At 46.3% G+C, this 71,471-nt stretch overlaps 2 protein-coding genes across 16 annotated transcripts in view; one reads left to right on the top strand and one right to left on the bottom strand.

The window, feature by feature from the left end:
- Positions 1-11,584, top strand: part of ATXN1 (ataxin 1) — a 419,543-nt gene extending 407,959 nt beyond the window's left edge. For all 10 annotated transcript variants that reach the window (XM_036448062.2, XM_036448065.2, XM_036448059.2 and 7 more), the window contains one exon: positions 3,915-11,584. In XM_036448062.2, the coding sequence (XP_036303955.1) occupies positions 3,915-4,448 (534 nt within the window). In that variant the 3' untranslated portion in view covers positions 4,449-11,584. The remainder of the gene's footprint in view (positions 1-3,914) is intronic.
- A 3,616-nt stretch (positions 11,585-15,200) lies between these two features.
- On the bottom strand, positions 15,201-54,944 carry GMPR (guanosine monophosphate reductase). Of its 6 annotated transcripts, XR_004989653.2 has the most exons (10): positions 54,760-54,944; positions 48,547-48,666; positions 46,046-46,129; positions 43,148-43,321; positions 32,593-32,674; positions 28,134-28,240; positions 22,171-22,213; positions 19,213-19,372; positions 17,995-18,254; positions 15,618-15,666 (listed from the first exon to the last, which is right to left on the bottom strand). XR_004989653.2 is itself a non-coding variant. In XM_036448072.2 (9 exons), exons 1-9 carry the CDS (start codon positions 54,844-54,846, stop codon positions 15,486-15,488), a joined length of 1,038 nt encoding a protein of 345 aa, XP_036303965.1. In that variant the 5' UTR covers positions 54,847-54,940; the 3' UTR covers positions 15,374-15,485. The 6 variants fall into 6 exon arrangements, 5 of the variants coding, with proteins under 5 accessions (XP_036303966.1, XP_036303965.1, XP_036303967.1 ...); XM_036448072.2 differs by lacking the exon at positions 17,995-18,254 and having other exon boundaries at positions 15,374-15,666; positions 54,760-54,940; XM_036448074.2 differs by lacking the exons at positions 17,995-18,254; positions 54,760-54,944 and adding an exon at positions 50,200-50,300 and having other exon boundaries at positions 15,374-15,666.
- Between the last annotated feature and the right edge of the window lie 16,527 nt (positions 54,945-71,471).

The following is a 71,471-nucleotide window of genomic DNA, read 5'->3' as shown; positions in this document are numbered from 1 at the left end:
AGTACTATATATATATTATGTCTGTCTTCTTGAAATTCCCTTAGGATGAGCCTCACCTACCTCCAAGCACACAGTCAGTGCTGATGGGTGCTGCATTGGGCATGCTCAGTACAAAGCTGATTACCTAGTTTCATGTTTGCCTCCCATCTGTGAAAACACTGCAAGGCATGCACCTATTACAGGCCAGAAAGCACCCTAGACTCCGGGCACAGAAAGATGAGCGGAACGGACAATATCTCCACCTTTGTGGAGCATATAGTCTTGTGGGAGTTTGGAGAAAGAGGTGAAACAAATAGCATGAGTAAAAAAAAAAAATGTATCAAATGATGGTAAGTGCCCTGGGGGAGGAGGGAGGGGAGAAGAGAGGGCAGGAAAGCTAGGGATGGGGTATTGTTATTTCAAGCACAGTGGTCAGCAAAGCTCTGAGAAGGGCATTGGAAGGCGACAGTGCACAGGGCAGACAGGATTCCAACTGCAGGGACTAATGTGGACACAGACGCAGAGGTGCAGTGCAGGTAAAGGTCCAGCAGGAGACTGGTCACGGGGGTGCAGTGCGGAGGGGGCATGCAGACCACAGCTTGTGCATGGCGCTTGTTCTCCCAGTGAGAGGGAGCTGGCTTGGCCAGGACAGGGGCAGTAGAGTCAGTGAGACGTGGTCTCATTCTAGGAAAATTTGGAAGAGAGGACAGACAGGATTGCTTTGTGATTTGATGAGTGTAGTATGAAAGAGCTGAGTCAGAAGTGACTCTTGGCCTTGAATGACTTGAATAATGGAAGTGCCATTCATGGAGATGAGAAGAGCATAAGAGGTGCCAGTGGGCAGGGGCATACAAGAAGTCCATTTTGGACACATTGCATTTGCGTTACCAGTAGGTATCCACGTGGGCATCATGCGATAACATGGTGGCCATATCCAGGTGTGCCTTGTGAAGTTACCTGTTTTGCATACATGTTCTGCCTTCCCACTGAAGCAAAAGCTAGATCTTAAACAATAGGTTCCCTTCTGCAGTCCCTCACATTTAGCAGGTACTCAGTGTAGTTACTGAACTTTATCACAACTACAAAACCTGGAGTGGGAACACTTGATCAACAACATTGGAAGCTCTCAGCACCATTGGGGTGACCTGCGTGGGTCTCAAATTCAAGGAACTCACAGACTCACTGTTCCGATTTAAAGTAACATCATGTCATGGAATCTCTCCAAATCTGTTTCATGTCCAACACAGCAATGAGAGCATGTTTTGAGGTAGATAAGTCCTCTCCAAGGGACTTTTAGACAGACAGACCTAACTACATATACTCTTGCTGAAAAATCTTTCCCTATGGTTTCTTCATTAACTGTTAATGATCAGTTAATCTTTAGGAATGTTTATGTCCTTCTGATAAACCTAATTATGAAATACACAGATTGGTTACGAATACTTTATTAGTTTGCTTATCTGAGATATGTACAAGGAGAGTTTAACTTTCACCAAAGAAAGGGAAAAAACTTATTTTAGTTGACATATGTGCAGACCCCAAAAAAGTACATTTTCTAAATAAATAATTCAGGAGGAAAATGTCTGAGGATAAATATTAGCGAGGATGAATAATCAGTGAGGAGAAAAAATAGCATTTGGCATGAGCTATCCAGTGCACTGTTTACAACAATCACATTGTCTGAATAATCTTTCTCTCCTGGTTTGTGTAGACTCGCGTGAGGCTGTGTGTGTGGCAACTTTTCCAGAATTTAGGAGGAAGGGACCAAAGACAAGCCTTGGAAGTGGTGGAGTATATTTTCCCAAACCTACCCAAGTTAAAATGAATTCCATTATCATCAGCTCTTTTTAGTGCATATCTTCAATATTCTCTTCCTCATCATTTTTCTTTCATGAATTGTTAGGTAGGCTGTTCAAGCTACAGGCGACCTCGTGGTACTTAATTCTAAGACCTGCCTTGGGAGTGTCAAGATGAGGGAGTAATGAAGGGCTTTCAAATGCCCCAAAACATTATGGAGTATATAATTGGAAGTATATGCATCTACATCACAGCCTTTGGAATAATGAATAGTGTTACTTGTTATAAAGGCCTTGAAAACATTACTTCTTGGTGAGTCTGTAGATACTGGGTAACATGTAAAAGTCTCAGGTAGACTTATCTATGAATATGAGTAGACATTGTTTTTAGAACATGGAATATTGGCTGCTCTGAGGAGTGTGTACAGTCTAGTAGGTATTAAGCTTTCTGTCAGCAAGGAGACAGACTGCCCCTATCAGGGGATCATCCAGGAACATGCAAAGCCAAATATGTTTGCACATGGGGCTTCCAGTATTATGAATGTCACATGACCTCTGACAGCTGTTAGGCAGGGATAAGCAAACAGTGAGTCTGGTAGATTCTTCGGAGATATTTACACTTGATAACTTTGTTTTTATGACTTGGAAATATAGTTTAAAAAATCCCCACTTGAAGAAGGATTGGTTCCTCTGCTCAGTATGTGATGTTGATGGCTCTAAGAGGTTTGGGGCAGGATTTATGGGGCCAGCTTCAGGGTGGCCCTCCCACTTGGAACTCAGTGGCCATCCCCATCTGATACTATAACTGGTGTGATTTTTCATATGTATATGCAGATATATGTGTGTGACGTATAAATGTAGATCTATAATTGAATAGCAGCCTCATCACACATTTACATGGAGAGACTAGAATTGTATGTGTAGGTGTAAGGCCAACACTATTTCACAATTTTCTGTACCATGAAACAAACCATGAGCTCCTGCCCTTGGGATCCTGTTTATTTCAAGTGACATTCACCACTGTTGGGGACAGTAGGAATGTCAAGTTCATCTCTCTCAGTGGTATTGTATCTCTGTTCATAGAGGCAGAGATCGGGAGCACAGGAAAAAAGAAAATGGGTTGGGAGGCCACAGAGATTAGATTAAATCCCAATTCCATCAATTTCACAGCTGTGACATTAGGCAACCGATTTAATCTTTCTGAGGCTGTAATTATAGTTCCCTATTTTTAAATTAGAACAACAATGCTTTTTTCACTAGTATATTGTTAGCATTAAACAAAAGGCTTTTTGTCAAGTAGGTACTCAAAAAATGTTTGCTTTCTTTACATTTTAAAATATCCCAGAACTATGCCGTTTCCCCCAGATGATATTCACATTTATATGGGCTCATGCTCACACACTACAGTAATAGGCATGCATTCTGCTAGCCTCGAGTTTGGCATGCTTGGCGTACGTAGATGAACCAGGTACTTGAGATGTTTATATCACATTGACCCTCTCCCAACAGTGTTCTCCCTCAAACCTCCCCCAACTCTACCTGCCGTTCAGGTCCTGGTTGAAAGCCCTCCCCACTGACTCTAACCCTTGCTGATTCTGCTTCCCCTAAATTCCTGGGGTACACATTAATTTATCCAATAAACATGAAGCCTCAACTGTGTGCCAGGTACCCTTTTAGGAGCCAGAGGTACCGTGATTAACACACAGAGCACACATGACTCTGACCCACATCAGCCCTGTCACACAGGAGAAGAGCCTTGTCCAGTGAGCTAATCAGGCACAAGGCCGGCGCCTTGCTCAGTGCTGAACATTCCGATGTTCTTTCATCCTTGGGGGTCGATTGACTTGTTTTCACAGAGACCAGGCATAGAGCTGATACTCAGTAAAATGGTATTGTGAGTGCAGAAGGGACTTTTACCCTGGCATCTGCCCAGCATCTGCCTACGGTAAGTATGATACAAGGACACCAGAAAATTAAGAGCCTCACTCGTGTGTGTGTCAGTGGAGGAGATTTGTGGAACTGACTTGTTTTGTGCCATTCAGCTTCTGTACTGCACGTGTGTGAAACAGAACCCGAATAAAACGTTTTTCACTTATTTCCTGTCTGTCTTCCCCTTCTCTGTCTCTCACTGTCCCGCAGGTCAGCGTGGAGGTTTTGGTAGAGTACCCTTTTTTTGTGTTTGGACAGGGCTGGTCGTCCTGCTGTCCAGAGCGAACCAGCCAGCTCTTCGACCTGCCGTGTTCCAAGCTCTCCGTGGGGGATGTCTGCATCTCGCTGACCCTCAAGAGCCTGAAGAACGGCTCGGTGAAGAAGGGCCAGCCCGTAGACCCCGCCAGCGTCCTGCTGAAGCACGCCAAGGCCGAGGCCCTCGCGGGCGGCAGGCACCGGTACGCGGAGCAGGAGAACGGCCTCCACCAGGGCGGCGCCCCGATGCTCCCCGAAAACGGGGAACTGAAGTTTCCGGAGAAGATGGGGTTGCCCACAGCGCCCTTGCCCCCAAAAATAGAACCCGGCAAGCCCGCGGCCACCGCGAGGAAGAGGAGGTGGTCGGCGCCGGAGAGCCGCAAACTGGAGAAGTCGGAAGACGAGCCGCCCTTGACTCTGCCCAGGCCCTCTCTAATTCCTCAGGAGGTTAAGATCTGCATCGAGGGCCGGTCCAACGTGGGCAAGTAGCGGCTGCGGCGGCGGCAGCGTGGGGGAAAGGAGCCCGGCCCTCCCTTTATCATTTATATCCAGATTACTGTACTGTAGGCTGAATAACACAGTATTTACATGGTATCCTCTTCCTTTAGGTTTCTGTTATGACCTTGTCGATAGAGTTGCAGCCGGTGTTGCGCAGGAGACGGTGCATATGCTTTTTTCCACGCGTGTCTGTCCGCGGGCGCCTGGTGGGGATGAATGGGGCTTTAGCTGCCTTTCCCAGCAGCGCGGGGAGCATCCGCTGGGCACTGACTGCTGCTGGTTTCGGGAGGAAGTTAGCGAGAAGGGGATTGCAGGGGTGTGTGTGTGAGTGTTGGGGGGGAAGGGGCGGGGCAGGGAGCAGGGGTGCCACAGCACGCGAGGGTCTTCTTCTCTCCGCCTCCCCCTGCCTCACGTTCTCAGCACGGGGCTGGAGCTCCAGAGACGCGTCCTCAGGAGGTCTCCTGTACAAAAGAAATATCAGGAACCCAGCCTCAGGGCATCCTTGAGAGGATGGAAAGCTAACCCTGTAAAAGAACATTATTCCCCCCCAACCCCCAACATATTTTACAATAAAAGCAACTTTTAATCATAGAGATATGTATTTCCCCCTATGGGGCCTGACTGCACTGATTTTTTTTTTTTTTTTTCCTAAGAGCAACTGCCACACGTGGGATTTCGTTTCTGCTTCGCTAGTCCAGTGCTGCCTCGGGGTGTCTGGTGGGCAGGCCGCCCCTGCTGCAGGGCTCCCTGAGGGTGCGGGGCGGCGGGGCCCACCCTGGTCCTGTGCAGTGTTAGGAAAACCAATCAGGTGGTCGCGTTGACTTCCTCCCAAGAGGCAGAGGGAGCTGCCCTTCAGAGAGCTGCGGAAGCTCTTCACCGTGGGTTTGCAAATCTTTTTGTCTTTTAACTCTAGTACTGTTTATAGTTCATGGCTATGGACAACTCGGGTGCCACTTTTTTTTCAGATTCCAGTGTGACGTGAGGAATTGAATTTTGAAGATGAGCATATCTATTGCTATCTCTAAGCACTTAAAATGCTGTTCACACTTTATTACCAAGCATCTTGGTCTAGCATTCAACAAGTACTGTATCTCACTTTAAAGTCTTTGGGAAGAAGAAAAAAACAAAAAAACTAAGTTGCTATCTTTTTTTGACACTGTAACTGCATTTCAGTTCTGCAGAGTTTCTCACGTCAAGATATTGACAGTTTCAATGTGGTTTAAAAGGATGAATGTGAATCATGAACCAGTTATGTGACAATGAATGACCACCCAGTGCAGCCTGGCGGGAAGGCACTTTCACTTTGATGTTTGAGAAGGGATTAAAGGCATATGCAGAGCTGGCAGAGAAACCGAGAGAAAAGGGATGGAAAAAAGAATACTCATTTTTGTCCAGTGTTTTTTTCTTTTTATGACGAACTTTTTAAAGAACCTTGCGATTTGCACATCTTGAGTTCATAATTTGTGTGATATTCCTGCAGTTTTTATCCAATAACATTGTGGGATAGGTTTGGGGGACTGAACGAGCATAAATAAATGTAGCAGAATTTCTTTCTAACCTGCCTAAACTCTAGGCCATTTTATAAAGTTATGTTCCTTTCAAAATTTATTTTGGTCTTTCTACCACATCTGTCACAAAAACCAGGTCTTTGGCAGGACAACTCTGAAATTTTCTTCAGATTCATTGAGAGAGTTATCCATAGAGACATTTATATATGTGAGCAAATTTTTTTTAAAAACCTCATTGTTGTTGTTACTGTTTTTTCAGAATGACTTTTTTTTTTTTCATCTGAAATCAAATCAAGATTTGGTGTTTGGTACAAACCCAGAAAGGTATTTCAGAATTTAAACCTTTCATTCCCAGAGAAGTGAAATATTGTTTGTGGGTTATCAGTTTGCATCTCAAAGTGCTTTTAAAAAAAAAGTTTTATAAGTAGGAAGAAATTTTTAATATTCGTACTTGGAATGGCTGCAGCTAATCTGAACAAAAACTTCTGATTTTCCTGTTCTCATTGAGAAATAATACTTTTCCCATTTCACAAATTTAAGAAGTCCTATTTCAACCCACATTTTGGCTATCTAGTGTTCCTGCACATTTTGTCCTCACCAGGACTAATGAGCTTATAAACCATTTTCTGGAATGTACCAAAAACATTTGAATAGGTATAGAATAGCTAGAGCCGGTCCTTGACTCCGAATTTCACCACCCTTCCTGCATGCTCGCAGAGAGCTGGGTGGGCCCATTCTCGCAGTCATAATGCTCCTTTAGTGCTGTATTTTTTTAAAGCGTTTCTGTCCAGAGAACTTGCTTAATCTTCCATATATTCTGCTCAGGGCACTTGCAATTACTAGGTTTTATTTTTCTTTTTCTTTTATAACCTTTGGTGGCAAGAGGAATACGGGGCTGCCACATCGACTTTGTCCTCATTGGCGCCACTCACGTGGACTCAGAAAGACACACACCACCATTTGGCTTACTTCGAGCATGGAACTAACTGGACCCACACCACCAACACTGAAGTGGGAAAATATACATGGTTGGAGCAATAGGAATGTCGTCATCATTTTTGTGCTTCTATTTCAGGTATAGGAATTATAAGAGGATTGGTTCTTTCTCAGCATTGTCCCATTTCGCTCTCCTGCTTTTTCAGCATGTGCAATACTTTCCACGCCAATAGAATCTGATCCGTGTGCTCTAGTTAAAGCTCACACCCTTTTGGCTTTCTCCTTGTTTGGAGGGGAGGAGCTGAAAGGGGAGAGCCCCCCCCCCCCCCCTGCTGCAAGCTCCCCCTGCTGCTGTGGATGCTGAGTGCTGGGCGGGAGCCTTCAGGAGCCCAGGTGTCTGTCGCCATGTTGCAGAAAGATCAAGCAAAGGAGATCTAGGGGACCAGCTGCGGTACCGCTGTCACCACGATGAATAGTGAATGTGGAGTGTGTAGAGGAAGGAGGCAGAGTCATTTCTAAGGCGAACGCTGGAGCCATAGAGCCAGCATCAACCCATTTTCCACACCCTTTCCCGCAAGGGGGCAGGCCCCTCCTCAGGTCTGTGTCCTTGAGACTTTGAGCTGTGCCTCTGAGCCCGCAGGAAGTGACATGTGTGTGAACTGTGAGCGGCTGTGGAGGGGCCACCTGCCAGCACCGCTCACTCTCCTCTGTGGCAGCTTTCTCTTCGAATAGGAAGAACATCCAGGGGACAGGGAGCCGCCTCCTGTTTGCAGACCTTGCTGAAGGGAGGCTCCCAGAGCAGCCTTTGCCACCACTCCTGTGTAGCAGACCTGGCAGCGATAGGCGTAGACATTCTCCAGTGCCCTGCAGCTCACGAGAATCAGCCTTGTGCCTCTGTACCCTGTCCACTTTGCAATATTTGCTGACACTGTATTTAGTTCTTTCTTTCCTGTTTCCCACTTTTAAACTAATAACAGCAGGCCTTTTTGCATTTACAATGGAACACAATCACCAAGAAATTAGGGTGAAAAAGAAAAAAAAAAATATATATATATATATATATAATAAGAAACCAACAAACAAGAACCTCTCTTTCTAGGGATTTCTAAATGCAGAAAATGACTGTTCCTTCGAATGTTTAACTTGAGAATTATTTCAGTTTGTCTGGGCCACACTGGGTTGCAGATAAAGAGATGGGTGCCACTTACCTCAAACCTTTTGAAGTGGAAATCCAAATTGCATTTTCATTGGGACTTTCAGGATAATTTCCTATGTCAATCAACTTTTTTTTTTGTTTTGTTTTCCCCAACTCGCCCCGTTTGGTGTGGGATGATTTGATTTTCTTCACTGCTGTCGTTGATGCCTCTCTTAACTCTGCATTGTGACCCTCTGTGTTTTGTTGGGTGAGTGTGTTGGGTTGCCCCCGCAGGAAGTGGCAGCAGCTTCCCCCCTCCCCTTTCCCCCAGGAAAGCTGCGGAACCTTTCACACCTCTTACTCAGGGACGGGCTGGCGTGTGTGTGGCACACTGATGTGCCCGGAGCAGCACTTTGACTGCTCTGGAGTAGGGCTGTACAACTTCGAGGAATGTTTGGATTTCCTGCACCTTGTGGATTACTCCTTAGATCCTGCATAGATTGCAATATGATGCTGCATGTTTGTGAGGAACAGCAGCTCCTAGTAATCATAAATCCACTCTTTGCACATAGTTTGATCTTTACTGAAATATGTTGCCAAAATTTCTTTTTGTTGTTGTAGCTTTGGAACTTTTTGTTGTTGTTTTTTTTTTAAGGAAACAATTGACAATACCCTTTAACATCTGTGACTACTAAGGAAACCTATTTCTTTCATAGAAAAATCTCAATGCTTTCAAAGACACTAATGCCACGCAATTTGGGTGAAGAAGCAGAGCTCTTGGGATAGAAGGCCAGGCTTTTTGAGCTGTGTTGGTTGCCATGGCGACCGTTTCATGTACCACAAGCAGCTCAACAAACTGTGGCCTGTTCTCCCCTAACCCTTTGCACTTCCTGTTTTCTGGTCACCGTGACGATTCCAGGTGACAACAGGGCCGCCCGTCTCCCTGGCCCGACCCAGCTTCTTTGGTGGATATGAAAGAAAAGGGAATTATGCTTTTTGTATTCTTTAGAGTGGAGTGAAGGTCTTTGCTTCCACTTTTGTGTTTTCAACCCAGAATTTCTGAAATGGAGAATTTAAGACATCAAGTAATAACTATACAGAGAATATACTTTTTATAAAGCACATGCATATGCTATTGTGTTGGGTTGGTTTCCTCTTTTCCACGGACAGTGTTGTGTTTCTGTTGATAGGGAAACTCCAAACGATTTGCACACCTCTACTCTGGAGCCGAGACTTCTACAGAGATGACCTCGCTTCAAATGTTACTTACTGATGGGATCTTTTCTTGTAGCACTAGACCTTGTGGGAATTTCCTTTTTTTTTTTTTTTTTTTTCTTCCTTCTTTATAATGTACACCTAACCTGAGAAGCTGAAGAAAAGAAATTTTTGAGGCACTCACTTTGAGGAGTACAGGTAATGTTTTAAAAAAAAAAAAATTGCACAAAAGAAAAATGAATGTCGAAACGATTCATTCAGTGTTTGAAAAATATGGATCTGTTGAAACAATGAGTTTCATACCTTGTTTGTAAAAAAAAAAAAAAAAAAGAAGAAGCATAAAGGTTGAAAGTTACATGTTTTTCTTTGTATATAGAAATCCGTTGTGTCTAAATGATCAGCTGTGTATGGTTACGGCCTGGAAGAATTATTGCGTCAAAGGCTCTTCAACTATTACCTATGCTTCGTTTCTGTTTTCGTTACATAGAGCCCTCCTTCTAAGAGAGGGCAACTCTGCATTCTGCAGTTTGAGAATACTGTTCATTCCTGTGCTGAAAGTACTTCTCTGAGCTCCCTTCTTAGTTTAAACTCTTAAGCCAATGCAGCTCCTTTTCCTTCAGAAATGATATTTTGACATTTTCAGCACTTCCTGTTCCAATAAACCCAAAGAATATAATCCTGAACAAGAAGTGTTTGTAACAAGGGATCCTAGCTACCAATAAAACAGGACTCATTGTGAGGACAAAAAAATAAATAAAAAAATGTTCGGCCTTCTTCCCCCCCACACCTCATTTAAATGGGGGGGAGGCAAAACACGAAATCCAATTCAAACGCCTCGTTTCACTTCAGTTAAACTTTTTCTTTATATTGAGGCCAAAATAAACGTGGGACAACTTCTTAGAAAAGTCGTATCCTGTCCAAAAACCAAGCCAGCCAGCGGATACTGGACAGCTGTGGGGATATTGAGCAAACCCACCTACAGTTCTTACCTGCAGAAGCTCAGCTGCCCTCTTGCTGTTAATGGCAACATTTCTGGGAGCTGACGTTCACTTGTACCATGGCAGGAGGGAATTGGTGGCCTCCGTGTTTCAATTTCTTGTGTCCTCTTGACTTGTATACAAACGGTTCAGCTATATTAAAATTAAGTGCATTTGGCCAATAGGTAGTATCTATATAATAACAGTCTCTAAGAATTTCCGTAACTTTTCTTAACCTGAAAGGACTCGAGTCTTCCACTGCAGATAATTGGAGACTTTGCCCAAGTTTTCTTTCCCTTTAGTTTGTTCGTTTACTGTCTGGATGGCCAACGAGCCTGTCTCCTTTTCCATGGCCGGTCTGAAGACCTGTGTGGGAAGCATTGTTTACAGTCATCTTCGCTGAGACTGTTCTCTGGACTATCAGGGCTGAGGCGACGCTACCTTGGAGCTATTGTCTTTTAAAAAGCAGGTACCAAGCAGCCAGGTGCGTAGGTTTCCTCTGGTTCTCACATGAACCACCTGCTCTTAAGGTATGATTTGGCCCAGGAGTGGGACAGACCCTTCAGTCCGTGACCATTCGATGTGACACCTGTGCGTTGGGTTCTGTGCATACTGCCCTTTCGGCCTTGGGGGGAGGTTTCCTCATCCCCGGCCACCACTGCTCACCTGTAGATCCAAATCGGTGTCAGCTGACGGGAGGTTTCAGGACAGTCCCGGTCTCCGTGGTGGCCTTCAGTGACCACAGTGTCCTCACTTCTAGCCAGTGGGGTCCCGGCCCAGAGCCATCTCTGAAATCCGTTCCTCTGGATGTGTTACTATCTGATCATTCAAACTTCCAGCCGTATGCCTCCCACCGGCCAAGGGAAAGGAGATGCCAGAACGGTGGGCACTATCAGACTGACATGGCCAGTACAGAGGAAAACTAGGGAAGGAGTGATGATTTGCACCTTATCGAAAAGAAAATATTACGTGCATACATAGTTAAGAGCTTTTATTGTGACAGGAGAACTTTTTTCCATATGCGTGCATACTCTCTGTAATTCCAGTGTAAAATATTGTACTTGCACTAGCTTTTTTAAAACAAATATTAAAAAAAAAGGAAGAATTCATATTCTATTTTCTAATCGTGGTGTGTCTATTTGTAGGATACACTCGAGTCTGTTTATTGAATTTTATGGTCCCTTTCTTTGATGGTGCTTGCAGGTTTTCTAGGTAGAAATTATTTCATTATTATAATAAAACAATGTTTGATTCAAAATTTGAACAAAATTGTTTTAAATAAATTGTCTGTATACCAGTACAAGTTTATTGTTTCAGTATACTCGTACTAATAAAAATAACAGTGCCAATTGCAAACGTGTCCTTGCCTTGTGTCAGGTCCTGGAGGACCGTGGAGGCGGAGGCAACTGGGAGTTCCTCCTCCCTTACCCATGGGGGTGGGGGTGGGGTTGGGGGGGGTGACATCGTCTTTGCCTGTACGAGGGTGTGGGGAGGAGAGGTCGTGATGAGTTTCTGGGACAAAAGGCACACTTCCGCATCTGATGCTGTGCCTTGTTCTGTTCCCGTTTATTGCTCCTGTCTGAATTCCACTGTTTACAAGAGAGAATTGTTTCTAAACAGCTTTTGGCAGCTTGGTGTGCTCACGTAGCATCATGGACACATTCTGTACAGTTTCACTGTAAACTGGCTAATGGTCTGAAGGCACAGTTCACTGTAGTTAAAATGTTTCCTGTAGTTATGCCTGTTAGAAATGCAACATGTGGTAGTTGGAGGGGTGGTACAGGGAGGTCACTTGTTTGTCTTAAGCTGTTGCCCCAGAAAGTGGGTCCTCAAGGAGCGGTGACTTTCAGTGACCTTTGCCAGCTGCTTGCGTGACGATGACCTCCCAGCTGGGAGGCCCTGCAGAGGTGGAGGAGAACTCGGGGTCCAGGGAGCCCAGGGAGGGAGGGCAACTCTGCTATCTTCCTGGTTAGGTGTTTGGGAGACATCTCACCAGGATGTACTCTCGGGACTCACGGGAGGCCAATGCGTGGTGTATGTCGGGGTGTGGCAGAACGTGCACTGAGCCGACAGTGAGGGGGTGAGCCTCGCAGCCTGATAGGAAGCGCTGCCCGGTCCCTCCTCCTCCAGGGCAGTTTGGGTGGCCGTGCTGTGCGCTGGGGCACGTGAGGGGCAGCAGTCTGAACCGCTGCCTGCCCTGTTTTATTTTTTTAACATATTTTATTGATTTTTTACAGAGAGGAAGAGAGAGGGATAGAGTTAGAAACATCGATGAGAGAGAAACATCGACCAGCTGCCTCCTGCACACTCCCCACTGGGGATGTGCCTGCAACCAAGGTACATGCCCTTGACCGGAATCGAACCTGGGATCTTTCAGTCCACAGGCTGACGCTCTATCCACTGAGCCAAACCGTTTCAGCTTCCTGCCCCGTTTTAATGGTAGATGCTAATGGCTCTGACAAGTTTGGGGTCTGATGGCTGTGAGTCTACCTGGACTGATCTCTCTGATTAAGAAAAAGCCTTTGCTTCCCCGCTGCAGCCGGGGGGCCTGGCCACCGTTAAGCACACAACGGGACCCCGAGACGGACAGGTCGGCACCCAGTTTCCCAGCTCTTTCCCTTGTAACCCAGTTACCGCTGCCCGAAGGCCTGCACTCAGGCAACAGGGCTGCTTCCATCTGTGTCCCACATGCACCTAGTTTGTGGGCGGCTCCCCTCCCCCCATTCCTGTTGGAGGCAGAGATGAACTGGCTACCAAGTGGGTGCCTTAGAGTCACTGCAAATTGTGCAGCCTCTGCTTCCAGATGACCCAGCAGAGTGTGTGGTTTTTCCTATAACTCAGTTTTCACATCCCTAAAAACCTGAGCAAGGGACCTGCCTTCAGTTGGTTGGTGCAATGAAAGAGCCACTCTGCAGGCTGCGCGACACAGGTACCATGAGCAGATACCCAGCAGAGGGCTGCTCACAGGGGCCATTGGGTGATGGGTGTCTCCGCCCTGGACACTCTGAAGGGAGCCCAGGAGGAGCCCAGCCCAAGGGCAGACACTGGTAACAGTCCCTTCCTACTGACTACTGCTGGGACATCTTAAGTGGATATCCTCAGGTCCTTCTTTGTTTCACCTCTCTCCCTCATCTATCTAAATATAAAACCCTAATATGCAAAGAGACCAAATGGCTGAACAACTGGTCACTATGATATGTGCTGACCATTAGGGGGCGCATGCAGAACATGGCAGGTATAGGCTGTGGTGGGATGTTGGAGAAGGTGAATGGGGGCTCCAGACCAAGGCGGGGTGCCAGTTGCTGTCATTGGGGTGAGCCTCCGGTGGTTACTGAAAATTCTTTGCTCCCACATGCTGTGGTCCCACTTGGTGCTTGTATCTGCTGCTAGTGCTGGCCCCACTTACACTCGCTGCCAGCCCCGATTGCCCCTCAGGGCTTCTCCACCTCCCCCTGCTCCTGAGGGGTGATTGGGGCAGCAGCAATTGCTGGCACCCACTGCTGGCACCGGCCCCAATTGCTCCATGCTGTCAGCGGGTGTGCCCGGGGCCATCAGTGTGTGGGAGTGGCAGTGGCAGGAGCAGGGCTACTGACAGACAAGAGACTAGGAGCCATGGTGGGAGGAGCCAGGCAGGGGTTCGGAGGATGAGCCGAGACCCGCCCTTGTGCCCACCACAACCTTGTGGCCCACAGTTCCTTTCAAGCTGCATGAATTCATGCACTGGGCCCCTAGTTTTGCATAAAGAAACAATAAAGAGGAGTGTCAAGCACTCTTCCATCTTCCACAGGACAGCCTGGGGCTCACCCCTCCTGCTCAGCAGGCAGAAAAGGCGGGGTGCCTCCAGCACAGCCCCACATCTTGCTCTGACTACACCTCCTTGACCCTCACATCTCCAAGGTGTAGCCATCCACATTTCCACCAGCACAAGCATCGTTCCCCAGGGGTGTGGGGGAAAGGTATTCCAGTGGAGTTAAAGTCGCGGGTCTTTGATGGTATTCTGGTAAGACTGAAAACGGAACTCTGAGTGTGTGCGATTTGGTGGTTGCCCTCCTACAGTTGCCCTCCTTACTCTAGGGCCATTGCTGCCTTTTCAGGGAAAAGTTTACTCCTGTGTCTGTTTCTTTAGAAGTAATACCTGGTCTGCACACCCTCCAGTCCTATCCCTCAAGTAATGCTTCAGAAAGCGGCCAGCCGTCACCAATGCCCACGTTCACTGTGGACACAGCGGACACAGCGCCACCGCGGCCGGCTGCAGGGCTCCTGCCAGGCCCGGGTCCTCTCTCCAGGAAAGCACTAACACTCCTGTGAGTTGGTCATTATCCAGGAACACCGGTGGTCCTTCCTTCACAGCATAATCACCATGAGGGGATGGTTCTAGCTCATGTTTTAAACCAATGCTTTTAGGAAGCCACCGGTCAAATTGTTTGCTGGTTTTTTGTTTTTGTTTTTGTTTTGTTTTTTTTCAATGAGACTCTACCTGCTAATTTTTGGGTGGATAACCTTTCAGTAAAATATGGAGTGGAATTTCAAAGTAATGTATAATCTCTTGAAGAGAGAGGCCAGCCAGGCAAGTTGGGACTCAGAAAGGAAGGGGAAGAAATGGAGGAAACAAAGCTAAGTGACAAACCAGAAAAGGGACAGGGACAGCGTCCCAGAACGAGCACCAACTGGCAGGGGCAGAGGCGCTGGTCCCAAAAGACTCAGCTAACAAAGGTGATGACTCACATCCCCGCCCTCTGAGAGGAGCTGTGGAAGCCGGCGCCTCCTCACCCCTCCTGTGCTTTGGTTCTTCTCCAGAAAACGGAAGGAAGCCGGAGCGGGGAGACTGGTTACCCTCACTGTTCCCCCTCCCCCTTCCAGGTATCTGGACTGAGAGCCACCAGCTGGCATGTCTGGGAAGGAGGTGGGAAACCCCCAGATCCCCCTACAACATGGTTCCTGAAAAAGCAAACTCCGGGACTCGGAACGTCTGAAGATAACAGCAGTATATTCAAGTGAAACCATTTTCTTTTTAAAAAACAAAGAAAAAGGTACGAGTGTTAGTTTTCACAATGAGGTTATGAGTTCCGGGCAGCTGGCAATGACCACTGACCCTCTCAGTGCTCTGCCTCCTGCCCCACCACAGGCACCAGGGGACCCGGTGCCTCCAGGCGGCAGGAGGGGTGGCAGGTCCTGCCATTCGGGAGCAGCCCGAAGCTCAGATGGTCGGGGATGTGGATGCAGCGTGTGGAAGCTTCCAGCCGGCACCTGCCCCAGGCTAGCCGAACACTGTGTTGTGCTGCTGGGTCACCCGGATGAACGTCGTCCTCTTGCTGAGCTCTTTGAGTTTGGCGGCCCCCACGTAGGTGCAGGTCGACCTCAGTCCCCCCAGGATATCCAGGATCGTGTGTTCTACGTTTCCTCTGTAAGGCACTTCCACCGTCTTGCCCTCCGACGCTCTGGGAGAAAAAGGAAGTGCTCTTTTACCCCATCTCTTCTTCCTTAGGGACCAGTTACTCCCAGCTCTCGCCCCTGAAGCAGCCCCAGGGCCCTCGGTAGCCAAAGGCCCCAAACACCAGGATGGCCCCGCCCGCATCTCAGATGGGCAGGTCCTCGCACCCGAAATGCCTGACCTCCTGCCAGCTGCTCAGAGCACCAGGGAAGCATCTGTGAGCAACCCAGACCTGCTCAACGCATTCCTCTCAGCAGCGGGCCTCCCCTCTGCCCCACAGAAACTCACTTCACCTTTCTCCCCACCTGTCTGAGCTCCTGTCTCCCGCTGTGGGCAGGAGAGCAGATGTGGGGGGTTATCTCCAGGCCAACGGACACCGCCCCTTCTTCTCCTCTCCCTGATCAACAACAGAAGACCCTGGAGCTTCACCTGAGCGTCTCCCAAGGAGTGGGGGAGGAGGAGGAGGAGGAGGAGAAAGAGGCTGCCAATGAAATGCACACTCTCACCCAGCAGGTTATGTAGGCACCTCCACCAGCAGGATGCCCTGACTCCCCTCCAACAGCTTGCCTTCCCAGAGGGCAGGGCGCTGTGGGGCACATCCCCCCAGCTCACACCCGCACTCACGCAAGTCATACACCTGCGGTGCTGGGTGTGGGGTAAGGTCCCAGCAAGGTGGAACCAGAGTAGAACTTGGGACTTTTTTTAGCACCGAGCCTTGAGGGCTTAGGTTAGCATCTTCCTGTTTCTGGAGGAGCATTCAGAAACTCCGGTCCAGTGTAACGTGCAAACCCAAAATCTGTCCTTGCTGAGTTGGCCCTTCCTCACAGCCTCCAGTGACACTGACTCCACACGTCAGGTCCCTTCCTGCCAAATGGGGACACGGTCCAGACCCGCTTTTGGAGAGACTGCGCAAAAAAGGAGACCCCCAATCTATACAGAACTCTAGCCCCACCTACGGGCCAATCTGGAAATTTTAACAATTACCAAATTGTTACTGGAACTTTCTCTAGCTGGTCTCTCTTCAACTATTAAAATACTACCTCTTGATTAGAAACATAGTACCTGAAATTTCAAAAGGGAAAAACTCTTGTATCCTGAAACCTACACATGCAAGACTGCCCTTGGGTGAAGTCTGTATAGACCATGACTAGGCCACGGGCTGGGCTGGCGGCTGGCTTAGGGCACTGATTCCAGGAAGCGGGAGACTCAGGTCACTGCTCTCTGTGACCAGAGACAGCGTCCTTGCACGCGTGCCTGCCATGCCTGCCCTTTCATTTTCTGAGGCCCAGGCCTTCCGGGGGCTTCCTGGAAATCACCCAGATTTTCATCCTGGTTCTCTGCTAACTGCTGACAGCACCTTTTGCAAGTCCTTTACTGCTGCCGCTCAAGTCTTCTCACCTGTAAAACAATGGTGCTTTGATCTCCTAAGGATGGACAGCATGAGGACTAAATAAATGGATAACGACTGGGAAGGAACTAGCACAGCATACATAATGGGGTCTTAACTAAACAATGTCAATGAGGAGAACCATTCTTGTGAGGAGACAATGGTGATGAGGCTGCAAATGCCCAGGAAAAGAGAGGGAAAGGTGGAAGGGAGGAAGGGAGGAAAAGGAAGATGGAGAACAGATACATCCTGCAGGGCTCAGGCTGCCTTTTGGGTCAAAGTCCTGATTCCTCCAAGGGTGTCTCTTTCTTGTCTCAGGTTCGAATACACTTTCAGATAAGAGTCTTGCTGCTCCTGAATATTTTATCTCCTGTTGTGTCTGGACCCTGCTGACATGACAGGAGATGACTTTTCTTTTGGCCCCTTGGCTTCTGTCCATGCTGGAGCCTCGTGGGCCTTCCCTGTCTGCTTTTCTTAGACCCCGAAACAGATGCGACAGCTACAGGGCAAACAGTGTACTCCAAGCAAAGTGGCCAGCTGCCGCCCCCCATGGCTCCTCACACCCCAGTGCCCAGGAGTCCCCGCCCACCTGGGATGTGACAGTGGCTGCTGGGAAAGCGGGAGCTTGGCCAGAGGTCCCCCCTCCTCCATCAGTCACCACACGGGATGGCCGTCCTCAGGCTGCAGGGGAAGGAGTGTGCCCTTGCTCTGATCATCGGAGGTGGCCAGTCAGTCCCCTACTCCTCTTTCCCAACCCGCCTTCCCCATTCTATAATGTTCTATTTATTGAGGTCCCCCCAAAAGAGAAAGACTGGCAGAGAGAGGATGGAAATCCCCGGTTCCCTACAGAAGAAAGAGCTTGAGAGACGGTGCCCCACAGTGCCCCCCCCCCCCCCGCCTGCCCACCTGCCTGCCCACTGCAAATCTCTGGGAGTGCTGATGTTTCACCTCTGGATTGGTTTGAACCTTATGTAATGCACCTGGATCCCATGTCCTTACAATAAGCGGTTAGTGTGGAAGGAATGGTGGGACATGGAGGGTAGGAATGGTAGGACACAGAGGGCTTGGGTTCCATCCCAGCGCTGAGGCTTCTGGGGAAAGACAGTTGGCCTCCCACAGGGGACTTTCTCCTGAGTCTAAGGACCTCCGTCCTGCCCCTCCGTGTGCCCTGTCATCAGCGCCAACCCCAATAAGGGCAACAGCAGCCTCTCTGGAGCAGGGCAAGATCATAGATATATCGTCATATAAACACACATGCAGGCAATAAAATGGAAGTGATTTTAACCACTGTCGCCCCAATAAACCTAACTTAACGGTAAAACAATAACGTAGATGGAAGTGAACTAAAGGCCAGGTTATCTTTCAGGATCATGGATTTAAAAAAAGAAGGAATGCAGATGTAGCATCCTGTCTACAATGAGGGGCAATGACGTGGCTAAAGATGATGCCTGTTTCAATGGTCAGAGCCGACAGGTGCTGTGTGAGGCCCGTGGGCGAAACATGGCATTCTTCAAGAAAGCCGAGCACCACATGATGGTCCAGAACCATACCTGTTTCATACGCAATGAAGACCCTTCTTCAACCCAATTCTCGCAGCCTGCACACATACCGGGCTAGAGGTCAGAGGTCACTGGGAGAGATCAGCAGAGGCTCTACCATAGGGGTGTCGAACTCAATCAGAGAAGGGGCCAAAATCTAAAATCCAGCCTAAATCGCGGGCCGAATGGTTTACTGAACAGTCATAAACTGTCATTGTGATGGAAACGCAGCGGAGTGCAGTGATGACAGCACGGTGCAGGCCACATTGCAAGGCCTGGTGGGACGGATTTGGCCCGCGGGCCTTGTGTTTGACACATGTGCTCTACCAGAAGGAAGTCTGGAGTGTCACCTCGGGGACTGGTGAGCAGGAGCCCTCCCTACTCACACACACCCCAGTCCATGTCCAACCCATCCCCAATCAGCTCTGCCATCACTGCCTTCTGAGGGCCCCCAGCACTGCACACTAGCTGGGTAAGAATATGGCTACTTACAAAGAGCGAGACAGGTTTTGCAGCCCCTGCCCGTAGTGCTTTCCTATAAAGAGAAGCCACGTGCTTTGAGACCTGCTTCCACCCGTTTCTGAGAGGAGCAGGAGAAATGCGAGTCCTTGCCGGCGAGAAGCCTTACCTGTACTCGGCCACCCCTCCTGCGTGTTTCTTCATGGCTGTTTCGGAGCTCATCCCATAGAAGAGCTTGAGCTTCTGCCCGTCCCTCTCGATCACCTCCCCAGCACACTCGGCGTGGCCCGAGAACATGCCTCCGAGCATGACGAAGTCTGCTCCGGCTCCTACACGCCCAGCGTGGGACAGGAGGAAGCAGCAATGGAAAGAGCTCAGAGAAAACAGGCTCCGGGAAGATCCAAGTGCCACCCCCTCTCACCCTCCCGCCACCTAGCTACCATCCAAAGAGAAGCCCACCTCTCCCTTCCGGACAAAGTTTAACAAGGGCCAGTCCTCCGTCATCAACAATGAGCACCTTCCGAGGGTGAACTTAGACTCTGAGCAGCATTGGAAGCTCCCCGCCGTCCATCTTATCCCTGATGCAGTAACTGCTCTACAGGCGTCTGGTCTACCTTCAGCTCTTGGCACGCTCACACCGTGTACATTGTGAGGACTCGGAGCAGACCGAACCTCCTATACCGGAATGGCATGAAGGACAGACACCTGCACCTGTGTATGTACGCATGGACATGTATTGTGTAAAACTCGACCTCCCGCCTCTGTTGTGATATTTGCCTTCTAGAATAAATAATATCCCATGTTAATCACCAAATGGCATGAAGCCTCCAGGCCAAATGCAGAGGACACAGGGGTGTTGACGCTGCCTTTGAAGGCTGCACTGGGACAGGGCCAGGAGCTGCTGGAGCAGCGGGACTGGCCACTGCCGCGTCCCAGGTCTGTCCCAGTGCCTGGCACATGGGAGACGCCCATGCCTGGTTGTGAAGGAAGTAAAGGGTGTATGTGAACAGAAACCATCCCACCCCCACCCTGTCCATGGACAACTGTGCAGACAGGGTCTCCACCGACTGCTACAAACCACTGCAGCCGCTGCCCAGGAAGTCCTAGCGAGGGTTCACATTCGGAACACGAGGACACCAGGGGACGGATACACTACGTCAGTGGTCAGCAAACTGTGGCTCTCGAGCCACATGTGGCTCTTTGGCTCCTTGAGTTTTTAGCAAAGGCAAACTTAGTAGTACCCTAATTAAGTTAATAACAATGTATTAACAATTAATACATTGTTAATAACAATGTAATAACAAACTACCTAGATAGTTTAAGTTTAAACTATGGCTCTCAAAAGAAATTTCAATCGTTGTACTGTTGATATTTGGCTCTGTTGACTATTGAGTTTGCCGACCACTGCCTTAAGTCATTAGGATGAAGGACAAGGAGGAGCAAGCATAGGAACCCTGAAAAGTGGCCGTGACCCCTTCCATCTGGTTATTTAAATAGTTATGAGGACTCCGGGGGTGGGTTGGGGGCTCAGTCTTACAGTCCCTTCTGCCAGCATCTCTGACAGGCAGGCTGCCCAGCAGGCCCTTTGGCCTGGCACCACAGGGCTTCCTGCCTGTAACCAGCTTTGAGCCATTCCTTGCGGGGTCCCTAACACAGATGCTGGCTCCGTGGCCCCTGTGCCATGATTCTAAGGTGACTGAGAAAGCGAGAGTCAGCCAGGCCCCCTGATGACCACAGCCTGGGAGCAGATGGAAACAGCGGGAGCACAGACACAGGTCCTCAATGGTGCTTTGAAGAGGCTTCTAATGAACCTCGTTTCTGACCCTTCCAGGCCTTTCCCACCAGCACGTTCCCTGATCCAGTCCCTCTTCTCATGCTCCCTAGCTCCCCCTGCACTTGCTGGAGGGAGAGCGGACGAGGAAAGACTCTAGGAACCTTGCCCAGACCTGCTACCTACGAGGCTCCTTCTTCGGGACCAGGCACCTTAAAGTGTACTCACTCCCGCTCTGAGCAGGGACACGCGTGCACCATTGAGAAGATGCTGCTCCCACCCATCAGCATGGAGAAGAGGCTGCTCAAAAGTCAAAAGTGAAAATGTCCTTGGCCGGTGGCCCTTCCATCAAGGTAACCGAGCGTGCCAGGACAGCGAGAGGCCTGTGTTCTCCCTGCTCCGCCCCGAGGCTGGGACCCTGACTTTGTCATTTGCCTCTTAGAGCCTTGTCCCTGGGACATTCTCCAGGGTTGCTACAAACCCAGCTGCTGAGAGCACTGCCCCATGCTTCATTACCAGTGTTTAAAAACAAAACGAGAGCCAGTGCCCAAGCCTAGAGCATTCCATGGGGTGAACTCTGAACCAGTGATGGGGGAGGAGGGGCCACACTGGTGAGGGGAAGAGCCACGGGCATCCCTGATGTCAAAAAGTCTCCCTTCATTGAGCAAGAACAAATAAATCAACCACAAATGTGACTGTGAGGACAGGAGAGGAGGGTGGAGCCATGGAGTTCGGTTTCTGCCTCCTGCCAGTGAATACATAGGGCTCCCACTCCACACTCCGGAGAACCCAGCCATGTGGGCAGCTCTGACCTCTGCACAAAGTTTGCACGGGTTGAGGGTTAAGCGGTGGGCACAGTGTGTTGAGATGCTTTCCTGAGAAAAACCCACTGGCTCACAGCAGGACACTGCTGCCCCCTAGTGGGAAACAGGCTCCTCAGCCTCCTGTAAGAAACTGCTTCTGAGAAGCCAGCCCCCTGCTGGGGTTTCCCCACAGACCCTCCCTGAGGTTACTGCTTATTTGGACCTGATCCAGTCCTTTCTACAAGACCTGAGCCTTCTCAGCCGTGATTTCTGAGCCATGACTTCACCACCCCTGGCCTGCAGGATGCTATCCCTAAATCTATCCATGGGTGCTCGGCCTGCTCTGCTGAGCCAGAATGAAACTGATGCCAGGATTTGGGTCTGAAATCCAGGGAGAGGACACTCAGGACTGGCCCAGAAAGACCCCTGCAGGTTCCACCTCCTCATTCCAGATTCCCCCCAACCTCCCTTCCAGGTCCCCACCCCTCAGCCAGCTCACAGCTGCAGAGAGCTCCCCCCCGCCCCCCACCACCCCATCCTCCATTCTCCTCACCAAAGGCTTTGGCGACATCTCCTGGACACGTGCAGCCTCCATCCTTCAAAGAGGAGAGCAGAAAGGGTGTCAGTGGGAGCTCACCAGGCCCTCCCTCTTTCCTGAGGTGACTGGGAGTTGATACCCATACCCACCCCAGCCAAGTACACAACCCTCAGAGCCAAAGCCAACACGCCCCTCAACAGGCACCGTCCACCCCAGCCCTGCCCTCTGCCTGGGAAGCTGCTGAGCACCAGAGGGGCTCTCTCCTCCTCCTCCTCCTCCTCCTCAGCACGCCCAGCCATCCGCCCTCCCAGTTCGCTCTCATTCAGTAGTCACCTCTCCCCACCTGCCTGGAGTGAGGTGAGATTTATTTAGTACAAGGGGTGGCTTATTTTAAGAGCCAGAAAGAACACCAAATTCGGTCCTTTATATTCCCAGGCCCCCCATGTTTCTAATTCCCCTTCATGTAATGTGCCCAGTTACCTTAGTCAGACATGCGTTCGTGACACTCGCCCTCCCCACCCAGGACAGCCTGTTATCCTGGGCTGCCCGGCAGGGTTATGTCCAAACGCCAGCAACCCAGTACCCGGTTTCCGGATGCAAAGCTGCTGTGCTTCCCCACACACACACAGAGGGCACAACGTGACCAAATCCCTGCTATTCTGTGCACACCGTGGCCGTGTGGGGTCCAAGAAGGGGAAGGGTACAGGGCAGTCTGAAGCAGCAGCCAGGCCCACCGGGAGAGGCCAGGAGGCAAATGCACGGGGCAGGCAGGGCTGGCGCTCAGGGTGGTGAGAAGTGATAGAGCCCAAACTCAGGGCCGGTCTTAGAGAAACAGCAGGTCTCTGAGGGAAGCATCTGTTGCAGGGAGGTGGGGCCCGCCCTCAGGGCGGCAAAGAGCACTGGGAAGAACACAGAACACAGGCCACCAGACCGCCTTGCTTTGCAATTGGCAGGAAGGTGGGTGCGCCGCTGGAGTTGCTCTTTCAAAGGTACAACCCATATGCCCTTCATGTGTCCTGCCAGTTATTTTCAAAGTGCGTTACCTCTTTATCTAAATCAGTACAACACTATAGGGTTTCAAACCTATAATCACAACTTATGATAATAAACTCATGCTTCTGTTAAAATAGGACCCTACCAGCCCTGGCTCATGTTGCTAAGTGGTTAGAGCATGGGCCTGCATGTGGGAGGGTCACAGGTTTCGTTCTGGGTCAAGGGCATGTACTGGATTTCGTGTTTGGAGAGCAAGCCGGAGGCGACCAGTCAATGTGTCTCTTTCACGTTTGACGTTTCTTTTTCTCTCCATCCACTGTCTCTGAAAAAGTAATGGAAAAAATATCCTCTAGGGAGGATTAACAACAAATAGTTCCCTAACAATATTTGACTTTAAACACACACACACACACACACACACACACACACACACACACACACACACCCCTGACGCCTTTTGCTCACTTGTGTGTGAGTAAGTAGCCTATGACTGCTGGGGTGTCTCCTGTGGGGCCCTGAAATTCCACGTCAGTGTGGTCAGTGTGAGGCCGCAGAAGACCTGAGCTGCCAGGACCCTGAGCAAGTGCGCTCTGCTGCCAGGATGGGCCGGATGTGCAGCGAACAGGACGTGTGACGTGCTGTGGAGAGAAGTCACTCTCACTGCAGCCTCTGCCCACTCTGTCTGGGTGCCCACTGTGAAATAAACACTGCAGAGTAACACGCTGATGACACGTCGCCCAGTGCATCCCAACACCACACTGTGCCTCAGGGCACGCGGATGCTCCCTGCCTCCTTTTACAGATGGTTCCCAAACTTGTTCAAAGCATGATTCCATGTTCTCAGGAGCAGAGCAGTAGGGACAACCTCCGGTGATGAAAGGAAGACATTGGTTTTCATACCGAAACATTCATAGCTGCTGGAAGCTGGTTTTAAAGGAAGTATGCAGGGCGTGTGCCAGCAGCACACACACTAAAAGGGTGTGCAGGTACTCAGAGGGCTGCGTGTTTTGTGTTTCATGGGTGTTAGCATTACACTTTAGTAGGAAAGGCATCACATTACATGAATGGTGTTCAATCGGTGAACTGTCAGGTTACCTCTTCTTAAAAAAAAAAAAAAAAAGAGCCTTGCTTGTCCCTAAAATAATGGGTAGTAAAAGCAAGCATGGGGTAGGCAGAAGAAATTTGAATCAAACACCGACTATAAGCCAGGAACTGTTCCAAACTTGCCTTGTCTATTCAATCACCACAAGAACCTGAAGTTGGTATTTTGTAAGGGGGGAGGAGTGTGGGAAGGATAAGGGAGGCTCAGAAAGGTTGAATGACTTGCCCAAGGTCACACAGCTATAATAATAGAAGAACAAGACTAGAACCGTGGTTAAGAGAAAACTCTAAAAATGTCTAGAAGCATACCTATCAAAGCATTAGCAGCGTTTAGCCTAAGATGCTGGCAGTCCTAGTCATATTTATTTCCTTTACTTTATTTGCATTTTCTAACTTTTTCTAAGCTAAACCTACTTTTGTTGAGGAATTTTTCAAACCTAAAAAAAAAAATTATTTGAAATAATTTGTGTAGGTATTTCTAAATAAAGGTCTAGCTGTTCGTAAAGTACTACATTAAATCAATAAAATTATAGGCACCAAAACCGGTTTGGCTCAGTGGATAGAGCATCAGCCTGCGGACTGAAGGGTCCCAGGTTCAATTCCAGTCAAGGGCATGTACCTTGGTTGCGAGCACATCCCCAGTAGGGGGTGTGCAAGAGGCAGCTGATCGATGTTTCTCTCTCATCGATGTTTCTAACTCTCTATCCCTCTCCCTTACTCTCTGTAAAAAAATCAATAAAAAATATTAATAAATAAATAAAATATATAAAATTATAGGAAATTTGCTGATTAACCTTTACTTCTTGGCCAAGGGCCAATGAGGGGACGAGGGCACTGCCTGGGTGTAGGGAAGGAGAAGGCTGGGGCTGCTTTGAATGAACCAATGCTCTGTCATTAACAGACCCCCACAACCTCCGTGATAAGCACGTTGATCTCAAGTACAGAAGAGACAATACTAGTCCCATCAGAGATACAAAGTCCAAGCCATTGGGTTGTTGGTATAAATCTCTCCCTTTCCAATTGTCTGGTGGGTGCTGATTCTTGACTCTGTGCTCGAGAACTCTGAGGGGGAAGGACTTGGTATCTATAACAATAAAGGCATAATATGCTAATTAGACCAGATAGCCGAACGACCTTCTGGGCGTGCTTCTGGATGACCTTCCAGACGAAGCCAGGCTGCGAGGGCTGAGCCCGTTGCATGAATTTTGTGCACTGGCCCTCTAGTGGAACAGGTGAAACTGAAGTTTCCGGAAGCAATGTGGTGGGAACATGAGCAGGCTCGGGATCCTGCGGAACCTGCATTCTTTGTGACTGTAGCAAGCCCTTCACCCTCTTGGAGCTCCCTCAGGTCAGGGGGGAAAGTGGAACACCAGAGATGAACAGACTTCGGTCTGAGTGCTGACTCTGCCGGCTACCAGCAGTGTGATGCTGAACAAGTTACTTAAGGACGCAAAGCCTCAGTCTCCTCACCAGGGATGATTATTAATTGTATGTGTCACCTTGACTGGTTAAACGTTCACCTGCGTGTGTCTGTGGGGTGTTTGTGGATAAGGGTCACATTTGAATAAGTAGACTGAGTAAAGCAGATTGCCCTCTCAATGTGGGTGGGCCCCATCTAATCAGCTGAAGGCTTAAATGGAACAAAAAAGTTGACCCTTCCCAATGAAGCATTGTAACCTTCATCTTGAATAAAAAAACCTGCTGTTTGAAATTCTCTGATATTGTTAGATAATCCTTTGTCCCGTAAACTGTCAATATAAACTATGTCACTTTAAGACAGTCTCTTCTTATTCTATAAAATGACTTTTAGTTCAAATAATAAAAAAAGATAAACTTAACTGTCTGACCTTGCAAGCTAGTCATCCAATGTAATAGACTAATATAGACTAACACTGATAATAATTCCCATATTCTTATGCCAAGCACTAACTCATTATGTATTCAAGGTTACAACTGTCTGTAACAATAACTCACACAGAGCCCTTTGTAATATCTGCAAACAAAGAGGCTTGAAAAGTATAAACATGGGAGACTTCCTGTATGTGTGGCTCAGAGATTTGGAAGAGATACCTCCCTCTGAGCCTCGCGCAATAAACGGCTCCTAATTAATTGGCTCATTAAGGTGTCTTGTATCTCATTCACTGATTTATGATTCAATGCCAAGAGAACTTTTCCTAATTGACTGCCTTTGAATTGGGAAATGAGTTTTTTCCTCCTCCTGGTTCCAAGTGAAATGCTGGCTCTTCTAGGTTCTCAGGCCTGCAGACCCAAACTGAACTCACCATCAGCTTTCTCTAGCTTGCTGAGTCATCCTGCAGATCTTGGCACTTCTCGCCCTCCATAAGCACATGAACCAGTTCCCTCCAATAAATCTCTCTCTCTCTCTCTCTCTCTCTACACTGACTCTCTCTCTCTCTCTCTCTCTCTCTCTCTCTCTCTCTCTCTGCTGGATGTTTCTCTAGAAAACCCTGACTAATACACCTATCAAAAGATAATAGCTACCCACAGGTTGTTCCAAGGATTAAAGCTTATATGTATGTTTTGTCTGGCATATAGTAGATGCTCAATAAGTGACAGCCATTACTTCCTCCAAAGTTGTTTAAAATCCTCTCCTTTGTGTGATGTCTTTAGCAGATGACAAGAGCAAATTAACTGGTCACACCTTCACCCTCACCTACATTGGGCAGGGGGGTGGGGGGTGTTCCTGAATTTTTTTGCTCTCTGCCTCTCAGAGCCCACATGGGCCACAATAAATAGAAACCTGATTCAAGTCCAGCCGCTTGGGTGTAAGCACCTGCTGAACAGACCATGTTGCAGCTTCTTTCTGAATGTCGCCAGCGTGGATGTGCTAACTCAGCAACTAAGTGGGGAAATGAGACAGCTGGAAGGCACCAGGACAAAGTGGCAGAATCCAAAACATCTGATGCGTTTCCAGCGGTGTTAGGACAGCCAGCAAGTGGGAGAAAACTACTTGTGAAACTCCATTGGTCAAAGGGAAGGTGGGTAAAAAGGCATCTCTGAACCCTAAGACACTAGCTGGTCAGAAGGAATGAGCTGAAGTCAAGAGTACAGACCCACATAAGTCTGTGGACTTCATTTGCTCAAAACGAACTTCTAACCCCTTCTAGGAAATCCCTCATGTTAATGGAAAGTGAAGAACCTCGGAGCACCAGGCCACACTGCCCCTAGCTAACAAGTCTGCTTATTCCCTGGCGCTAGCGGATGAGAACTGCCTTTCCTCACCTCCTCCCCATACACATCAACCTACAAAAATCTGACTGCTGCCCCCAACACGCCACTGCACCTGCTCTCACCCCGGCACCCGCTGACCCACTGGCACACCCGCACCGCCGAGATGTGACCAGCTGAAGTGAGGTCGTCCTGCCTCCAATCCGAGGACTGATGTTCTTATAAGAAGGAGAAATTTGGACACAAAGACAGACATGCACACAGGAAGGGCACTATATGAAAACTGCAATAATGGTGCCACAAGCCAGGGAACTATTAGAAGCTCGAGAGGCCTGGAACAGAGCCTTCCTAGAGTTAGTGTCCATGGCCCCGCCAGCACCTTCACCTCGTAATTTGGCCTCCAGGCTGTGAGACAACACGTGTCTCTTGTTTCAGACCCCATCTGGGGCGGCCCTCTCCCTTCCTCAAAGCTCCCCACCTACCCGCCACCATGCTACCTGCCACCCTGAGTTGTTACGACTAGAATTCTTACTAAGGTGCCTGCCATGCTCACTGAGTGAGCTGTTACTGCAGGCTGCTCACTCCCAGGCCCACAGGATGCTGCTGGGTGAGTGGCAGCTGGAAGCAGGGCTGCCTCAGGGCCTGCACTCCTGAGGTGCTCCCCGACCTGACCTCCAGCCCCGCTTGGAGACTTACAGAGATGATGTGCCCCTTCAGGCCGTGGGCAGAGTCTGCGCATTCAATCACGGCACTCAGCTGGGGGTAGCCCACCCCGGTCTTGGTGCGGGTGGTGCACACGGAACCTGGGTGGAGGAGAGAGAGGGTTCATGCATGAGCAGAATGGGACACAAAGTGAGCCTCCATCACTGTCACATGGCAGAGGAGAGGCACGAGGGAGGGACTGCCCAGCAACTCGACAGAGTGGTTAAAAGCACACTATGGGGCCATGCAGCCCTTCGGGCCCTCACAGCTGTCACCAGCTCACATCTCAAGCATAACCCAGCCCACAGCCTGCCACCCTCACTCTCCCCTATGACATCAGCTCCCCTGACTGGCCACGCACTTAAACTCCCACCCCTTCCTACTGTCCTTCCCTTCCCCACACAACCACACTACATTTCAAGGGACCTCCTAGATTTTTCCCACAGCCTCCAGCCTCTTTACCTTCAATGTTTGTCAAATTACTAACTTGACAATGTTTGTCAAATTACTAACTTCTCCAGGCCTCAGTGCCTCGCCTATGACATGGAAATTAAAACACTGGCCTCACAGGGTAGAAATTAAGTGGCATAGGGAATAAAATCATTTGGCCCAGGACCTGGCACTAACTCTACTCCTGCCTCCTCACCCCCACTCTCACCCGAGTCTGTCCTCAACATGCCAGCCTGCTGTTCTCCATGATCTCAGTCTCTCTCCAACCCTGTCCGAATCCGCATCCAGCCTGGGCTCTGAGGTCAGCCTCCCCTCAGGATCCATACCAGCCACCTAAATGCCTTCATCCTCTTGACCTCTGTCTTTCCCACGGCCAAGGCCAGTCCTGGCCCACCATCCCTGTTATCCCAGTTAGGTCCAAGCCAAAGCACACCAGAGGCTCCCGCAAATGCCTGTTCTCCATGCCCACCCTCCCTCCCAGCAAGTGTGCACCTGCTCCGAGACCATGCAACCAAACCCCAAACGTCTCCCCTCCCGCTTTCCACACTCCAGCCACTCTGACCTTCCAGTTCCTCCTGTACAGCCAGTTTCTTCCCACCTCGGGATTCTCTGAACATGGTGTTCTCTGTCCAAACATTCGCCTCTGCACGCCCCTTCTCCCCCCTCCCTGCCTTGCCAACCCTTTCTCATCTTCCAGGCTTCATCTTAAATGTCACAGCCTCAGGGAAGCTGTTCTCACTGCATTCATTAAAAATAGAGGCACTTAAATAATTATTATTTGTGTCAGAACCAAGGACCATTTTTCTCTGCTGGGTGGGATAGCGGCTGCATGGATGCTCACTCCTGTAGAGCACTGAGAATGGAGCCTGGGCCTACAGAGCTATAAATAGTCACAGAAAGAATCTGAGAGCTCAATAATGGATCAGTCACCATATCCCTGTTGCCACTGCTTCACGCTCAGCCAGTTTCTGCTGGAGGCCCCATGGTGTCAACAACAGAGTGCCCTGAACCCGTCCATCTCCCGCCAGCGCTGGGGGTGAGGTTGTCAGAGCCCGGCCTCCTCTCCTGCCCTCCCCCCACCCCCCAGCAGCTTCACAGCTTCCCACAGATGTCTCCCAGGCGTCCTTAGGAACAGGGTCAGATAGAGAACCATGACCATACTCCCAGGCCTGGCTTCACCAAGAAAACAGGATGGGGGACCCCCTTCTCCTGCAACTCTCCAGCTGCAGGCCGGGACCCATCTCTCTACACCCATCCCTCACAAGAACACTCACAGTCCTGGAGCCCACCAGTGTCTCTCCCCGCCCGCCGCCCGTGCGTGCACTGTGTGAGGCACAGGTGCAGCTTCTAATCTCTGGCTCTGGGCCGGGACTGGCTTTCGCCCTCGCTCCCCTCAACTGCTAGCTCCTTAAGGGAAGCAGGGGCCTGGGCGCAGAGGCCTGGAGCTCCGCACAGGGGAGGGGAGGGGAGGAAAGGGAGGGGTCTTCTTCCAAATATTAAAATCTTTAATGTGAAATTATTTAAATTTCTTTAAGGTTAGAGTTGTACTTTTTGATGGTAGACATTTCCAAGTATCTCCTAGTAGGCCTCTTACAGTCTTCTACCAATCAGAGCAGTAAAAACCTCCTAAGTGTAACACGTTTGAAAGATCTGCTTTGCTCTCTCCGTTTCTATTTCCCAGTCTACTCTGCGGATGACACTGCCCACATTCTGTGAGTCCAGCCCGGGGTCCGCTCGGATCCACGGCCCATGGGAGGCAGGCAGCCTCCGCTCAGGACCAGGGTGGGCGTGAACCTGATGAGCCCCCAGGGTAAAGCGAGGGACTGGACCCACATTTCTCCCAGTCCTAGCAGCAGGGGTGCCCAGTTTTAATGCTTTCTCCCAGCTTCTGGGAGTTCCTCACTAACGGACCTTCTTTAAGGCTGTCATTTACACAGACATTACTCAGTGTTTTTACTCAAAAGAATCTGTGAAATGTCAATATAATCTCCAATTAAATTAAAGAAGCAGCCCCAATATAGCAGGCTCCAAAGGAGCCTCGGATCCTGCTCAGTCACGTCTGTTCCAGACAGACAGCCTGGGGGTCACACGGTGCCTGTGGGAGGACAGTAAGTCTTCAGGGAAACACACAGAGGACATGCATGAGGGCACTGCACACAGCTGAGTGCTCGAGATCACATCGAGAACAGCTCCTCGCGAGCCAAGAATGCTCTGCACCCCCACGTGCATGCAGCACCCACCGGCACAGCGGCAGCCACAAGACACCCTGCATGTGTTTCTGACTGAACGGGTCCCCGGTGCGCTCCCTGCCTTGGGAACAAGAGTCCTCCAGGTCTGCGTCCAGCCTGTTCTGTTCCATTACAAGCCTGGTCCATTGCAGCCCGTCCTACACGGGAGCTCCTTGTAAGCAAGAGCTGGGCCTTATCCTTTTTTACTTTCAACAATGACAGACACTCAGTAAGGAACAGAGTTGTCTTTCCTGTTGCTCAGAGCAGCAGTAGCCACCGGTGGTCCTAGGACCCACCAGTGGGCCGTGAGGTCCGGAAGTTTGGCGACCACTGGATCAGAGTGTGTTACAAATTGGCTTAGCCCAATGGTCGGCAAACTCATTAGTCCACAGAGCCAAATATCAACAGTACATGAATGAAATTTCTTTTGAGAGCCACATTTTTTAAACTTAAACTTCTTCTAATGCTATTTCTTCAACATAGACTCGCCCAGGCCGTGATATTTTGTGGAAGAGCCACATGCAAAGGGCCAAAGAGCAACATGTGGCTCGAGAGCTGCAGTTTGCCAACCATGGCTTAGGTGATTGGCAATATAAAAAGCCCAATCTTGACTATCTCCCCTGTTAACGGCTCAGGGGCTCTCCTGTCACAGTTCCTCGAGGCTCTCCTTTTCCCTCGAGGCTCAGTGAGCACATCACAGCCCAACGGTGTCTTCCCCCAGCAGCACCTGCCCACACCCTTCTCCTGTTAGCTTATGATCTGCTTCCTCTCTGGTAATGCTTTCTGGGGTAGGCACTATTTTTTAAAACTGTTTTTATTTATTTTTAGAGAGAGAGGAAGAAAGTGGAAGAGAGAGATGGAAACATCAATGAGAGAGAAACATTGATTGGCTGCCTCCCGCATGCCCCCTGCTGGGTGGGGATCGAGCCCACAATCAGGAATTAAACCCATGAAATCTTGGCTCATAGGTCAATGCTCAACTACTAAACCACACTGGCCAGGCGATATTTTTTTAAGTCTTTGCTGTTTTTATTCCCAACTAAAAATGTGTATCTTCTTTCCTTGGTTCCCATTTTAGTGTCTGGTTAATAATAAATGTGAAGGAAGAATTTAAAAGCATGGAAGCTCAGTTCAGGTATGGTTAAAGGGGTCAGCGAATGCCAACTGGCCCAGAGAGAAAATGGAGCCACCAGTATAAGAACAGAAAGGTTCTGCCTTGTCCCCCGACTCAAGATACCAATGAGCAGTCCTAGGAGAGAAAGCCAAGAAGAATTGGACAAGTCTGATATAGATATGTACCAACTGAGAAGCCAAAGAAAGACTGCCTGGGTAACACACGGGTCACGCTCAATATGGCCTCACAGCTGCGTGCTATTTGCAGTGTTTGGGATCCTTCAAACACTCACAGAAACCTGAGTTATTCATGTCTGTGAACTGCCCCAGGGATTCTTCACCCCTCATCTTCCTCTTCCCAGTAGAGATGGTCATGGACGAAATCTGCATCTTTCTCTTCCACAGCAACACCCTAAAACTTGGACCTCACATCCTAACCCACCCCCGCTCCTTGACAAGTTACCCGGGGGCATCAGATGGCAACTCAATGATGTTTCTAATGAAGAGCTTCTGTGGGAGCTCAATGAGATCCAAAAGAAATGTACTTTAACGTGTGGGTGGTTCACTCATGGGCTCCCTTCTGGCCATCTCCAGCCCCTGTAAGCCCCAGACCCCATTCCTCCCCCACACACCCCATCTGCTGTTCTTCCGGCAAGCCTTACCTGGTCCAACTCCCACTTTGATTATATCTGCTCCGGAAAGAATCAGCTCTTCCACCATCTCCCCTGTCACCACGTTCCCTGCCTGAGACAGAAAGAACACAGCTCACAACCATGGACTACTCCTGGTGGTACAAAGGAATGAGTGAGGACTCACACCTGGACCCAATCCTGAGCATGTCCCAAGCCACCAGGCAGCCAGGGAAATAAAGCAAACAAACAAAATAAAAGAAAGAAAGAAAAGGGGCTGCGGGGGTGAGGAGAGAAAACATTGGATCCTATAGGAGTACAGAATTTGACACCCGGACACTACATAGAGTATTAAACTCTATTATTTTACAACTCTAAGACCCTAGACTATCTAGATCAGGATTTTGTAAACATTTCAGCAATGGGCAAAATAAAATCCTACAAAGAACAAATACATAAAATAAGCTCTGCAACACTCAGCTGATTCAAATCTTGATTGTTGGGCATAAAATGTGTCACAGATTGTAAAACTCATGAAGAACCTTTGTGGAGCCCCAGGTGCCAGGAAACCCCTGGTCATCGCACAGCTGGGCAGACACTGTGTGCCCACCCTGGGGTCAGAGGTTCCCATGCAGATAGGAAAGGACAGAGGAGCCCTCATGGACCTGCTCCATTTTCGGAACACGGAGCTGTGACCCTAATAAAAGACATATAAGCCAGGAAGCGGCAGCATCTGAGAACCAGAGGATGCCTCTGGATTGGAAACAGCACCATTCTCTCACTGCAGGAGCCTGGGAGCCCTTTCTAACAACTTACTGTCCTGTGGATTCTTCAGCTGGTGCCCAGACGTGGTGCAATGCCTGACTGAATTCTCACAACGGTGCAGTCTTATTTCGGGAAGTGCATCCTTACGTATTATACTCATTCCACTCGTTGAAGTCCCACTGTCTTTCACCGAATTGATTCCCAGAGGGAATTTTTCCTTTTTGACCAACACAAAGTGACTCTTAACTTCGAATGAAATTGTCTTGGAAAAGGGCCATAAGGAGGGCTCAAAGCTGCTTTACTCCAAGCAGTGTCTGACAATCAAAAATGATAGATGGTCCAGAAAGAGGGCTCCAACATATGAGAACTGTGTTACAGGTCAGCGAGGAAATGAATCCCATTTCAAGAGACTGAGCTGGGAAAGGCATCTTTTGGGAACAAATATAGAATATCACTCATACTTTTCACCAAAACAAGCTTCAGGTGGATTACAGAGTTTAACTAAAAGTTTTATCCCCTCCTCCCCAAACTTAGAAGAAAACCACAAATACTTGTAATAGGCATAAAAGTAAAAAAATAAGCACGGATCTGCCCTGGCTAGAGTTGCTAAGTAGAGTGTCAGCCTCACACCAAAGAGTTGAGGGTTCGATTCCCAGTAAAGGACATGTACCTGGGTTACAAATTCCCGGCCCTGGTTGGGGCATATACATGAGGCAACAAATTGATGTGTCTTTCATATCAATGTTTCTCCCTCCTTTCTTTCTTCTTTCCCTCCCTCCCTCCCTCCCTTTTTCCCTTATTCCCTTCCTCCCTCCTTCCCTCCCTCCATCCCTCCCTTTCTTCCATTCTCTAAAAGTCAATGGGAAAATATCCTCAGGTCAGAATTAACAAAAACAAAACAACACACATAAACATAGATCTGTCTATCTGAAAATAAAAAGCTTGTGCACATATAAACACAGAAATTCATACATACAATCATCAAAACTAAGAGGCAATCAAGCTGGTGGGGAGAATGCCTGTAATTGTGACAAAGGGTTCCTGCCATAGGAGCTCTTCCAAACGTACAAGGAAAATGCTAACACCTCGTTGACCAGCTGCCAAAGGAAGTGAACAAACGGATGAAAGAAATACAACTGGCCAATAGACAGTGAAAGAATGGAACCTCACTAATAATTGATTTCACATATGAGACCAGTGAAGGACCACTTTTCACTTCACAAACTACTGGTGATTCTAAACACAAAATGCTAAAGAAAAAATGGACACTCTTTCTCTGCTGAAGGAATGTCTATTATAGTACAAGTTGTCTTAGAAAACAATTTCTTATGCACACGGAAGAAATGCAAAATTTCATACATAAGACTACTTCTAGGATTCCCTCCCAAGGAAGTAATCACAGATGAGGTCACAGGATTCGAGTACATGGATGTTATTTACAACAGCGCAACACTGTGAGTGTACTCCCCGGAAGGGGAAGGGCTCAGCAGTCCAGGGCCCATCCAGGGATGCTTTTAAGCCTCATTTAATGGCATGGGGAAACGCCCAAATGCTTTCAGTATAATATGCGGGAGACAAAAGGAATAGTAAGATCTCCACGTTGTTTTTGTTATTTTTTTTAATTTTGTTTTTTAATGTATTTTATTGCTGCTTTACAGAGAGGAAGGGAGAGGAAAAGAGAGTTAGAAACATCAATGAGAGAGAAACAACAATTAGCCACCTCCTGCACACCCCCCACTGGGGACGTGCCCACAACCAAGGTGCATGCCTTTGACCAGAATGGAACCCGGGACCCCTGAGTCCACAGGCCAACTGGGTAGGGCTCCACTTTGTTTTTAAAAAAAGACAGCACAAGTATATGTATATATGAAAACACACTCCCACATGCTAACAAATTATGTCTACATGGAGGGATTATCTGACTTTTAATCTTTTTCTTTAAAATGTTCTAGATTTAAAGTATAGGTTATATTACTTTAATTAAACATGATATTTTTTCTTTTGGTTTGTTTGTTTGTTTGTTTTTTTAAGCACAAGGACCTGCATGAACTCTGTGCCCAAAAAAGAACTTAATAGAACTCTGAGAAATAAGACGCTCATTCTTCCTTGCTGGTTGACCTGCTGAAAAATAAAGCTTTAAAAATTAAGATAAAAATCATTTTTAAAAAATAAAATAAATTAAGAAATCAAAAACTTAAAGACACTACTTTAAACTCCCCACAAATTTCATTTTCAATGTTGATTTCCACATCCTCCCCCGTACCCCCATCCCCGCCCAGTCCGGTGCTGCCTATAGTTCATTTTATTTCAGAGGGCCTCCTGCACACAAAATAAAATAGATCAAGTCAGCTCATGATGGACGAACCAGGTACAACCAGGCACGGTCAAAGCCTAAAAGCTCGAAGACAATGATGCTGTCTGGGAAGCCCAGAGGCTGGCAAGGGTGGCTGAGGGGACGCGGGGATACCTGTGGGCTCCTCGTTGAGGCCAGGCTGCGGTCTCCACAGAGGGCTGCTGGATGGAAAACCCCCGAATGCCAGGACATGCCTGGAGCCTGAGGAAACGCGACAGGAAGATGGGTGAAGAATGGGAGAGGACGAGGGAGTTTCCACTTGCAGGAACAAAAAGTTTTCTATTCAAGTTTGAAATCAAGAAGAACAAAGATAAGAGGGGGAAAGAAAAGACAAAATCAGAATAAGAATATGGCAGGAGTATGGCCAGGCTCCAGTGCAAGCTGCAGGCAGGCGAGGCAGCTTGGGCAGGGCTTGCTGGGCGGGGGAGTGGGAGGGGGAGTCTGCCGAGGAGCTGGCTTATCTTGGCCTGAAGCACCCCGGGTGCAGTGGATATGGACTGTCCGAAGGGACCGCACCCAGCGGCACATCCGCTGTCACTCAGGCAGCTCAGGAACAGCCACTCTGGGGGCAGCCACAACAAAACGGAACCTCCAGACCCTTATCTGGGCACCAGGCTGGCAAGTGGAGATTTCCACTGGGCCCCTCTCCCTGGGGGCCACGTGCTGCCGGCAATGACTGCTCCTCCATTCAAGAAGGGTGAGGACCCCAGGAAGAGACATAAAAGCAACAAAACGAAACTTTCCAGGACTTTTGTACCATTTTAAAATGCCCTCTGAGCAAAACCCAAAACTCAAACTGTTTTTGCTTCAATTTTTCCAGCTTTCCTTTAGACCTGGACACCTATAGCAAATTAAATTCAGAAAGACCTGCTTCCCACTTTCTTAAGTAATTTTAATAAAACCACTTCAACTCTGGTCTCCATCTATCCTGCTATGAAATCACTTACTGGGCCCACTGGATGTTGTCACTGTAAGGTTTACAAAGTTCTATGAATTCCTAGCACACGCCCAGCTCTCAGCTGGGGCTCAGCAAAATGTCAGTCCTCCACTCCAGAGTGACTGCTGCAAATTGCTCTCTCTTTTCTCCATCTTTCTTTCTTTCTTTCTTTCTTTCTTTCTTTCTTTCTTTCTTTCTTTCTTCCCTTCTTTCTTTCTTCCCAAGTTTTAATTGTGGTAATATACATTATATATATATATATATATATATATATATATATATATATATAATAAAATTTACTGTTTTAGCTATTTTTTAACAATTAAGTATTCACATTATTGTGCAACCATGTCCACCATCCCTCTCCAGAACTCTTTCTTCATCCCAAACTAAAATTCTGTTCCCATTAAATGATAACTTCCCTACCGACTTTTTATTGGCTCTTCTGAGGCCCTTTTCCAAGAAAAGTCCTTTCTTAGGAAAGACGTAAGGCAGGGCTCAGCGCACAGCTGCAGGCTGGATTTGCCCATGGGACCAGCCAACAGTGGCTAATCCGGCATTCCCCAGGGTGCGGAACTGGATGCCTGGTCTAATCTGAACAGCTTAGGTGTCACAGACCTCCCTCTCCCTAGGACCAGGTCAGAAAGAGCCACCAGCACCAAAGCATCTCTCAGACCCAATTCAGAGACCTCAGTGTCCCACCAAGCCTGAGTGGGCGGGCAGGCTGGCTGCAGCGTGCTATAAGGAAAAGATCACAGGGCCTGGGACAGGCTGCCTGGCTTCAAACCCCAGGCTCTGGATTCTTGGAAATTTCCTTGACCTTAGACTAAGTTTCACATTATTAAACACTAGAGACCCAGTGCATGGAATTCGTGCATGGGTAGCGTCCCTATTGGCTAGCAGCCTCCCTTCCCCTGGCCGCCTGCCGATACCGGCCAGGGCAGGGCAGGCTGGGAGGAGAGGCTATGGACGGTTGGTCAGCCAGCCTTCTTCCCTGGTTGAACTCCCCATTGAGGGGACAATTTGCTTATTAGGTTTTTATTATATAGAGGCCCAGTGCACAAATTCACGCATGGGTGGGGTCCCAGGGGGTGGCCTGTGGAGATCAGGCCCCAGCTCATGCTCCCAGCCTCGCAGCCTCAAAGTCCCACCTGGCCCCCTGCCTTGGCCTGGTACTGCCCCCTCACCTGCTCCATCATCCCACCTGCAGAGTGATCAATCAGGGCCAGGCCCCCTACCTGGCTCCCTCGGGGCCTGAGAGATGGGCCGCTGGTCACTGTCTGCGAGGTGATCGGCTGGGCAATCAGGCCCCTGCTCGCACCCACCTTGACTTGGCACTGCCCACTCATCTGCTCCACATCCCACCTCGGTCCCGCTCTCATTGGGGCCCATCAGGGCTGGCAGCAGGTCCACTGCCGCCCCCTATGTTCTGCGCCACCCCCTGGTGGTCAGCACATGTCACAGCGAGCAGTCGAACTCCCAGTGAAACTCCTGGTTGAATGACCACGAGAAGGGACAATTGCATATTAGGCTTTTATTATATAGGACTAGCTGCCCAGTGCACGAAATTCATGCATGGGGGAGGGGGAGGCCCCTCAGCCCAACCTGCACCCTCTCCAATCTGGGACCCTTTGGAGGATGTCCAACGGCCAGTTTTGGCCTTAATCCCAAGGATTTAGGGCGCACTGGGCAAAGGGAGCAATAAGCCCTCGCTCCCGACACAGACCCCCAGAATGCCAGCCTCTGCCAAGGACATTTCTGAACACCCTTTCTGCTCCCTGCACTGTAACAACCGTAACACTCAGCACCCTATTTCCTTTTCAGGCCAGAGCGCTGGACAAACGGTGCTCACCCTCACAATGCCGCCAAGCTGTAAGAGAAACCATGTTTCTGAGAACCGAGGATGCTAAGAGCACTGGAGGCTTCCAAATGAATCACAGGTTTCAGGGGTCAGTGCAGGCAAACAATGGCTGAGGAATAAACACCCATCTTGCCAAATTCTCCTGGTCATTGCTGGGGAAACCAGAAAGAACACGGAGAGCACAACCTGGCCAGCCAGCAGGCGCTGCAGGGGCACTTGCTGTTGGTAGCTGCCCGCAGGGCCGTGGGAACTCAGCACCCATCTCCCCCTCCCAGCCTCATCCCCCATAGCAACCTCCAGCTTTGCACTGGCAACAACCCCCTTTCCCTTGTCCTACCAGCAGGCCCCTTCCTGCACTGCCCTCGGTCCCTGGTGCTTGTCAGAGAGGTGGGACACAGGCAGCCTGCTCAGCTCTCGGTGGGGCCAGCTGGGAGCTACAACTCACGGCCAACTGTCCAGAGCACACAAATGGAAAGCTCTGGGCAAGGGGTGTGTGTGTGATGGGGGGAAGGGGAGGGGGCACGGTTGGGGAGGGGAGGGGGGAGCGCTGGGGTTCCAATGGGTTTATTTTCTCTTTTTTTTTAATTTAAATTTTTTTTTAATAAGCAGTAAGGTGGGGTCAAAAATATTCAGCCTTCTGAATTCTACAAGACAGTAGTGAAATGATTAAAGGCAGAGCCTGAATGGAGATTTCTGCCTTATAACCTAGTGAGGGAAGCAGAGTCAGGCCTGCTAGCACAAAGCCATCCCCACATCACATACACACACTCACTCACTCACACCCACCTCCACCCAAAATAAATTAACTGAAGAACTTTTGCATTAAGACTGATTCTAACCCATTCACAAATTAAATAATTACATTTTTACAAAACTGTATGACATTCATCTTGGTGCTAAAATAAGCAGTTAAATAAGTTGTTTTTATTTTCATGTAAAAGAATGCAGTATGAAACACATGAATCAACTGATTTATTTTTATTAAGGAAAATCAATTGCATTTGGAAAAATGTCTAGAATACCTATAGGTAAGGAATATTAGACCTTTGTTATGGCTACTGGTCCTTAACATTTATGCAATTAATGTTTTGTGAACAAACAGATCTACATACTGATTCTAAACTCTAGTCGTAGTGTTTTACAAATGGCCCTGAAACACATCAGTGTGGTCAGTCAGAAACCTGGTGTTGGTTTCCATTCTCGAGCATCTTAGTGGATCCTTGTACTGTCCACACATTTTTGATAGGTACTTTATTTTATTTTTTAAAAATCTCTTTATTGATTTCAGTAAAGAAGAGTGAGGAAGAGATAGAAACATCAATGATGAGAGAGAATCATTGATCAGCTGCCTCCTGAACAGCTAGCCCCCTCTTGGTATCGAGCCCACAACCTGGGCGTGTGCCCTTGACTGTACCCTTGACCAGAATCGAATTCAGGATCCTTCAAGCTGCTCTACCCACTGAGCAATTCCAGCCAAGACAGTACTTTTTAAAATAACACTATATTTAGCATTGCTGACAGAAGTGACTATTTTGCATTAGCAAATGTATTGACTGTCCTAAAAGTGCAGACATTGAATTGCAGATCATTGCTATAAGAAGTAACATGCACAGATAAGTACATTCAAGGAATTTTCTGGTAATGATTTGTACTCTCTGTAGGATATCAGCTGACCCTCTGAGTACATTAATTGTTATTTTTAATCTACATGAACTGATAGCCATATTCCCTTTCTTTCATAACTCGTTACTTTTTAAATTATAAATTTTACAAAAGGAAAAGGGTAAAAAAGGTGATTTTTCTTTCAATGGTATAGACCTTTTGCACTTGAAGTATATTTTTCCCCTCTTGGATTTCTGGGAATCCAAACTGAATAAACAAACACCATTCAACAATGAATTTTAATTATACATTTTAATTATACAACTACCACTTCACCTGCCAGTTTGCAGAGAGCTGCTACTAATCATTAGCCTGCTTGATTCATATTAAAATGCTGAATTTAGTTTTCTGAAGCCCAGAGATCTCCAGAGCATGACACCCCCACTTTTGTTCTTCTGTCTCAAGGTCTGACTACTTGTGGTCTTTTGTAGGTCCACATGAATTTTAGGGTTATGGATGAACCAAGAGGGTATTATGCTAAGGGAAACAACTGAAGGACTGCTACTTTATAACTATGAAACCTCCATGTATTATGCACTTTTCCGTATGTAGGTCATAGCTCACTATTTAATATAAGAATCCTATATAATAAAAGGCTAATATTAATATGCAAATCAACCAAAGGGAGGGACGATCAGTCGCTATGACATGCAATGACCACCAGGGGACAGATGCTCAATGCAGGAGCTGCCCCCTGGTAGTCAGTGTGCTCCCACAGGGGGAGCACTGCTCATCCAGAAGCTGGGCTCATGGCTGGCCTCTCTCACCTTCACAGCAGGTGGACATCCCCCAAGGGGTCCTGGACAGCAAGAGGGCACAGGCCAGGCTGAGGGCCCCATCCCCCACCCCAGTGCATAAATGTCATGCACTGGGCCTCTAGTTAGTAAATAAAAATAACTGGAGCAACTTGGTTGACTCATTAAATCCATGAAATTTCTGATTCCTAAATATTCATAGCTAACCCTTATATCCAAACCCAGTAGATATAAAACCCAACTTCCTAAGTTTCTTATTCCCTTGTATCTACAGGGCCATTAAGCACTACAGGAGCCCTGGCCTGGTTGACCCATACCCCCAAAGGTGTGGGTTCGATTTCTGGTCAGAGCATATACCTAGGTTACAGGTTTAATCCCTAGTTGGGGCAATTCAGGAGGCAATCAATAGATGTTTCTCTCTTACATCAGTGTTTCTCTTTCTCTTTCTCTCCTTCTCTTCCTTCCTCTCTTTAAATAAATAAACACACACATACACCTCCTCAGGTGAGGATGAAAAAGCAACAAAACACTAGAGGTAAAATGGAAATTTCTGGGAAGATCAGATCCTCCACCTCAGATAAGAATGTCAGCAGCCACCTGGGCCTGCCTTATTCCTCATTCTTCAGAAGGAAAAACAAAGGCTCCTCTTCTAGACAAGAAATATGTGCCATGCTCTCTCTACCATCCAGCTGTTATTTCACAGAATTTTTGTTTAAGACCAAATGCTGATGAGGGCTCCCCAGACCTAGCTGGGGGTAATGCACCTGCCCTCTCTGGAGTCCAGCTTTCTATTCCCTCTTTCTAGAAATAGTTGCCCCAGATGGATGGGGGTAAAAGAGCCAGTTGAGGCCTCATGACCTCCTATCCTTGGGTCATGATAGAGGGTCACCCTCCAGTGCAAACATATACAAGGTCAACCTCCTCAGAACAGGGAGCAGAAAATTGGTCACATGCACATGGCCTAGTGGTGTGGTCGGCAAACAGCAGCTCGCAAGCCCCATGTAGCTCTTTGGCCCCTTGAGTGCGGCTTTTCCACAAAATACCACAGCCTGGGCAAGTCTATTTTAAAGAAGTGGTGTTAGAAGAAGTTTAAGTTTAAAAAATTTGGCTCTCAAAAGAAATTTCAATCATTGTACTGTTGATATTTGGCTCTGCTGACTAATGAATTTGTCAACCACTGGCCTAGTGGAAGAAAGGAACCTCATCACTGAAGTTAAGAGGATGGGCACATTAACCAGCCTCCAGGGTAGACCATGAGCATTGCATTCAGAATAACCTGGCTTCAAATTCTTTTAAAAGCGTTGCTGCTTAATGCTGCTGTGACCTTGAGAAAAACACAAAGTATAAGAATGAAATAAGCCCTAGCTGGTTTGGCTCAGTGGATAGAGTGCAGGCCTGAGGACTGAAGGGTCCCAAGTTCAATTCCAATCAAGGGCATGTACCTTGGTTGCAGGCACATCCCCATTAGCTGACTGATGTTTCTTTCTCATCAATGTTTCTAACTCTCTATCACACTCCCTTCTTCTCTGTAAAAAATCAATAATATATATATTTTTTAAAAGAATAAAGATCCTAGATAAAACAACACACCAAATGCTTTACAAGTAACAGCTGACAACTGTGAAATGTTCCTGCTGTGAACTCAACTCTTACAGGAGAGCCTGCTGCTTGTAAGGAGGGGTGGGCACAGCTGGCGGAAACAGGTCACCCTGAAGCCCTGTGACAGTGGGTTTTCCATTCTTAAGAATGTGCTCTTTTGCTCTCCCTCTCTGGAACACCCTCGTACCTTTCCCTTCTCTTCCATCTTCCTCCAGGCACGTGACCTCTGCCTTCCTCTCTCTCAGCTCTTGGCTTCCTTCTTCTGCCTCAGTAACTTGTTTCCTGAGCCTGCACAGCCCCGCTGGTTCACTTCTACTACCTCTGTTACTTTCTACATAGACTTTCCCTTATAATTTGAAAAAATAAATTATTGTTTGTTAAGGTGACACAGACCTTTGTTTAAAGGTGCCATAGGGTAAGACACACGTGAGGATATTAAGCAGAGCTAAGGAGCCACACCCTACACTGCCGATCTGGACTGCGCTTTTCCCGGAGGAGGGCCAGCTTTCAGCTCTCCCACAGCTGCCACTGTGCCCGGTGATCTTCAGCCAGTCTTCCAAGGAGTAGGCACCGAAAGCTCTGCAGAGCACCTGGCTCCCCCGACACTCCGGGCACCCCCCCTGCTTCCCCGGCTGCAGAAGATCCCCCGTACCTACCATAATGGTGTGCTCCGGGAACCTGGCACGGACCAGCTTCACGAATTCCACGAAGTGCTCCGAATAGCCATTGGCCACGTCCAGGCAAATAAACTTCACCTGCGGCACCGCTTCCAGGATGCTGCTCATCTTCTCCAGGTCCTTCTTCCCACTGCCGGAGCTCACGGCCACGTGCTGTGTCGACAGAAACCAAGAGGACGAGGCGTGGACAGTGAGAAGTCTTCAGAGCCAGGCCCTGCCTCCATCCCCCCACCTGTTCTGGGGACAGTGCAGTGACCCTCGGAGGCCAGCTACCCTGATCAAACCTGCAGAGAGTGGCCCTGCTGGAGAAGCAGGCGGCAGCGGAGGGGAAGGAAGTCCTTGGTTACGTCATCCAAACTCTGCCCCTGCTTCTTCCCACCATCAAACTGCATATATCCTGGACCCTGGCCTTCAGCCACGAATGGTTCTAGCAAACAGTTTGTTTATTAAGTAGACAGTAAACAACATGTCCTTGGTTCTCTATGTGGGACTCTGAATCATGGACCCATTGGTGCGAATTCTCCTCCTCCTGGAGGAGAGGAGGCGGGAAGAATGATGGGGAGGCCAGTCAACTGGGGCCTCCGGACGCCCACGCTGTGGCCATCACCCCCAGCATCTCGCTTTGGGGCTCAGGAGGAGGGAGGGAAAGGTGTCTAAAACTCCCCCGATAAAACCCTTTTCTGTTTTTATTTTCACTCCCAATACAATACTAACACCACATGCAAATCGTAACCCAAAGAGCTGCAAATCTCAGTGTTCCTACTAAAAGGGCCAAGAACAAAGGAGCCTGAACGCATCATTGCCCAGATGCCCTGGGTTGTGTTTACAGCCACCGCGCCCCCTCCGTGACCCCCTCCCCAACCTCCACAGCACCAGCACCCTCCAAACCACCCATTGGCTCCTCGGAAAGATGCTCTTTGGGGAAAGACCTGTGTTTAGTAATTTATGCCTCAGGGAAACTAAGCCATGGGACTGTGCCCAGAGTTGGCATCATTTCACCTTTATAAGATTATAAGAATATTTTAACTTGTTTTCTCTCATCCATAAACCACAGAGGAGGGACATATATTAATATCCTTGCTATTCCCCCCAAAATCACAACAATGTAGCCGCAGCCCAGTGACTGTAAGAGAACTGTAACAGGCTGCCTGCTGACTCATTTCCTGCGTTTACTCCTCTTTCATTCGTGTTGGCAGCGTGACCAAGTGCTGCCCGACCCACACATCTTTGCCCTCCCACGAGAGCTTTGCTCTTTTTTATTTTCCCTTCTATTTCTGCTTCTCCCAGTGCTGCTGTTCTTAACATTTTCCCTTTTCAGAAAAATCAGCCTTTAGTTTGGAGGGGGCTGAGTAATAAGTAAAACCACCTCACTCGCTCATGAAAGCCAGAGTTCCAATTAGCCACTCCTGGCCCCACACTCATTGCCTTCCCGACTTCTAACAGGAAGAGGGAGAGAGAAGGTGAAACAAGTATAGTTCATGTGAACACAGTATGTCAAAAAGGGAGGATTTGCTATTGAGCCAGAATTATTTTATCTCCAAAACCACCTTCTCACTAATCAAAATCCACACATAATTAAAATGTAGAAAAAAAGAAAAGAAAAAAAAAGCCAGCGCAACCTCAAACACCGCCCCTGTGAAGTCATTTTGCAATCCTGGGTAATCTGATCGGAGGAGAGTGTGTCTAAGGCAGACGCTCTGCTGGCCCGGGCTCCGAACCAACCGCGTGCCAGGAGGGAACTTGGGCACATCAGAGTGGGGCTTTTTGTTATTCTCAAATCGCCCTTAAAAAAAACTGTAAGAGCTTTATTGAGATAAAATCACATACCATCCCATTCACCCATTTAAAGTGCACAGTCCAGTGGTTTTAGTGCATTCAGAGCGGTGAACCACCATGGTTATCAATGGTAGGACATCCTCGCCACCCCGAACGGAAACTCTCTTGTAGGCCTTGCCCACCCTCCCATCGCTCAAGCAACCACTAATGTACCTTCTGTCTCCAAGGTTTGCCTATTCTTGATGGTTCACGTGAACAGTCACATATGTGGCCTTTTACTGTATCTGGCTTTTTCACTTTGCCAAGTGTTTTCAAGGCTCATCCAGCTGTAGATGTGTCGGTACTTTTAACAGTTGAGTAACATTCCATTGTGTGGCTATACCAGTTTTCATTCATCCGTTAGTTGATGGATACCTGGCTAGCTTCTACCTTTTGGCTATTATGAACAATGCTGCTATGAATGCCTCCGTATACATTTTGGTGTGGACATGTTGTGTTTTGTTTTTTAATTTCTCTCAGGCCTATAACTAAAACTGGAATTGCTGAGTCATATGATAGCTCTTATAATTTAACCTTTCTGAGGAACTGCCAAACTTTTTTCCAAAGCAGTTGCACCATTTTACCTTCCCACCAGCAATACAGGAGGGTTCTAATCTCTCCACTTCCATGCCAACACTAGTTACTCTCTGTCTTTCAGTTATAGCCCTCCTAGCGGGCATACTGCTTACTCAACTCCAAAACAACCCACTACAATTAGATGTTTTTCCTACATCCAGAAGGAATGTTTGGATTGGATCTACCCCTGGCAGGAAACAGAGGTCTTTCCCAAGCTCTCATAACACTTCACCTTTCAGGGGTAAAACACAGAGACTTCTTGCAAGTAAATCCCAATACTTTCAAAACAGGATACAGAACAGATTTCCTCAGCAAATCCCTGGCAATGACGAAGGGCTGGGGGACCACTACTGCGGTTACCCAGGTCTCTCTCAGGTGTAGGGGTGTGTGTGTGTGTGTGTGTGTGTGTGTGTGTGTGTGTGTGTCTGCTGCCGATTCAAATCCTTCAGACAACCCCAAAGATTTTCTACCCTTTGCAACAAATACCTGCAGGCATTCTGGGTGATCTGCGGCGAAATGCTTCCAGTCGTCCAGGGTGTAATGCTTGTGAACCGCTGTAAACATGGAGTGCTAGGGAACGAAACAGCACCGTTACGATGAGAAGTCAAGTGAGCCTCCTTCCTCTGTAAGGTGGAGGTCAGCCAACAATACAAAAGCATTGGAGGTTTCTGCCAGTCACGTTTAATTAGCTTTGAATATGCTCCTAGGAGCCAAAAACAGATAAAGGTGAAACCAGTGACATCACAAAGGGGTTTTCCATTCTAATCTGACGAGAAAACACCACATTCAGTATGTAGGAGGCTCTGCCAGGAGGCAGGGGAGGGAAGGTGGAGAGTTCTGAGCCCTGTTTCGCCGACTACCTGCACTAGGCCAAGAGCAGGTCCCCTGCCCATACGAAGGGCCTCCTCAAGGCCAATTGTGCTTAGCCAATCCGAGAGAACCTCAACTTATACCTGAAAGCTTTTCCTTTTGGTCACAATCTAAGTATTTCTTGCTAAAAGCCAAACCCATCAGGCAGTGGGTATCCCTAAGGAAGGAAATTATATAAATTATAACAGGAAGTCTATGACTACCAACCTGCCATTTATTGAGTACCTACCTTGTGCAAGCAGTGTGCATACATTATTTCATTCACTTCTCAGAACAACTTTGTACACCAATATTAGCTTTGTGGGCAGAAAAGAGCATAGGAAGTTTAAATGTAAGACATTTCACCATTGCTTGGTCAGTAAGGGGCAAAGGCAGAATCAGACTCAAATCTGACGGCAGAGCTCAGGCTCCTTCCCCCTACACCAAGGCCTCTGTCATCACTTCTCTGGTCCTTTTCTCCACCCGCAGCTTCTAAAATTCCATGACTTCATTCACTCGCACTAACTCAATGGATCCCAGAAATAGAAACTGCATAGTACCCATGCATGGGGAGCTATTTCAGTGTATTCTGCCTTGTTAATGGGGAGTCTTTCCCGGGAAAATGGGAAAAGCATAACAAAGTGTATGTTTTTCATGGACTAATAATCTGATATGTGAATTAATCAGGGCTATTTATTGCTCCCTGATTCCACTCACTTTTACACCAATACATAATTCATTAGTAGTGACGGCTGATCACAGAGCAGAGCAAGGAACAGATGGGTTTGGCTTTTAGCAAGAAATTCCTTCAGCAATTAATTTATTAGCCTCTGGCCCAAAGCTCAGTGGGGACTGAGGGCTGACAGATAATACAACTGACAGATCTATGGAGTCAGACAGACCACCTCCTACGCCATGCTTTGAGCTCATAATTTGTTTAAAGATCTTCCTGCTCATCACTGGCTAATAATGACTCCCAGCACCTCCTGAGGTTAGACTTGCTGCCCACAGCCAGAAGCTCTTTCAACTAATGGATTTATTTTTTTTCACTTGGCAGGATTATCAGGGGAAATTGATGTGCACCCCCTGTGCCCATGGCAAGTGGATATCTGCATCTCAGATGAATAGAGTGCCTTGCACCTGGGACAGGGCTGCGTGAGACACAGTCCTGCCCACAGAAAGCTTCTCCTTTATTTTCCCCAAGGCCGGGATACTAGCTACTCCATTCACAGGAAATTGGACTGGCAGTTGGTTAAGGGGGACTGTGCCCTTGTACTGTGATCTGTCTGTGTAAATTGAGAGGCAAATCCCTTATTCTGGAGTCGGTTTGGGTTTGAAACTTAAATTTGTCTCTACTTGGCTGAATGCCCTGGGCCAAATTATCTTTCCTCTCCCTCTCTGCCTCAGTTTCCTCATCTGTAGAAGGAACCTACCTGGTGAAGCTGTGGCATTACATCATCATATCCAGGGTTTGGCATGTAAAGTGCTCAGTGAGAGCTTTCTGCATGATGTAACAACGCTACAGCACAGACTGCACACGAAGCAGTTATATGTTCATTTAAGGGCACTCTCTCTTCTATATTATGGCACTCAGCTAACTTTACAATGTGACACAATGTCCACCTTCTTCCTGTAGCTCTAATTTCCAAACTATCATGGGCATCTTCAAGGAAGCAATGGATGTGGCTCTAGGCCAGTGGTCGGCAGCCCATTAGTCAACAGAGCCAAATACCAACAGTACAACAATTGAAATTTCTTTTGAGAGCCTAATTTTTTAAACTTAAACTTCTTCTAATGCCACTTCTTCAAAATAGACTTGCCCAGGCCATGGTATTTTTATGGGAGAGCCACACTCAAGGGGCCAGAGAGCCGCATGTGGCTCACGAGCCGGAGTTTGCCGACCACGGCTCTAGGCCATCTCACGGACTGCAAAGTACAGACTCCATTTTTTCTAAATGAAAAGCAGGGAAAAACGGAAGTGCCTTCCACAACAATCAGACTTGGAACTAAAGAGTTCAGTCCCAGCCAAGGATCCAAGTGTCTCCCTTTTCTTCTCTTCCCCGTGTCCACACAAAACCAGGATGGGTTCCTGACAAGATCCAGTGTGAATGGCGGAGGGAAAAAGCCCACCACCCTACCTGTGACATCACTGCTGCCATCTCAAATGTCCCCACGGTGTCCATGTTGGCCACAATGATGGGAATCCCTGAGTAGGTCTGCTTGGAGTTTCGAAATGTGAAGGTCCGCTCCAGATCCACCTGTTGGCAGAAAGGAAAAAGAACTGCTTTGCTCTTTGCATGATTTGCAGGATTTTCTAGAATCGGAAGCAAGTGGAAAGAACACAAAGGAAGTGTATGCCCTTTAATCCCTGGATTCACTTAGTGCTGGGTCAGGTGTCCCAAAGACAGGAGAGTCCCTGAGAAGACTGAGTAGTGGCTGTTACCCAGGTACAAAAGCTGAACCCAGCTCCTCAGCATCCTCGAGTGCCAGCACTGTCACTCATCATTTGCCATCCATCCAGCCTCTGGATCCGAAATCCTATCCTTCAGGAGCCTCTCCCATAGCACTGCCTCCTCTGTCCCCAGCCTGGCTCATCCGAGCCCCACACTCCCATACACATTCCCCACTTCCCAACACTGGAGAACTAGTCCCCCCTCAGAGAAAATCCATCCCACTCTGCCCTGCCAAGCATGGCCCTCCCTGTCCTTCTCCCCTTCCCCTCCAAATTCACCCTCCAGCCAGCTGCAAACCATTAATCCCTCCACCTTCCAGCCTCTTTGGCTGCTTTGTAATCAGGAGCATCTTTCAAAGAGCTGGGGAGGGGGCACTGCAACCACCTGTGCACATAAACACGTGTTCCTCTGACTCAAAAACAGCTGGAGGGAGGGCCCTCCAACTCCAGCGTTGCATTGAGGACATTGAGGACTAAGTCCACTCTCAGGAGAGCTGGGCCAGGATGGCAGGTTCAGCAAAAGCAGAGTGCTAGGTGCTCATCCAGAGCCAGCAGAGAGAAATTACTTCTGGGGCAGACTGCAGGCCGGTGAGCGCACAGCTCCATTCCTCACCCTTCTCCTGCCATGGACCATCACAGGGAGGCCCCTGCAGGCTCCTCCCCCAGGTTGGTTTCTGGCTGTGGTCAGCCAATGGGGATCCCTGGGGAGGAAACTGGGGGAGAGTGAGCCTGGGTGTAGTCAGGGTCGCTCTCCCAGGACCCCTCTGCCCAGGCCTGCAGGATCTTGGTTCCAGCTTTCAGAGCCATCTCAGTCCCGGGGCCTAGAAAGATCGCCTTCCCCCGATTTGGAAGTGGCTTCTCTCTGCTGCCAACCTCTGGAGTGTCTCAATATCGCATTTGGCATCTCAACAATGTCAGGAGGTCTTGCATTAAATTCCCTGCTTTGAATATGAAGCAGTTTGTTTCCTTGGCTGGATCTGATGGACACAGAACCTACTGAGAGTAGGCACTTCCCCGGGGAGAACCAGAAAAAGAAACACAGGGATGTATCTCAAGCTTCTGAAATAAGCCGGACCTATCTCCCTGAATCCTGGCCTTCGTGAGTACACTGGCAAACAACCAATTCTGCCAGTGTTTATCTAGTTTCTTCTTTTATTCTTTTCAGTTGAGACAAGTTTCACTTTATCAATAGTAAAATGTCAAAAAAGAACAAAAAGCAAAACAAAACACAATGAGACATCTCAGGCCGCCTTGCCTTTTCATGTCTCTGCTTCTCCACACACACTCCCTGCCCACCGGCTTCCTGGGTGAACGATGATGTAAGGAGGTCTGCACAGACCTTAAACAGCAACAATGAGGGGGAATGAGATGCTGTCACTGCCTGGGCATAGGGGGGAGGTGTCCCCTCCTCCAGTTCTTCATTATGAGTCTTGGTTCTACTTCAGTGAAGCAAGCCACAGTTAGGTTCTGAAAGATAACTGAAGAGGTCGTATTTGTTGCCACCTTCTGTGTTGGTTAATGGCCCTCACATTTTGACCTCTATGGCTTAAAAAAAATCAGAATTTCTTGGTGTCAAATTACTCTTCCCAAGATGCCTGGGGAGAGATGCTATCCTGCCCCCAGCCGAGCACACAATGGGTTTTGGGGGGCACTCCAAAACCGATGGGCGGGACACACAAACAGAGCTCTTCATGGGAAAGGTCAGCCTTGGCAACGGACTCTCCCCCCATTTATAGTCTTCTCCATACGGTAGATTCTATGCAATCCTTAATTCTAAAAGTGATAAATGAGAAGATCTCCCCATTCTTATCTACACACACACGCACACACACACACACACACACACACACACACACACACACACCAGACCAGTTGTTCACTGAGAGATGTCTAATTCCAGTCTCCCAGGAACAAAACTGGGAATTTAATCTGCCACGGCTGGTCAGTGCACCAAATATAGCACCTCCAAACTGTCACTCGGCTGAACTGATGTGACAGGGAACATAAAGTAATAAACCGCCCTTCCCCCACCCGCAGCCCTTCAAACCTACCTTCATGCAAGTCAGCCTGCATGAGAGGGCCCGAAAGGACAAACTGTGGCCCTCCTACAGCAGTTCTAAATGCCTCATTGCAAGTCAAACTAGCAAGCTGTTTTATGGATCTTGCTCTATCCTTCTACCTTCACAAACACAGTTTCGTTGCTGACCAGGAGAGCACCAGGACCTGGTATCACGGGGAGCCAGCCGGGCCTGTAAGCCACTTCCCCTTCCTTCCTCCCAAGTCCTGTGTGCATACACATGGACACCCAGTCCACACATTACGTTCCACGCACACACATCTCCATTCCCACAAGCACCTGCCATTTGGCCACTCTCTGAGGTTAGAGGCAACATTACCAGCAGCATGAATGGCCTCTGAGAAAACACGCTTGGCAAATAGACCTTTGCGAGCTTTGGGATCAGCACCAAGTCATGAAGGCAGGGGAATCCACAATCCTGAGTACCGGGAGAGGGCCCAAAAGGAAGAGCACAGCCCACGGGCCCTGTCCAGTGAGGAGGGGTCAGGAGACCCTTCTGCCTAGACCTGTGGATGGCCCTAATTAAAGCAATTCTCTTATTAACTGCCTTGTTCCCGTGATGCCAGAATTTACGATGACTATTAAAAAGTCACAAGGGCAAACTCTACACAGAGTAGGAATAGTCCTATCTGAACCCATTTTCGTTCATGGTCAGTTACATATTGCTTTCTCTCAAGTTTGAAGAGCGTATGATGTTAAAGTTGTAAATACTTCATCACAAGAGAAATTAGTCAAGCACTCTGAAAGTGTTTTCACTCTTAATGTGGTGTACAGGAAGATATCAGAATACGTTTAATCAATTTATCAGTCATTGTATCAGTGTTGTTTTTGTTGTTTTTCTATCATGTCTTTGTTGTTATATCATGTCATGTTGTGATTATTATTTATTAATAAGCTTATATATTATTTTCAAATACATCTTACTAATTTTCTTTCATCTTTGACACTTCTATTATAGAAAAAGGGCAAATAGCAATATTAAAATATTTCCTCTAATTAACTCCCCTTTAATGTGCACGAATTTTGTGCACCGGGCCACTAGTCTATCAATAAAGACAGAGTCTTGCCCTGGCCAGTGTGACTCAGTGATTAGAGCATCAGCCTTACATACCGAAGGGTTGGTTTCATTCCCTGTCAAGGGCACATACTTGAGTTGCAAGTTCCATTTCTGCCCAGGCTACAGTCGGGGTGCATGCAGGAGGCAACCCATGGATGTGTCTTTCTCACATCAGTGTTCCTCTCCCCACACCTCTCTCTCTCCTTCTAAAAAATAATAAACAAACCAATGGGGGAAAAATATCCTTTGGTGAAGATTAACAACAACAACAAAAAGACAAGGTCTTGCCTCAGTCAACAAACATGTCAATTCTTCTGGAAAGATGACTCAACTGCCCCCACACAGACCTGTGGCACTTATATTCTTGTGTGCTAGGAGCTTGATTGAAACTATGGATGATCCAGCCCACTGTGTCTTGTGGGTGAAGGCAATGAATGGATGACCAGTTGAGAGATGGCTGCCCATCTGGTGCAACCACTGAGAGGCCTCCTGGGTCATCTCCACCTGGACCCTTTGCCTCTGGAAGGTGACTTCCATTTTATACGACACTTGTGGAAATGCCCCACCATGAGTGCTCAAACTTCCGGGCTGGGAGAACACTCTGTCCTTCTCTCCACTTCCTGCTCACAATGATCAGCACCAGGTCTGGCTCTTAGCAACACTGTTGCAGTGATCAATCTTGTCAACCATCAAAACTCTTTCTTCTGGGCAAGACTGCTCTCAGGGTTATGTTTTCTGTCCTGGCTCCACTCAAATCTGCTTTCTGATTCAGCTCAAAGTCTGGCCATTTACCAGTCATTTACTTTCAAATTTGCATTCTGGTATGACTCCTGCCAGGGAGCAGACATTTGGCTTCTATCTGATTGTGCAATGAAAATATTTTAATCCGCCTCTAAAACATTTCAGGCATCCTCCAGCAAACTGAGAAAACACTGAGAGGGGATCAGAAGCCTAGCTTGACCTCGGCCTCACTACATCCCTCAACACCACTGAAGCAGGCAGTCTGATTATGAGGGGTAGCCAGCCGGGCAGCTGCCTCAGGCAACAGGGAGATAAACTATTACAGGAACCAATTGGAAAGGCAATGCCAGTTAACTCAGGTTTCCTGGCACAGAGCTGGCAAATTCCCACAAAACTGGAAATATGAAAACCTTTCCCTAGGACACAGAGTTCTCATTGCAATGCTTACATGTAGCTTATAGAGTATCATCAGAGGCGGGTCATTAATACTTTCATTCAGCCCAAATTATCAAGCCAAATGATATATGATATCATACTCTTCCCTGGGAAAGAGTAATTCATTCTATTACATAAATTCTAAATGTTTTACCTTCTCAAGATATTTCCTGGTTCAGAAAATACATATAATATAACCTTGTTTTAAAAATACAATTTTTCTTAAAAGTTCCTCTCTACTTAGTGAGCTCTGAACAAATATTTAAAGAATATTGAGACCACCAAATTATTAGCCTTCCTAGAATCCCTATGTTTCATCTTAGTCTGGTCTTAGGCACTGACACAGCTTATACCTGGGGAAGCCCAGGCTGGCCATGCAAACTGTTTATTCTTCTTTAAAGTCTGCATCTTGAATGAACACGAAGAACAGGCACAGTCACCCAACTAGCTAGCATGACAAGGGTTAACGTTCCTCTCCTGCCTATTCCATTCTGTGCTGTCCCAACCTCTCTGGCCGCAGACCACCAACCCTCCTGCTTGAGACTGAGAAGGTGACTTGGTTCTGGTCACTGGCTAAGGCAGGAGGCCTCCCTAATCTAAACAAGCCCTTGGCTGGCAGCACCAGGCACTGCAGTTGAGCTTGGGCACCGGTGGGCAGCCAGCCGGTTTATTTATGGTCTTTAGACTGGGGTGTAAAGAACAGCGTGCTGGCTCAGCCTCCTCCTGTTTACTCCTGTGGCTGCAGCCTCCAGACCCCATCCAGCTCCCTCACCTCCCTCTCCAGCCCTCAGCAGGCCAGGCAAAGCCATGGTCACCAGCACACACCACTCCAGGGAACCCTGCCTTTCTGTGCAGCTAGTTTAACCTTCAGAGTTTGACCTTCCTCTTCACCAGTAGGGGCATCCCAGCCCCCACACAGAGGCTATTTCCAGTCCAGTCCTCCACCTGTTCTTCAAGCTTGGATCCAGTTTGCCCCCCAACTCCATGCCTGAACCCCAGTGCTTTCAGCCTCTCAGCCTCGCTAGGACTGGGCAGCCGTCCAGTCAGGAGGGTGTCACTCGGCACGGGTCCCACCCTCCCAGCAAGGCCACTGAAACGCCGAGAGTAAACCCTGAAGTTTCCCTGAATTGCAAATATTTTAAAGAAATTCTGCTGCTGGATCTGACACTAAACCAATAGCAGTTTTCTGCACTAAGAAGCAGCGTCAAAATCACAAGTATCTTCCGTTGTTTTTTCCTTTTATGATCTGGCTCCCCTGTGTCCCTTTTCCCCTAAATGCACCCGTCCTGCCTCCCCATTCTGGCTCCTCATTGGCCCCCTGGATCTTTGCTCCCCTGCGGTCTGGTCCCAATGCGGACTTGCCCAGGCTCCCCCAGTCTAAGATAAGCTTTACAATGTTAGGGCCCCCCTGACCCCCTGGAGACACCTCTTCCCGGCAGGGCACCAGAGGGCTCTCCCCTGTCTCCTGTCGCACCCCAGCCACCCTCAGACACAGCAAGGCAGGCAAGATACCGTTACCACATTGCTCCCCTTCCACCACCTGCCCCGCCGCCAAGAACCGGCCCAGCCACCCCCAGGGAGCGTCCCACCTCAGCTCGGCTCTTGAGGCTGCTGCGCTTGGGCCGCAGGAGGACATCCTTGAAGTCCAGCTTGAGGTCCGCATCGATGCGGGGCATGGTGCGGTCCGCTAGCCCGCAGCCCGCAGCTCCTTCCTGCGGCGCCGGCGCGGGGCGGGCAGGCCGGGCGCGGGGCGGGGCGGCGGGCGGGGGCGGGGAGGGCACGGGAGGCGGGCGCGGGGCGTACCGGCCGCCGTGGCGTGTGGCAGGAGCAGGTGCGGCAGCCAGTGCTCAGTGCTCGGTGCTCTCTGGAGACCCTGCGCGCTGTACGCTTAGGACCGGGACGCCGCGCCCGCCCCTCTCCTGGGGCCCCGGTGGGAAGGGGAAGGGGTGGGAAGGGGCCGGCCGGCGGGTTAGGGACCCATCAGTGGCCGCAAAGTCCGTCTGACATTTTTAGCAGCCCCCTCCCTCCCTGCCTCCCTCCCTCCGTTTATAGCGGCAGGTTACGGAGCCTGAATTGTTGGCGGGGAAGGGGGGAGGGGGGAGGAGGCGGGCTGGACACAACCCTTCTCATTCTGAGGTTCCTATGGCGTGTGACAGCCTTTCCCAGGGGAAAAGGCCACTCTTTGAAAGGTTCTGCGTTACCTTTCTCTAATTTTAAGCCCACTGTGTCCACCAAGTGCTGAGTCAGACTTTTTCACATGCCCCCCCCCCCCCCAAAAAAAGAAAGAAAAGAAAAGAAAAGAGAAAAAGAAACCCTTCGAAAGCCCCATAGAATTAAGGAAAAGAGTGTGGCCAGGTAAATCTATTCAGCAGCAATGGTATTGACACAATTTTCTGACCTCTGGTTTTCAGAGTGGGTTGTTTTTTTTGTGTGTGGGAGTGGTGATTGGGCAGGGGTGGTTAATCCTCACCCAAAGATATATTTTCCAGAGGGGGATAGAATTGACCGCATCCAGGCACATGCCTTGGAGGGAGAGGGTGAATCAGACTTGCAATCCAAGTAGTACCCATGACCCTTGGTGTGGACTCATGCTCTAACCACTGAACCACACCAGCCAGTGCATGGTGGGTTTTAATAAAGATAGTGAAGCCCATAATCATCATAGATCCTGGGATTTAATGGACCTGAGCCCCCTCTCTAGAGTTATCAGTGATGTCAGTTTATTTTTAATTCACTTGTTGACCTTGGAAGTCTTAGGGGGCTTAGGAATGTGCTTAATAGTGCTTGGCCTGCACTTGCTCATTCACTCTCCCAATGAGCCAATGAAGAAGGAGCCACTTCGCAGATAAAGAAGATGGGGATCATATATGTGAAATATCTTCCCTGTGGTTGCAGTAAAAAATATAGATATCTCAGTCCTTAACATACAATACAAACTGAGCTAATGCTGCTTTTGCCTTGAGACCCTTCTCTACCTGGCTGCAAAATCTGACCCCACCTATTTCTAGATGGATGACCTTGAGGGAGTCACTTAATTTCTCAGTTTCCTCATAGGTTAAAAAGAGAAGAGGAGGAAAAGAGTGCTATCCTCTTCCAGGCTTATGTGATAAATTAATTAATTAATTAATTAATTAATTATGTGTGCATGATGCATATGCATGTTAATAACCACTATAAAATAGTCCATATCCTAATGGACACACACAATGTATATTCCATAGTTACTCAATAAGTAGTAGCTAGCTATTGGAGGTCACTTGTTACATTATATGAATAATCCTATCTAATAAAAGAGTAATATGCAAATCGACTGTCACACACAAGATGGCTGCCCCCATATGGACACAATATGGCTGCCACAAGATGGCCAGCAGGGGAGGGCAGTTGTGAGCGGTCAGGCCAGGAAGGGAGGGCAGTTAGGGGTGACCAGGCCAGCAGGGGAGGGCAGTTGGGGAAAACAAGGCCTACAGGGGAGGGAAGTTGGGGGAGACCAGGCCAGCAGGGAAGGTCAGTTAGGGATGACCAAGCCTACAGGGAAGGGCAGTTGGGGCAAATCAGACCTGCAGGGAAGGGCAGATAGGGGAGACCAGGCTGGCCGGGGAGCAGTTAGGTGTCAATCAGGCTGGCAGGGAAGTGGTTAGGGGAAATCAGGCAGGCAAGCAGGAGAGTGGTTGGAAGCCATAGTCCTGGATTGTGAGAGAGATGCCCCAGATTCGAGAGAGTGCAGGCCTGGCTGAGGGACAAAACCACACTCTTGTGCACGAATTTCATGCACTGGGCCTCCAGTACTATATATCCTCAAATTAGTTTGCTAAATGCTCAAAAGCAATTATCTGCAGCCTTGACCTGTTCTCAATGAATTCATATTTTGTATGGCTAACCATAAAGACACATCACAATATTCATTTAACACAAATGTCTTTAGAGATAAAGGTTATGGGGGAAGAAAATAATCTTCCTTCCACCTCTCTAAATTCTTCTGGCTGGCCTAACAATCAAATTCACATGAGACAGATTGACAGGAGAAAATAACCAAATTGAGTAGATAGGTACATACAGAGGCTCCATGAGACTTTGTGATTCAGGGACAAACTGGACACTTACGCCTTATAAATTGGGGTTGTAGTTTGAAACTTCAAAGGACAGGAAGGCATTTCACATGGAGAAGGAAAAGCAAATAATGGTTAATAAATGTTTGCTGGGCCATCTGAAATGATGGGACACAGAGAGGACTTGGATTAAAGGGGCCTTGGTAGCTTCCTCCTATCTATAAAAAACTAGTTCTAGTTAAACTTATTACCTATGATATGACCTCCCTTCCTAGAGCAGGACCTCTACCAAAATTGTTTTAGGCAATTAGGAGGAAGTTTAAAAGTTTTCCCTGTGTTTTTTGTTTTTTAAAAAATAACCACTACAAAATAGTCCATATCCTAAAGAGGCAGGTTTTGGGGTGGCAAAGTTTGCTTCCCCTCAAGGTCTTAGCCCATCCCCCTTGCTCTCATCATCTCTGCCCTACAGGAAGTCCTTGGTGTTTCATGGGAGGAAAACGAAAGTTATCAGGGAGAGAATGAAAGTAACCACAATTAGTCCAGCCAACAAAATAGGACTCTTATCAAATTGCTGGGAGCCAGCCAGCTGTGCTGCTTATTTCCAAAATAGTGAGGGAGCCTAATTCTGATCTTGAGTTCCTAATTAAAAAGAAAAGAAAAGAAAAACATAATTACTGTATGATGTGGTTATTTAAAAATAATCCTCCCTAAAGGAAAAAGAAACTAACCTTGTTAAGCATCTGCCTGAGGTAAAGTGTAGGGGTGGGTGAGGGCTTTATATTTATTGCTAGTACACTATCTTAAGGGAAAAGCATCTTTAGGTTGAACTTGCTTATGTACCGCCCTCTGTCAGTTCCTTTCAGTTAGAATAAAGACAGAGCTCACATTCCACATTACATTCCCTCCCCTTCTGGAATATTTCATCACGCCTGCTCTCCTGTCAGGCACAAAACCATACTCTATAGAGTCAGCATGGGTCCCTTATCCTCCCACACCAACCTAGGCTCCTTTAGAAGTCCATTGTACTTTCTACGTAATCCTGCTATGCTTCTTCTTACACTAATAACAATAAAAGTCACCCCTCAGTACAAGGACTTCACATTAAGGTTCTGACTGACTAGACAAAGCCATAAAAGATATCTAGAATCCAATCTGTTAACATTATTGTCTAGCTAGAGGCCCAGCGCACAAAATTCGTACACAGGAACAGTCCCTAGGCCTGGCCTGAAATCAGGGTCATCTTCCCTGGCTTTCTGAAGCCAGCTCCATTCCCCACTGCCACCCACCCCCAATTCCCCATTCACCATCAGGTGATTGGAACATGCCAGCCAGAGAGAGGAACTGAGGTGGTCAGTGTGCCTCATAGTGACTGGTTGAGTGGTCATTCTGGATATTCTGCTGTTGGGGTCAATTTGCACATTACCCTTTTATTATATGGGTGGTAGAGTGGTACTGAAAATCACATGAGACTATAACCTACAAAATCATGTGAGATAAAAACCACTTGGTTATAGTGGTAATAATTTTACATACTCACGGATTGTTTGCTAATACTCTTTTTTTTAAAGAATTTCTGCATCTGAGCTCATGAGGGACATTAGTCTGTAGTTTCTTTTATCAGGGTAATAGCACCCTCATAGAATGAGTTGGGAAATGTTTTTTTACTCTATTTTATTTTCTGACAGAGATTACATAGGATTAAAATTAAATATTTGGTAAAGTTAACTAGTGAACTAAAATTATGTGGGATGATATAATTATTTTTTTGTAGATAAGCCTTCCTCAAAACTCAGAATAATTAAAATTAAATATTAAAAAGTTGGCACTATTTCAAAATTATAATATTAAATATGAGGATAAAAAAGAGTTAATGCATATTTGATATTTTGTGTATTTGAGAAAATTTGTACAGTTTGATTAACAGAATAGCCTTCTAATGCCCATTCAAAATGTATACTTGAGTAATTGATTTAAACTTATGAGTAGAAAAGATGGAGTATTAAATTTATGTAGATGGTTGGAACATTTAAGAGAAAATAAGTTTTATATCAACAGTTATAAAAGTTGGTAAATGTGGAAAGTTCAGCTAGTTGGAGAATTCACTGCTTTACCATGCTTAATAGTTGCTAGGGATCTTGTAAAATTCGGATAATGCCTCAGTGGGTCTAGGGTGGGATTTTGCTTTTGTTAGCATGCATAATCATCACTAAGGACCTTGAGAAAATGCACATTTTGCTGCAGTGGGTCTTAGATGGAGCTAAAGGTTTTACATTTCTATCAAGTGCCTACATGAAGAAATTAGAGTTCCACTGTGAATAGTGTGGGGTACAGAGTGAGTCACCCCGAGATGTGCCTGTGCGGTATGCAAATTGTTTTGAGTTAAAGGCAACTTTAGCAAAAGGCTTAAGAGGAACTTCCAACTGAGGGACATCTGTGTCTCTTGTTCATTTATTATATTTATTTTAATAATGGTTTCTTTGAGATATAGTTCACATACTATGCCATTCACCCATCTAAAGTGTCCAATTCAGTGATATTTAGTCTATTCACAGAATTGTGCAACCATCATCACAGTCCATTCTAGAACATTTCATCACCCTGAAAAGAAGCCCAGTACCCATTAGCACCCAGTGCACTTTATCCCCACTCCCCACGGTCTTAGACAACCACTAATTTACTATCTCTAGGGATTTTTCTTTCTTTTTTTTTTTAATATATTTTATTGATTTTGTACAGAGAGGAAGGGAGAGAGATAGAGAGCTAGAAACATCGATGATAGAGAGTCATCGATCAGCTGCCTCTTGCACACCCCCTACTGGGGATATGCCCGCAACCAAGGTACATGCCCTTGACTGGAATCGAACCCAGGACCTTTCAGTCCCCAAGCCGACGCTCTATCCATTGAGCCAAACCGGTCCCGGCTCTAGGGATTTTTCTATTCTGGACATTTCACACAAAAGGAATCATACAATATGTAATTTTTTATGACTGGCTTCTTTCACTTAGCATGACGTTTTCAAGGTTCATCTGTGTTGTAGCATGCATCAGTACTGTATTTCTTTCAATGATCAAATAATAGTCTAGTCTCCTTAAATTTTGCACCTTAAATGCCTTGCTTGTTTCACCCTAGTCCCGGTCCTGTAATTCAAGTTACCAAGTACTGATAAAAGGCTTTTCTGATTTCCCAGGGAAAGAGAATTCTAGTTAGAGGAGGATGATATGCCTCCATGAAAATATCTAGAGTTTCTTGAGCTAGCATTCTGGGATGGTGTGTTTCTTATGATAAGCTTTGGAGATTGGTATCAAAACTGAGAGGTCACTGATCCACGTTCCACAGGGACCAGGCAAGAGGTCACACCCAACCTTGCATTTTGCATAATATTTATGTGCTGGGCTTTCTGGGGGGTCTTTGGTGTATGACTGAGCAGAAATAGAGCAGGGATAAACATAAATTCTGAAGGCTTAGGGTGTAAGAGCAAAACACTTGTCTGTCTTCTCCTCTGTATTTCTTCAGCCTTAAACACACTATACCCCCCACACACACACATGTGCATGCATACTTGCTCTTGAAACACATTACATCTAAATTTTGAATTTTCAATAGCATTAATGTAAAATAATCCATAGTAGAGGCCACAAGCTGACAGCCCATGGGAGATACGCTTGTGTTGATCAATAGAGTGCTTTTTAGTATTTTTGAAGTAGTTGCCAACATTTAAAAATTGATAATTTGCATATTGAAAATCTGAATGGCTGGGTCAATTAAAAAAATTGGGAGGCCTGTCCTAATTGGGCCTTCATCTTTTCAGAGGAACGTCATCTGCTAGAGATAATCAGGACTGTGTCCTTGGATGGGGCAGATGGTATCTAATGCACAAACCATTGAGCCAACCTTCCTAGCACATAGATAGTCACTTAAGTTCTCAGCTCCTCATCAATAACAAGCTAAGAAAAATGCTTCACTTTTCTAGCTCGGTTTGCGCAGAAAAAGTAGATATATATTTTGTTTGCTTATTTTGGGGACAGGGAAATTTATGTGTGTGTTTATTTAGCTTATTTAATTAGACAACTCAAAATCATCATGATAGAATTTAGACTACAAAATACAACACCAAAAGGAGGAAATTTGCCTTCAGGATATGTTCCTATCTTTTAAAGAACACTAGAGATTAAATTTATGATGGTATTATCAAGGTTACTATTATGAGTCAAAATTAGTCTGGTATAATCATTTTATTACTATCTTGATAATTTCATTCCTTTTTATTAAGATCTTCAGAGTTGGCAGAAAAAGTAAAACTCTTATTATTTGCAGATGACATGATACTATACACAGAAAACCCTAAAGACTTCACAAAAAAACTATTAGAAATAATGAGCTTCAGGATACAAAATTGATACACAAAAATCTGTTGCATTTTTATATATCAATAAGTAGTCACAATGAAAAATTAAGAAAACAATCTCATTTATAATTGTATTAAAAAACCTAAAATATCTAGGAATAAATTTAATCAAAGAGGTGAAAGATCTGTACTTTGACAACAATAAGACATTGAAGAGAATAAAATTAAGTGGAAGGATATACCATGCTGTTGGATGGTATTAACATTATTAAAATATCTTTACAACCTAATGCAAGATACAGACTTAAAGCAGCCACTATTAAAAAAACCAATGACATTCTTCTCAGAACTTGAACTAATCCTAAGATATATATGAAATCACAAAAGACCCCAGATAAATTTGAGAAAGAACAAAGTAAGATATATTATTTTTCCTGATATCAAATTATACTACAAAGCTACAATAATCAAAACCATATGGTACTGGCATAAAAACAGATATATATGTATATCAATGAAATAGAATAGAGTTCAGAGATAAATTTTTACTTATATGTTCAATCACTCTGATGAGGGAAGCAAGCATATACAATGAGGAAAAAACAAATAAACAGTCTCTCCAATAATTGGGGCTGAGAAAACTGAATAAATGCATGCAAAAAGAAATGAAATCAGACCCACTTTCTTACATCTGTATGCAAAAATAAATTCAAAATGGAATAAAAACTTAAGTGTAAGACCTGAAACCATAAAACTCCTAGAAGAAAATAGAGACAATAAACTATTTGATATAGGTCTTAACAATATATTTTTATATACCGTATTTTTCGGACCATAAGACGCTCCGGACCATAAGACACACCAGTTTTTAGAGAAGGGAAATGAAGAAAAAAAGATTCTGAAACAAATAGTGTCCTAAAATATTTTATGTGCATTAAAACCCAACATCACAGTCATAAACACATGTAATCAACCCTGTAAAGTAAACAGCAGCATTTAGAACCATTTTAGAGCCAGGCAAGCACACAGAGACCACACAGAGCCGGGCAAGTAAAAAAACTTTTTTTTTAAAGTATATGTGTAGGCTATATTTGGACTATAAGACGCAGGGACTTTTTCCCCCCACTTCTGGGGGGAAAAAAGTGCGTCTTATGGTCCGAAAAATACGGTATGTCTTCTCATGCAAAGGCATCAAAAGCAAAAATAAGCAGGGATTGTATCAAACTAAAAAGCTTTTGCATAGCAAAGGAAACTATCAAAAATTTAAAAAAGACAACCCATTGAATGGGAGAAGATATTTGCAAATGATACATCCTATAAGGGATTGATATCCAAAATATGTAAAGAACTCATAAAACTTCATACACACACACACACACACACACACACACACACACACACACACATCTTCCAAATGTCCAATCAAAAATAGGCAGAGGACCTGAATAGATATTTCTCTAAAAAGCTCATACAGATGGCCAATAGACATATTTTAAAAATGCTCAACATCACTAATCATTTGAGAGATGAAAAACAAACAAACAAAAAAGCAAAACAACAACAACAACAACAAACCACATGAGAAAGCATCTCATACTTGTCTGATGGCTATCATAAAAATAAATTTTTAAAAAATATATATATATTTTGATATTTTACAGAGAGGAAGGGAGAGAGATAGAGAGCTAGAAATGTCAATGAGAGAGAAACATCGACCAGCTGCCTCTTGCACACCCCCTACCAGGGATGTGCCCCCAACCAATGTGCATGCCCTTGACCGGAATCGAACCTGGGACCTTTCAGTCCGCAGACTGACGCTCTACCACTGAGCCAAACCAGTTTCGGCATAAAAATAAATAAAATAAATAAATAAATGAGAAGTGTTGACAAGGATGTGGGGAAAAAAACATACTCCTCACGCTGTTGTTGGGGTCATAAATTGGTACAGCCACTGCAGAAATAAGCATGGTGATAACTGGAAAAGTTAAAAATATATATGCCATACAAACCAACAATTCTACTTCTGGATATTTATCTAAAGAAAACAAAAATACTAATTTGAAAGATATATGCACCCCTATGTTCACCACAGCAGTATTTACAATTGTCAAGATATGGAAGAAACCTGGGTATCTATCAATAGGTAAGTGGAGAAAGAAGATGTACATAAATACAAAGGAATATTCCTAAACCATAAAAAAAAAGGATGAAATCTTGCCATTTGCAGCAACATGGATGAAACTAGAGGGTAGTATGCTAAGTGAAGTAAATCAGATGGAGAAAGGCAAATAGCATATGATTCCACTTATATGTTGAATTTAAAACAAAACAAAAACACACCATAGATATAAAGAACAAGCTGATGGCTGCCCAAAGGGGGTTGGGGGATGGGTGAAATAGAAATGAATAAGTAAATAAGTGATAAATGAAGTAGACTGGCCTAACATAGACTATCTGTAGGTATAATCTGAATGAGAGTATATAAGACAGTTTAACAGGAACTATTGCTATGAGGGACATAATGAATGATAACGTACACACACAAAAGAAAAAATAAAACACTATCTTTAGTGTCAGAAATAATGCAGAAGGAAAGAAAATAATCTCCAAGTTAACATTTCCTATAGGGTTTTCCTTTAAGTGTTAACTTGGTGTTGGGTGGTTTATTGGAAATGTTTTCTTGCACATTTTTCTCTGTGATGGAGCCTCCACTTCTTAACTACATTTTGTTTGCAGCCTAGACAATGAATTGTACCTGGCAGAGTACTTTAACTTTCTTTTCATGATTTTGCCATGCCTACTTACTAGTATGAAGACAATTTTTAAGAAAAGTCAAACACCTCAAAATATTTGATAACACATAGGCCAAAATAATGTCTTCAAGTAACAGTAGCCTCAGGCCATAGGTAATAATCTGTGTCTCCTTTCCCTCACCATTTAGGAAGTCCCTCTGTCCCTCCTTTTGTTGTGTGGTCCTTATAAATCTCAGGCCACACACTCCGTGTGCAGGAGATCTGTCCTTCTTTATTTTCTTTCGAATAACTTAGACTTGTTTTTTAGCACCTCATCTTGATGAGATGAGGGTAGGATTCATTTCCAATCATGACTGGGTTCCCCTACACTTCCCAGGAATGTAGATCTTGTAGTAACAAAGCATGAGGAGCTGTCTCTGTGTCTGCCATCTGCCACACTAGCGGCCCATTATCCCAGCTCACCAAGTCCCTCATGGGCCTGTGACTCTGAGGCTTCCTTGCCATTTATGGGCAAAGGGATTTTGCTGAGACTAGGAACTCTATGCCCAGAGTTTGCTCCTTGATCGCTCTCATCTTCCAGGTGCTGATACAGGAAGAGATAGATAGGCTTACAGAAAGTACTCTCTCCTTTCCCAAGCCCAGAAGAGAATTTCCCTTCACCTCACCCCCATTCTCTCTCAAGTGCTCCCCCTCTCTCCCATTCCCTCTGGGACACCCAACAACGTCTCTTCATTGTGTTTAAGCTTTCACAAAAGGCAGGAAGAGCTGTGGGCTTTTGCTTTCAGCTCTGTAAAAATTCCCTAGGCAAGAAAATATTAGAGGATTTGCTATGTGCTTAAAATAAAATAAGTGAAATATATAGAGAACAGCCTGGCTGGTGTGGCTCAGTGGTTGAGCATTGACCACCAAGAGGTCATTGGTTCTATTCCTGGTCAGGACATATGCACAGATTACTGGCTTGATCCCCAGCAGGGGGTGTGCAGGAAGCAGCCAATGGGTATTGATTTTCTCTCATTGATGTTTCTATCTCTCCCTCTCCCCTCCTTGCTCTCTCAAATCAATAAAAACAAAAACAGTTTTTAAAGATATAGATAGATGATAGATAGATAGATAGATAGTACAAGTTACAGATTAGTAGCTTAGAAATCACATTAAGTACATATTGCTTGAAAGAAAAAGTAAAAGGGGAAAAGGAAGTCACTTATTAAGGTTTTCTTTTTCAGGAATTTCATTGACCAACAACATTGAACCTGCAGACTATTTTATTTAGCTTATTTGACCAAATGAAAGCAAATAAACCCAGTTATTTTTAACAGAGTTACTGGTATTGTCTATAAAGTTCTTTAAATGTAAACAGCTGTTGTGCACAGATCAGATACAATATTATTAAATGAGAATGTCAATGATGGTTTTTAAAACTTGTGATAATATTAGGTACCATTTATTGAACAATTACTATATTCTGGGCATTCTGTTAAGTGTTTGGAGTATATTATCAAATTTAATCCTCAAACAACCTTATGCATTAAATACTATTATGATGATCAACTTATAAATATGGAAATTGAGGCTTATAAATCAAACATGTAATTTGCTTAAAGTTGGACAACAAAGATCTCTTAGCTCCCAGAACTTAACCAGTGTGCCATTCTGCCTCTGGACTGTAGAGGTATTTTATTAAATTGAGATGAAGGTAAAAGAAAAAAGTGGATAGTAAAAGAAGGTAAAAGAAAAAAGCACTTAACAGGATTTACCAAGCACCCACTCTAGACCAGTACCTGTGCCATTACTCAGAATTGCTAAACTAGAAATTTTAAGAAATAGATGAACCCAGTATTGTGTAAATGTTTCTTTATATTATTATTGCAATATTTCTTTTTATTTTCTCTGGAAACTATGAATTAATAAAAAAGTCAACTGGGATGCTATCTACATCCAGGCATATTCTGGGTTTATTTATTTATTTATTTGTTTGTTTGTTTGTTTGTTGTTGTTGAGAGCATTTACTGTTGTGACCCCATTTATTTTTCCCTCTTTGCCCCCCTCTACCAGACTTCTGCCTCCACTCTAGGACTACTACCACACTATTGTCTGTGTCCATGGTCTATGCATATAAGTTATTTGGTTAATCTCTTCCTGCACCTCTTCTTCCCTCTGAAATCTGTCAGTCTATTTCTTGTCTCTCTACCTATTTTTATTCATCAGTTTATTTCGTTCATTAGATTCCACATATAATTGAGACCATGTGATGTTTGTCTTTCTCTGACTGGCTTATTTCATTTAGCATAATGCTCTCCAGGTCCCGCCATGTTGTCTCGAATAAATAAGCACAAGTTTTCGCATAGGTCAATGAGAAAAAGGGTGAGACCCGCCATCACTGTTCTTGAACTGAGAGTTGGCTCAGAATAGTTATGTTATCAATGAAGCCCCGTGACTGAACGCACAGTTCTTCTCTTCTACCACACCAAATTGAGGTCCTGCATATGAGAAACCCAAACGCTATCTCGCACTGTGTGGGGTCTATTATGAGTCCTGCTTAACAACTTCACCATCACTTCCAAATTAGGATGTCTTAGCACTTGAAACTCAGGGGTTGATTATTGCCTGGCACCGAAAGCAGTTCTTTCTGATTATAGGCGATTCTCCTTAGTCACGCTAGTTCTGTTCTGCAAAGTCACTTCAGAAACTGGATTGCCAAATTCTGAACTACCATCTCCCTGGGTTAGGTTCCCTTGCACTTGTTCTCAACCTTTTCATCAACAGATTAATACAAAATCTTGTTTTATTTGTGTTTCTGTTTAAAGATGCCTTATTTAATTCTAGAAGCCCCATGCACAAAGATTCATGCTAGAATGGGCTTTCCTTTCCCTGGCTACCAGCACTCACTCCAACCCAGCCCCTTTCCACTCAGGCCCTGGAGTCACCTCTTTCTGCCTTGAGAGACAGGGGGTGGGGCAGAACGCCTGCATCCCACCAGTCCAGTCACTTGGTGCCTGTGTATGCAAATTATTTGCCATCTTTGTTGGGTTAATTTACATGTTATTCCTGATTGGCTGGTGGCATAGCAGAGGTACAGTCATTTACATGTTTGTCTATTATTAGGTAAGATTTATAGTTGATTTATTAACTGAACTCACAGCCAATTGCACTGTAACTCATGCCTGAAAAACGCTTATTTTATTCATTTTCCCCTGTAAGGCACATCACAGCTTTTTCCACTTAGGGACACTAGACAGCACTTCAGTACAATTCTTGGGGCCATTGTAAATAGCAGAATTAGCAAACAAAAATGAGCAAATGTGGTATTAAATAGACAGAGAGAGACACACTTGTTTAAAGTATAAGAGATGAAACCAACCCCAGCCAGGAACCTGTGAATTGGGCAACTCAATTTTTTCACCTTCTTGCACCTCTTTCCACATGACTAAGAAAGTGTAGAGAGAATTAATTTGGAGGTTACAAATAAATTTTAGTGGATAGGTGAGTTTGCAAATATAAAATCTGGAATAGGTGTGGACCCTATAAACAGAATCATATGCCTGAATGTATTTTTAATAGTGCTGCTGAATTAAAAAAAATGTCCATGAGGCAAGAAATGAGGGAACCATCCATCCATCAGAAGTTGGCTATTTCACTTCAGTTATTTTCATTATCAATAAGTGCGTTCTCTCTTATACTTGAAAAATACACAATATCCCCTTTACTCCTCACACATATAAATATATACATTTCCAGAAATTGTTTGGGATCCAGAAAGGGGAAAGGAACTTGTTCCTACAACTAAACAGACTTCGAGTGTCCATTTGAAAAGCAATTAAGGAATATATTTGAAAACCAAGGTAAAAGACACATCTGAAAAGAGATTCAGATATATCTTTGAAAAGAAAAGGAGTCCCAGCATTAATTGAGTTTTTAAGTTTTCCAAAAGATGAGGTTTCTTAAGGTGGATTGGGGCTAATTTTCCTCATCATTCGATTTATGGTGGATATACACATACAGGCATTTTAACCATTATTTTGTCAAATGACAAAACTAAAACGATTTTATAACAAATTTGACATCTTTTTTTAAGGGGGGGAAATCCATTAATGGGGCGTACCATGCCTCACAAGTAGTGGAACACTCTCCCTGAAGGATTTTTTTTTTTAAGAATCTAATTTTTATTTGTTTGTTTAAGGTATTACAAATAGTAGTAAATATGTCTCTCTCTTTTTTTCCCCTCCACTGACCTCCCCCCAACCCCCCCTCGCCACCCCCGGCACTTGCCCTCGTCCCCCTGCCCCCGGTGTCTTGAGTCTGTTGGTTGTGCTTATATGCATGCATACAAGTCCTTCAGTTGATCTCTTACACCCCACCTCAACCCTCCCCTACCTTCCCGCTGAGGGAGTTTGGGCAAGATTGAGTTTTATAGAGCATCAGAAGAGGAGATAGGGTCTGGTTGGCAAGAAGGTCAGAGATTTCCTTGTAATGCCAGAAGCTCCTGTTTTCAGTAATTTTAATTTCTCATAGAATTCTGTTAATTATTATTTTATATATTTTGTTATATTTTATAAATTCATAAATATTTGTGTGTGTTTGAATTATTTCTGATATTATTATGTAGTATCTTGTTCCATTTCTATTATGAAGTTTTGCTTTAAATTCTACTTTATCTAACAGTTATATTCTTAGATCCATTTTTCTTTTAATTTGCATTGGACTGGTATATCTTTTATCATCCCTTTACTTTTAACCTTTTTGTATGATGTTGTTTTAGAACTGTTTCTAATAAGTATAGTACAGGTATATTTGTGTTTCTTTTTGTTTTTATTCAACGTGCTTCTCTTTTTCTTTTATTAAATTGTTTAACCTGCTTAGGTAAATTATGCTTACCACTGTTAGATTTATTTCTATCACTGTCTTACTGTATGTTGTTTTTTTTTAATACAGTCCTTATTCTTCAACTTTTCCTTCCAGTTTTTCTCATATTTTTTCTTTTTATGTTAAATTTTTTTCTCAACTCATCACTTGCCACTTTTTTTTTTCTGTTTGTGTAGAAGCTATAGATTGTATTTCTAAACTTTGGTTGTCCTTGTAAAGTAAACAAAAAGCAAATTGCAAAACAATCTGCAGAGTATGCTATCTTGGAGAAATAGAGGCAAAATAAAAACACATATTAATGTCTACACTAGTAAAAGAGAAACATGCAAATTGACCACCTGCTATACCTACCAGCCAATCAGACTGAGTATGCAAATTAACCCAATTAAGATGGCGGCCACCATGGAGCTGGAGTGAGCAGGAGGCTTGGGTTCCCCCGGGCCATGGAGGAAGCCAAGCTTCTCATCTGCCCTGGTCGGCCTTGGCCTCCACTCAAGGCTACAAAGTTTCAATTATAGAAGATAAATAAATCCAAGATACCTACTTCCAGCTAAACTTGGCCTATGTTTGGGTCACCAGGGGGCGTGGCTGGCCTGTAAACTACCACAGGCCCCTCACCTAGGTTGCCCCACACTCCAAGGGAACCCTCATCCTGATTCGGAACACTCTTCAGGACAAACCAGCTGATCCCCACCAGTGCACCAGGCCTCTATTCTATCTAATAAAAGAGTAATGTGCAAATTGACTGTCACTTCAACACAAGATGGCTTCTCCATGTGGTTAAAGATGGTTGTCCCCATGTGGATACAATATGGCTGCCACAAGATGGCCAGCAGAGGGGGGGTGGGGCAATTGGGAGGGACCGGGACTACAAGGGAGAACACTTGGGGGCAATAAAGCCTGCAGGGGAGGGCAGTTAGGGGTGACCAGGACTGCAGAGGAGGGAAGTTGGAGACATTAGGGCCTGCAGGGAAGAGCAGTTAGTGGGGATCCAGGCCTGCAGGGCAGGACACTTAGGGGAGACCCTGGCCTGCAGGGGAGGGCATTTGGGGGTGACCAGACTAACAGGGGAGAGCAGTTAGGGGTGATGAGGCTGGCAGGGGAGGGCAGTTTGGGGAGACCCTGGCCTGCAGGGGAGGGCAGTTGGGGGAGGGTGGGACCATACTAGCAAGGGAGAGCAGTTAGGGGCAATGAGGCTGGCAGGGGAGGGCAGTTAGGGGCAATTGGGCTGGCAGGGGAGCAGTTAGGCATCAATCAGGCTGGCAGGGGAGTGGCTAGGGGGTGATCAGGTTGGCAAGCAGAAGCAGTTAGGGGCAATCAGGAATGCAGGCAGGCGAACAATTGGGAGACAGCAGTCCTGGATTGTGAGAGGGATGTCCCATTTGGCAATCAGATATCACTTGAGGGGTCCCAGATTGGGGAGGGTGCAGGCTGGGCTGAGGGACATACACCCCAGTGCATGAATTTTATGCACTGGGCCTCTAGTGTTTATATATTTACAAAAAAAAAAAAAAAAAAAAAAGCAGAGTAAACAGAAAAGACATAATAAGACAGTATTTATTTACTTTTTAATGATTTAATATTTTATATATATATATATTTTTTTTTATTTTTTTTACAGAGAGGAAGGGAGAGTGATAGAGAGATAGAAACATCTATGAGAAAGAAACATCCATCAGCTGCCTCCTACACACCTCTCACTGGGGATGTCTCCACAACCAAGGTACGTGCCCTTGACCAGAATCAAATCTGGGACCTTTCAGTCCACAGGTTGATACTCTATTCACTGAGCCAAACCAGTTTCAGCTTAACGATATTTAAAAAATATATATTAGAGAGGAGGGGAAAGGGAGAGAGAGAGAGAAACATATATGATTGTTTGAGAATCATCGATCGGCTGCCTCCTGCATGTTCCCTACTGGGGATGGAACCTGAAACCCAGGCTGTACCCTGACTGGGAATCGAACTATGACCTCCTGGTTCATAGGTTCACACTCAGCCATTGAGACATAGTAGCCAGGCAATAAGACAGTATTTTAAAAATTCAATAGAGGTCAGTAAAGACAATAAATCTAAGTAGATTAAATATCTCACTAAAATGCAAAGATAATCAGATAACATTAAAACAAAAGTACACTAAAAAAGAAATGAATAAAAATTGTCACCTCTAAAACAGTCTGAGTGGGGATTGACAGAGATTGGAGGAAAGAAGGGAATGAGACTTTTTATATAATTTTTAGTTTAGACCATATATAAATATAAGTTATTCAAAATATATGATGAAGTTAAAGTT

Source organism: Pipistrellus kuhlii, unplaced genomic scaffold, assembly GCF_014108245.1.
Source record: "Pipistrellus kuhlii isolate mPipKuh1 unplaced genomic scaffold, mPipKuh1.p scaffold_m20_p_2, whole genome shotgun sequence".
Taxonomy (NCBI): Eukaryota; Metazoa; Chordata; class Mammalia; order Chiroptera; family Vespertilionidae; genus Pipistrellus; species Pipistrellus kuhlii.
This window is presented reverse-complemented; position numbering and strand designations above follow the sequence as displayed.

Excerpts from the sequence above, each read along its gene's own strand:
- GMPR (XM_036448072.2), bottom strand. The coding sequence starts at position 54,846 with ATGCCCCGCATCGATGCGGACCTCAAGCTGGACTTCAAGGATGTCCTC. Across the intron at positions 43,322-46,045 it reads ATCACCCAGAATGCCTGCAG|CACGTGGCCGTGAGCTCCGG; the intron begins GTATTTGTTGCA and ends CTGTCGACACAG. Across the intron at positions 19,373-22,170 it reads AGATGTCGCCAAAGCCTTTG|GAGCCGGAGCAGACTTCGTC; the intron begins GTGAGGAGAATG and ends CTGGGCGTGTAG.